General features: G+C 38.2%; 2 protein-coding genes across 2 annotated transcripts; both read right to left on the bottom strand.

Moving 5' to 3' along the window:
* Positions 1-19687: 19687 nt before the first annotated feature.
* LOC107806002 (uncharacterized) lies at positions 19688-31234 on the bottom strand. Its single transcript, XM_016630114.2, has 4 exons — positions 31013-31234; positions 26438-26531; positions 25781-25885; positions 19688-20391 (listed from the first exon to the last, which is right to left on the bottom strand). Exons 1-4 carry the CDS (start codon positions 31186-31188, stop codon positions 20125-20127), a joined length of 642 nt encoding a protein of 213 aa, XP_016485600.1. The 5' UTR covers positions 31189-31234; the 3' UTR covers positions 19688-20124.
* Positions 31235-51855: 20621 nt separating this feature from the next.
* Positions 51856-56150, bottom strand: LOC107806001 (cyclin-D1-1). Its single transcript, XM_016630113.2, has 6 exons — positions 55722-56150; positions 55416-55502; positions 53956-54054; positions 53616-53817; positions 53193-53323; positions 51856-53105 (listed from the first exon to the last, which is right to left on the bottom strand). Exons 1-6 carry the CDS (start codon positions 55986-55988, stop codon positions 52881-52883), a joined length of 1011 nt encoding a protein of 336 aa, XP_016485599.1. The 5' UTR covers positions 55989-56150; the 3' UTR covers positions 51856-52880.
* Positions 56151-72089: the final 15939 nt, after the last annotated feature.

Genomic DNA, 72089 nt, shown 5'->3' with positions numbered 1-72089 from the left:
AAAACCTTCATCATCTCAAATGTGTCAGGACCACTGGAGTATAACTCAGACATAGTACCTTTTGACTGCATCCGCATTCACTGTTGTTTCAGGATAATTTTTTTTCAATATCACCCAGATACAATGCTCTTCTCGGCAATATCTTCCTGATGATGTATGGGCCTTTCCAATTTGGAGCAAATTTTTCTTTCGCTTCTTGGTGATGTGGCAGAATGCGCCTCAGTACCAGTTGACCCACTTTGAAATGCCTGGGTCGGACTTTCTTGTTGTAAGCACGGGCCATTCTTCGTTGGTACAACTGCCCGTGACAAACCGCAGCCATTCGTTTCTCGTCAATCAAAGTCAACTTCTCCAATCGAGTCTTAACCCACTCGCTATCTTCAATTTTTGCTTTGACAATGGTTCGGAGCGAAGGAATTTCTACCTCTGCTGGTATCACAGCGTCGGTCCCATAAACCAACAGATAAGGGGTTGCTCCTACTGACGTGCGTACTGTGGTGCGATATCCCAGCAATGCAAAGGGTAACTATTCATGCCATTGTCGGGAACTCTGGATCGTCTTCCTCAAAATCTTCTTGATGTTCTTGTTTGCTGCTTCAACAGCGCCATTGGCCTTGGGCCGATAAGGAGTGGAATTCCTATGCGTTATTTTGAACTGTTCGCATACATCCCCCATCAAGTGACTAATCAGGTTTGCCGCGTTATCTGTGATGATAGTTGCAGGAATACCAAAACGACAAATAAGATTTGAATGCACAAAATCCACTACAGCCTTTTTAGTGACCGACTTGAGAGTGACAACCTCTACCCATTTCGTAAAGTAGTCGATAGCAACCAATATAAATCTGTGTCCATTTGAGGCCTTCGGCTCGATCGGACTAATGACGTCCATGCCCCAGGCAACAAATGGCCAAGGTGCAGACATGGGATGCAATTCTGTGGGAGGTGCATGAATCAAATCACCGTGCACCTGACACTGATGACACTTTCGAACGAAGCTAAAACAGTCCTTTTCCATGGTCATCCAGTAATAACCTGCTCGAAGGATTTTCTTTGCCAAAACATAACAGTTCATGTGGGGCCTGCACACTCCTGCGTGTACTTCATGCATGATCCTTCCCGCCTCCTCGGCGTCAACACATATTAGCAGATTGAGGTCCGAGGTCCTTTTATACAATAACTCGCCGCTCAAAAAGAAACCACCTGCATGCCGCCTAATGGTTCTCTTTTGATCTCCAGTAGCATGTTCGGGGTATTCTTGTGTCTTCAAGAACCTCTTGATATCATGGTACCATGCCTGTGTACACGATCCTGCCTCGATTACGTTACAGTAACCGTGTATTTCCCTGATTTAGATTTCCAAGGGATCGACGTGGGCGTTGCCTGGGTAGGGTAACATTGAAGCTAAGGTAGCAAGTGCATCCGCTAGTTCATTGTGACACCGCGGGATATACCTGAACTCTATTGATTTAAAACGCTTGCTGAGGTCCTCCACGTGCTGTCGGTAAGGAATAAGCTTGACATCCCGAGTTTCTCATTCACCTTGGGCTTGCCGGATAATCAGGTCAGAATCTCCCATAATCAATAAATCTTCAACATCCTGATCGATCGCCATATGCATGCCCATGATGCAGGCTTCATATTCAGCTGTATTGTTCGTGCAAAAGAAACGCAGTCTAGCTGTAGCAGGATAGTGCTGACCAGAGGGTGAGATCAAGAATTGCCCCGATTCCTACACCTTTGGCGTTTACGGCCCCATCAAAAAACATCTTCCAAACATGAGCGTTTTCCGAGACTACTTCTACGGTGTGTATTTCTTCATCCGGAAAATAAGTACTCAACGGTTGGTATTCCTCATCAACCGGGTTTTCGGCTAGATGATCTGCTAACGCCTGGGCTTTCATCGCCGTGCGGGTGACATAGACTATGTCAAATTCAGTAAGCAAGATTTGCCACTTGGCCAGTCTTCCCGTAGGCATTGGCTTCTGAAATATGTACTTCAAAGGATCCAACCTGCTTATGAGGTAAGTAGTGTGAGCCTGGAGATAATGTCTCAATTTCTGAGCAACCCACGTCAAAGCACAACATGTTCTTTCCAGCAGAGTGTACTTGGCCTCGTAGCCGGTGAATTTCTTTCTCAAGTAGTAGATCGCTTGCTCCTTCTTTCCGGTTATGTCATATTGCCCGAGGACGCAACCGAAAGAATTTTCCAAGACTGTCAGATACAAGAACAGGGGTCTCTCTGGCTCTGGCAGGACCAAAACTGGGGGATTTGAAAGATATTCTTTGATTTTGTCAAAATCTTCTTGACACTCAGCCGTCCATTTGATCGCTGCATCTTTCCTCAATAGCTTAAATATGGGCTCACGCGTGCTAGTTAGCTGGGCAATGAACCGACTGATATAGTTTAACCTGCCCAACAGACTCATCACGTCTTTCTTCGTTCTTGGGGGAGGTAGATCTCTGATAGATTTTATCTTTGTTGGATCTAATTCGATACCTCTCCTGCTTACTATGAAACCCAAAAGCTTGCCTGATGGGACTCCGAAAGCGCATTTGTTTGGGTTCAGCTTCAAGTCATACTTCCTCAGTCTCTCGAAGAATTTCCTCAAGTCTTGGATATAATTGTCCCGCGTCCTGGACTTGACTATCATGTCGTCCACATACACCTCTATTTCTTGATGCATCATGTCATGAAAAATGGTAGTCATGGCCCTCATGTAAGTTGCCCCAGCATTCTTCAGACCAAATGGCATAACTCGATAACAGTAAGTGCCCTAAGGTGTAGTGAAGGCAGTCTTCTCGGTGTCTTCTTCATCCATCACCACCTGATGATACCCAGCGTAACAATCTACGAAAGACTGTATCTCATGTTTGGCGCAATTATCAACAAGGATGTGGATGTTGGGCAATGGAAAATTGTCTTTGGGACTCGCCCTGTTCAAGTCTCGATAATCCACACATACCCTAGTCTTCCCATCTTTTTTCGGCACTGGAACTACATTCGCCAACCACGTGGTGTACTGGACTACCCGAATTACTCCCGTTTTCAGCTGCTTGGTGATTTCTTCTTTAATCTTGTCACTGACATCAGTTTTGAACTTTCTTTGCTTTTGTTGAACTGGAGGACAATCAGGGTGAATTGGCAATTTATGCACCACTAGATCAACACCTAATCCTGGCATGTCATCGCATGACCAAGAAAACACATCTTTAAATTCAAAAAGGAGTTGAATTATCGCGTCTCGCGTTTTCTCGTCCATGTGAATGCTTATTTTGGTCTCTCGGATTTCTTCAGGAGTTCCCAAATTAACAGGTTCAGTGTCGTTCAGATTCGGCTTAGGTTTATTCTCAAAGTGTTCCAATTCTCGGTTTATTTCCTAAAAGCCTCTTCTTCGTCATATTCTGGTTCTTGGTTCATTATTTCACAATTAAATAGCTCGTTGTGATCTGGGCGTGAAGTCCGCAAGCATGTCATATTATTTAAAGCCGCATTATTATAACTGAAAGAAAAGATAAAGGAAAATAACAAAAAATCAGAACAAAGAAAAATGAGAAAACAATGATTTTTATTTCTCGGAATTTGGAAGATAACAAGGTTTATATTTCAGGAATTCAAAACAAAAACTGAAGGGAAAAACATCCAAGTTATATCCTGGGGATAACTCGTGATGCAGGAAAGGTGGCAGGACAGGTCTACCCGGAATCCTATCTAGTTGGGAACGGCGTGGCCTCCCAGTTTCGAAGCTTGGCGTTTGGCCCCACATATAGCATCTCAGCGGTGCTTGTGCCTTTCCCGGTTGAACCATGTGAGCTTCGTAGAGCATTCTTCTCATTGCCCCACATATCTCCTCGATCTCTTCGGCCGTGAAAACCTCGTCATCTTGTTCTTCGATGTATTTCGGTCCGACGAAAGTTTCGTATAAATCTAGCAATGGCCGAGGCAGTTTCCAACCCTCATTTTTCCTCTTTGTTGCCCACTCTTCATCTTTTGGAGTGGGTTGAAAACCTATCCCAAAAGGTTTCTTGGTGGAAGGCAAGGTGATGGGTTCCGTTATTTCTTGCAATGTTCGTCCGAGCCCTTTCCCTGGCCTGAATCCATGCCGGATCATTTCTTTAGCCACCATGATCGAGGCGTTGGACAAGAAAGGTTGGGGGCAAGGTCTTCCTTCTTCATACTGCTCCGCCAGCACAACTTCGAAAGCCTGATAAACCGTGTGTTCGCTCCCTTCCCTTGGTTCAAGATATGGGATGGATGGGTCCCGATAAATACATTGTTCGTCTTCTCCGTGGACCACAATTTCTCGGTCTTCGTACTCAAACTTCACCATTTGGTGAAGAGTGGAAGGCATAGCCCCTGCCGCATGAATCCAAGGTCTGCCGAGGAGAAAATTGTAAGACGTATCCATGTCAAGCACCTGGAAAGTTATTTCAAACTCCACTGGTCCTATAGTCAACACCAAGTCTATTTCCCCGAGGGTGTCCCTTTTGACGCCATCAAAAGCCCTTACATAGACATTATTGGGGCGGATTCTTCCGGTCCCAATTTCTATTCTCTGCAGTGTGGAGAGCGGACAAATGTCAACACCTGATCCTCCATCCAACATTACCCACTTGACGTAGTAGTCTTCGCATTTAACTGTCAGATGTAAGGCTTTGTTGTGAGCTGCTCCCTCTGGAGGTAAGTCGTTCTTGCTGAAAGAAACCTAGTTAACGGCGAAGAATCTCTCCGTCATTCATTCTAGTTGTTCGACTGAGGTTTCAACTGGTATGTATGCGTCGTTCAAGGTCTTGAGCAAGATATTTTGGTGTTCGGCCGACCTCATCAACAGAGATAGCATGGACACTTGCTCGGGGCACTTGCGTAGTTGATCCACCGCTTCGTAGTCTGGCATTTTCATCTTTTGGAAGAAAACTTCCGCTTCTTCAACGCTTACAGGCTTCTTTGGTGGGAAGCGTTTCCGTGTGGCGTTGTTTAACTCTTGAGTGTTCGAATACCTTCCAATGAAAGTATTCTCCGGAAGTTCTCTCGTGACTTCTCTGCCTTTGTACGTAACCAACGTTCTTTGATAGTTCCACAGTACTGTGGACGGGTTTGTCATCAGCTTCTGTGGCACGCGTCTAATAACCACTGGCTCATTCAGCCGAGGTGGTTGAATCGTCCCCCAGACCACATAGACCCCTTTTGGTACGTACATTGATTTTGCCCTTTTGACTTCAAAACTCTGCAGCTTCTCTGCTCGACCTCGTGGAATGTAAAGAACTTCATTCCTCACAGGCACTGTCATTACTGTCCTTTTCTCATCCTTCTCTTCGGGCTCAACCTTGACATCACTAACCTTCTTTTTCCCTTTCTCTAGCTTCGGGGTGGTTTTAGGCCTTTTCCCTGCATCGACGATGGCGATTATAGCTTTTAAAGCAGGATCAAATTCTTTGTCCTCGCAAATCATTCCAATCAGCGGCCCGTTATTGTGAGCGGGCAACGGGTTGTTAGTCACATTTGGGACCTGCTCGTCCCTTAGCACTATCTTCCCCTGCTCTATTAAATTCTCGACTACCCTTCTCAAAGCCCAGCAGTCATTTGTATCGTGCCCTTCTGCTCCTGAATGATAGGCGCACCTAACACCGGCTTTGTAAGTAGGTGATGCCGGATTGTGCCTTGTCTGAGGGACTGGCTGCAGGAAACCCAACTGGACTAGCTTTGGGAACAAAGTAGAATATGGTTCACCGATGGGTGTGAAAGTCCGTCTTCTAGGTGGTTCCTGAGGGCGGAAGTTATTTTGAGGAGGCAGTGGATTATAGTGGTTGCGGTAGGGAGGCTGATTTCTGGGAGGTGGAGCTTGGCCTCGATTGGCTTGCTGTGGCGGATGGACATAGGGCTGGGTATTCATGACCATGTAGAGTTGAGGAGCATATGTCACATTTTGGTGGGGGTAGTAATGTTGTGGGGTTCTTTCTGGAAAATGGGGCCTGGGATTACGATATTCCCTCGCTTCTTAGGCTGTCATGGATGTTTCTTCCTTTTTCTTTCCTCTTGCCATCCCTCCGGATCCGCTTTGGACGGCTTGGGAGGTTGCCCTTATGGCTGCTTGACTTAAGATTCTACCCGTTTTCAAACCATGTTCTACCATCTCCCCTATCTTGATTGCTTCCGCGAAAGGCTTTCCCATGGCTGTTCTGGAAATAGTCTGATTCTTGAGCCTGGAGAAAAGTAGTGACCATTTCTACCTCGTCCATAGGAGGTTTTACCCTTGATGCCTGCTCGCGCCACTTAATAGCATATTCTCTAAAACTCTCTGAAGGTTTCTTCTTCAAGTTTGACAGAGAATTTCTGTCTGGTGCAATGTCGATGTTATACTGGAATTGTCTCACAAAATCTTTGGCGAGATCATCCCATATATGTCATCGAGATATGTCTTGGTCCATATACCACTCTGAAGCCATTCCTATCAGACTTTCTCCGAAGTATGCCATTAGCAATTCCTCTTTGTCGTCGGCTCCCCGCAACTGGTTGCAATACTTCTTGAGATGAGCAATGGGGTCGCCGTTCCTGTCATACTTCTCAAATTTTGGGGTTTTGAAACCCACGGGTAGGTGTACGTGAGGGAACATGCATAGATCGGTATAGGAGACACTCTTCTGTCCACTTAAACCTTGCATGTTTTTCAACCTCTGCTCAAGGCTCCTCATTCTTTTTGCCATCTCATCTTGTTCAGCAGTTTTGGGGTTTTGATCCTGCCCAGGTGCAAACTCGTATTGAGGTTGTTGAGGATGAGTGCTGGTAGTGAACCGAGTTGGTTCCAGTAAGAAGGATGGTTCTTGGAATGTGAATGAGGATGAATCAAAATTTGGCCTGTGTGTAGCAGGTTGTGCCACGATTGGACAGGGAGGTGCAGTGAATATGTTCGTAGTTGCATCTGTTGCTGACATCCGGGGATAAGAATCAGAGGGCGATCCAGCAGAGAGGGCTGAAATGGATGGGTACCCGAATGGGGTAGTTGGATAGCTTATGGGGACGTTGGAAGTCCCACTTGTCCTGGAGAACAACTCAGGGAACCCAGGGATTATACTTGGTGGCTCTTTTCCATTATTCCAGTCATCCAACATTTCTAACATGCGGAGCCGCAGGATTCTATTATCCTCAGCAGTTGCGGATTCGGGCGTGAGGACGGCCGAGATTGAACTCTCCTCAGAGACAGGAATTGTTGGCAAAGGAATTTCTGAAGACATTTCTATGCTTCCTTTTGATCTCGTGAAGTAAGTGTGAATACTCCCTCTCGACTTAACAAAGGGTAACTGAACACTCCCTTTCAACCTCGTGAAGTACGAATGTGATTCCAGACCTCCACCAAACCAACCACCTTTTCTAAAAACCTGGAGGAAACGCTCAGCAGAAAGCAAACGGTTAGTTTGAAACAAATAACAGATAGGTAATCGCACGTTGGGGCGTGATGCACCTATACAATTAAGTGAATTTCTACATGTTTGCAACGAAGGCATGCGTCATTCCGGCTTCTCTTTAGGCTTTCCTTTATTTATCATCATTTTTTCTTTGTTTTTTTATTATTATTACTGTTTTCAACTTTTGCAGTTAAAAATGTGACCGATCCGATGAGGATTGCCTACGTATCACGATGCCGCGTGAATCAGATCATTACGTAGTTCAAAACAGATGAGTGTAAAAGAAGCACACATTTTATTACTGAAACACTCTATTACAACTAACATTTTGAAAAAGGGAAAATAACAAACCTTGAGATGCTAAGATACAGACTCGACCTATGAATACATTAAGGTTTCGAAAATTGGTGCCCGCGGGGCATCGTTCGGCCTCGCCGTGGTCTTAGGTGTGAGATCCCTTTCAAGTTGTTCCAGCTCATGCATGGTCTGCTTGACATAAATCATTACTGCCGAGAGAGCGGTAATGCTGGTCATGTTTTCACATCGTAGACACCTTCTGATAATGGCATGGGCAATGGTCCTAATCTTATCTCTGGTTTGCCTCTTCTCTATAAGCAGGCGTTTTATCTGATCACCGCATGTTTTTAAAGCCTGAGAATCCTGCATATGCTGTCTCTTCAGTTGCCGCACTTCTATCTCCATTTGGGCCAACAAGTCGTAATAGTGTCTGCTCTCAATTTGGAAATCCTCGGCCTGCTTAACTGTTTTAACCTCAAGTGTAGCCACCTTTCTCTTCATGTTGGCAACAGTTTTCTCGTAGTCGTGTTTCAATTGATTCAAGTATCGGCGATGCTTATCTGCTCTTGTTCCCCACTGTACCTTGAGCTCCGCCATGACGCTTTCAGATTCTTCTAAACCATCTCGCCATTTCCTGACTTCATTTTTCAACCCTTTTATCAACTGCTCGTCTGATCGACTCCTTGGTTGTTTATCAGGAGCCATTCTCAATTTCTGGATTTGGGACCTAAGTTCTTCATTTTCTTGAGCCAATCTATTCTTTTCGCCTCGATCCGCGGCAATTTGCATACTGTTATTGAATTTCAGACTTTCAACCTGTTGCTTCAACTCACCGATCTCCGCCCGATACCCCTTTTCCTTTGCTAACCAGTTCCATTGCTCTTGGGATGACTCAGCGAAATCTTTGAGATGAGGTTTTTTAGCTGGTATCTCGCAGGACACGTTACCTCTAAACCAAGCGTGATACCTCGGGGAAACTTCTACTTTAGCCATATCCAACACACAAGTGTTTGCCGTCAGATGTTGACACTCACTCCAGATCTGGCGAACTTCTTCTTCGGGGAACCGACCGTCCGGACTGATTTCAACCACTTGGGTACTCAAGTCTTCATCTTTTGGCACTACTTGATACCTCCCAAGTTGCCTCAAAACCCGATACGGTGCGTAGGGTTGGATGCTTTTAAGTCCCATCAACAGAAAATGGGGCCTGACCGTCGGCATGTATATGATTTCCTCAACAGGCAACCATCCGAGCATCCACTGGATTTGGTTGGTAGTGAGAGTTCGGAAGAATGACGTCCAAGCTATGACTCCATCGGGTAGACTAAATCCTTTGATTCTTGTGTAAAATTCTCCAATACAAGTCTTCTCGGGCGAACCGTAACCCAAGAGCGGAGAGCGGTGGCATAAATGATCGATCATCCACATTTGCAACAATAGGTTACATCCTTCGAAAAAGTCGCCCCCGGCTCGGCAAGCAGTGAGAGCCCGGAAGATATCAGCCATAATCATAGGCGCCAGAGTACTTTTATCTTGGGTGAGCAAGGTACTGACGACCCCAACTACTTTTAGATCAATGTTTTCGTCTTTCCTTGGGAACACTATAAGACCCAAAAAAGCTGTCATAAAAGCTACCAGCCTGTGTTCATCCCACTTTTGTCGGTTACCTCTGCTGCATAGTTTGGAGTCTGGCTTATTGAATCCGCCCACGTGGTCGTATCTAGCATATATGAGGCGGAGACTGCAGAAACCTTTTGCAAAATCTGGATGGTGAAATGTTCGGGGTATTTTTAGGAAATCCAAAAACCGCTGTACAGTGACGGCCCTAGGTGCAATCAAGTACTTGAACCTTAACGGAGCTTCATCACTTCCGATGTATCCCGCTATCTCTTCCAATGTCGGGGTGAGCTCAAAGGCCGAGAAATGAAACACATTGTGTGCTAAATCCCAGCAAGTGATCAATGATCTGATAACATCACCCCGAGGCTGGATGTCCAGTAGATTAGGGAGATCTTTCAGATGCTTCTTTACTTTGTCTTGCCCTTCCTTGCCTAGGTCATTCCACCATAATCGCAACTCAAAAAGGATCTTGGTCATTATTGAAAAGGGTTTGTTTTGGATCGTGCTCATCCTGCACATTTATTAAGGTGACCTTAAGCAAAAAAAGATTTGACTCAAAAAATATTTTGACGATATTTTAAAAAGGAAGATCCGATTTTCGAACACGGCCTTTCAGCACTTCGGGGATGAAGATTTTAAGGCTGTGAGGGTCAACCGATCAAAACTCTAAAAGATGATCGAAAGTGGCCGTTTATGCAAAGTCAACCTTCCGTCGCCCCTTTTCGGGAATATTTGGCTGTTTTTGATAAAATAGCATCACTTGGTTTATTTATGACTCTTTTGTTTTTTAGAATGGTGACCCGACATTGGGAACATGGCCTCGCAGAGCCTTGGGGACGAGGATCCTAAGGCCATTGGGCAATTTGGTCAAAATTTTAAAAATGACCAAAATGGCTGTTTATGCAAAGTCAGCCTTCCGGCGTCCCTTTCGGGAACATTCGGCTATTCTTGACAAAACGGCATCACCTGACTCATAAATTAAAATTCTGACATTTTGATTTTGGCTATTTCTGAAAAAGGGGAAGTTGGACCCGATGAGGGTTGCCTACGTATCTCATACCCAGTGAGAATCAAATCGGCGTAGTTCGGGCAATCAGGAATAGGGAAATAAATTAAACCCCTTTTTCAATTTTTAAGGAGAAAGAGAAAAAATATTTTTTCTGGATTTTTATATTTTGTTTTGTCGAAAAGAGATAAAAACTAAAGAAAAATCTTTTTAAGGAAGTATTTAGACTATTAGTCTGAATTTATAAAGGAGATACTACAAAAGAAACAATTTTTTTTGAATTTTGAATTTTCCCTTCTCTTTTTTTTATATTTTTTTTTATTTTGAAAGTGATTAAAAGAATTTTTTTTTTATATATGTTTTTTTTAATAAATCAAACTAAAAGACAAACTTTGTTTTCATTTTTTCTTTTTCTTTTTTTTTAAGAAAATTCCGGCGAGGTTTTGACACTACTTGGACATTGGTTTTATTTTTCTAAAAATAAGTAATTATCTCCCTACGCTGCTATTTTTTCTTTTATTTTTTTTTTAAAAAAAGTTTTTTTTTAGAAACCGGTCAGCATGCAGCACTGAAGCAAATAAATGCGCAAAACAAACGAGATGCAGCAGGATGGTCCTTTCATTTCAGGTTGCCTGTCCTAGACGGACCCAACCCCTGTGTTGAGTCCCCTATGTCAAATGCAACATGATGCAAATAAGCGTTCCTACTAGGGATCAGACATGAAGTCATGTTATTTTATGTTAAAAACCTGAGTTGGTGCCCTAGACTGTGTACCCGAGCGGACAACTCAAGTCGAGGAGGGGGCAACTTACTGGGAACCAAAAGGCCATCCGACTTCGTAACTTGTCCGAGCCTCTTTTTTATTTTAGGGTATGACACTAACAGAATAGGGAGTCTCAACCAGTAAGCACATTTCCGGAGGAGAAAAGAGAAGGGTTCGGCACAATTTATATATACAGTCAAATAATATCAAAGCGGTAAAAGCAGCATTTAGCACATTAGGCTCAAACATGTAAAAATCAGATAAAGCCAAATATAACAATTTATCTAAGCTCGAATTCTTGAACCCTGAACCAAAGGTTCTGGGTTAAATCCCCAGCAGAGTCGCCAGAGCTGTCACACCTCCTTTTTGCGCGCCCGCCTCGAAGGGTTAATGCGCGAGGGAGTTTTTCCAATTTAAGTGACAATATTCGAAATGGGATTATTTATTTAATTCAGAGTCGCCACTTGGGAAGGTTTGGCTTTTGGTGTCCCAAGTCACCGGTTTATCTTGAATCCCAAATCGAGGAAATTTTTGACTTTCTAAATGAAGTCCGCGAACCAGAAATTCTAAGTAAGGAATTCTGTTGACCCGAGGGAAGGTGTTAGGCACCCTCGAATCCTGTGGTTCTAGCACGGTCGCTTAAATTGTTATAATGGCTAAATATCTGATTTAAATACATGTTATGACTTATGTGCTTTTATTAAGTTTAAATCGCTTTTATTATTATCATTTATTTTTTATAGAATTGCAACGTCATGAAAATGTATCTCGAACCACGTCACAATCAATGCACCCGTAGTTGTTAACACATTTTGACTCCGTTGAGATTTGAATTTGGGTCACATAGATGCGCACCCGAATTTAAGAAAGTAATATTATTAAAACGCGCCTAAAGAGACTATCACGTTATTATTTTTTGGGGAGGGTCATGAAATTCGCTAAATGACCCATCCCGGATTCTAAGTATTTAATATATACATTTATGAGGGCTCCGCAGTTTGTGCATCTCATTTGGCGAGGCTCGTCTCATTTTTATGAAACGGGTAAACCTACAATGACTACATCTTTATTATGTTCGTCTCTAAGAAATGGAAGAAAGAAAATACATTCTAATTAAATTGCATTCTTTGCCAACTCCGGATTCTTGTTTGATTATCTGATTAGTTGTTTATGAGGCGGGAATTGTCTCGTGCCTTATTTCACGGGTGAACATGCTGTTAATTTGCTAAAGGAGATTGCAGGCAAGATTAATAAAAATACTAAACTTACATTAAATGTTCTTCAAGTTTGAATTTAAACTAACTTATTTGGGCTTGATTAATGGAATCAGCTACTTATTAGAAGATGCTACTAGTTGGATTCGAAACTGCCTAATGGAATCCGGACGTGACGGAGTTAAATTAAATGATTTAAAGCTATATTGCGTTTGTCCAGGTTAGTAGTAATCTACCTTATACATACAGAATATAACTAAAAATGAAGTCTTGTTATCGATATACCAATTACTCGTGCATTCCACGAATTACATAATTACATCATACGTACAAACTAAACAAGCTAAGCCATTGTAAATCACAATAATTAAACAAACTAAGTTTTCAATTAGATACGAAACTACTTGCTGTATTTTCCTATTGAGTTACAACCTAAAGATTTGCACAAATCTATTAACACTTTATAAGACTATAGGTACAGCACCAAATGACTGAAAAATTCTTCGCGTCTTTCATTTCATACTCATTGTTACTGTTACATCAAGGTGAGATTCAAAATGTGTACCTGGATGCTGAAATGCAAAGAAGAAGAAGAAGAAGGATAGAGAAGTCAGCAGTAGTAGCGAAGGATAGCAGCAGCAACAACAAATACAGCATCAATAGCACCCCCAGGCAGAATGAAACAGCAGTAACTCAATGAAACAGTACCCAATGTCCAAGTAAAAGACTCAAAAGGGCTCAATTGAGAACCAGGAAATTCCAATGTTAATCAACAAGTAATAGGTGAATCCGACACAATAATGGAACACAGTTTCTGATTTCCAGACACTCAAAGGGAGGAAACTAAGTTTTGACAGAACAAGTAGCAGTGTTAATGCTAATTTCTAACAGAGAAAGAAGGGTGAGGAAAAACAGAATTTCAAACTCAATGAAGCAGCCTGGGTTTTCTTCTTTTTCCTCCCTGATTTCTGAACCCTCTCTTTTCTGATTTTTAGAACTATCTTTGATTTTCTGAACTATATTCTCTCTTTTTGAACTCTCTACTGTCTGCCCCTTTAACTAATGGAATCCTCCTCTATTTATCCTAGCATCAGCCCATTCAAACAGCCTGTTAAAACCCACTGAAACCCCTCCCATGTGTCCTTCTGTTCACATATTAAAATACAAGTCTTCCCATGAGATTCCCCTGACAGACCTATCTTTAAATATCTAAAAGTGGTTTCCCTTTTATTAAACTAAACAAGAGTATGGGCAGCCTGAATATGCCCTGACAGCACATGCTGTCAAGTTAATTTTAATCCCTTAAAGGCTTCAATGCACATGCTGTCCACAAAAGTAGACAAAAAGGGACAGCAATCCTATATTAGTTCGAATTGAACCCTGAAATATGTATTATCTGCAGCTGTAGCCAATTCAAACACCTAAATTCTGGGTTGGAACCTTAAAACAAAATCAACACTAACAAACAAAAGCTTAGCAGAACATTGAAACTGAAACTAAAACTGAAAAATGCATCCATGCTTAAACAGAAAACTCAGTAACAACATCACCATGACTCAGAACACAAGTCTAGCTAACTATCAAGGTCAAAACTTCCCAAACCACCAACTGCACATTGTAGGGATGATTGATTCATAATTTCAAATTAAGCTGAAATGGAGCGAAAGAAATCCTATGAATATACTGAACTCATCGAAGATTGAACGAATATCAAAGAACAAAGGAAGCACACATCACATATAGGGGACAAACCGGACCAATGCCATACATCCTTTAAACAAAAATATCAAAAACATGCTGAAATGGACTTGGCACCAAAGCCAGGATTAGAGCTAACTATCCGGTTAAAACTGACTCACACATAATGAACTATAAATTTACCGAACAATTTACACCATATAATCTGGGGGTGGGCATATATCGGGTAAAACCGATAACCCGAACCGTTAATTCTTTATTGGGTTATCGATATTGGGTTATTGGGTTAACGGTTCGGTAACGGGTTAAATTTTATTTTTTATTGGGTTATCGGTTCGGGCTCGGTTTGCATTTTTGTTATTGGGTAAAAATCGATAACCCAATAAGAATGATGTAATTTACTAATTTACCCTTAAGTATATACTAGGGTTATTTATTTTCCTAATTCCCTCTTCACTCTTCAGTCTTCAGTCGTTTGTCTCTCAGTTCTCATTCTTGTTTCCGTCGCAGCCCTCAAGAGTCAAGATGCAAGACTCACCACCAGTTCTCCGCCAGACATCAGTAGATACTGCATAGAAGTGGGAGCGTGCTTTTGTTAAGAACAACAAAAGTTGGCAGTTTACACGTTCTGGCAGTTTGATTTCTTTGTTTTATATATTGCAAAAAATTTTATTTGTTTTATATTATTGGGTAAACCGATAACCGAACCGATAACGATATATAACCGATAACCGATAACCAATATCTTATCGGGTTATGATATTTGTAAACCGATAACCGATAGACAAAACCGATAATGTTCAAAACCGAACCGAACCGACCGATGCCCACCCCTAATGTAATCTATCGATCAGGGGAACTAGACCTAATAAAAGGTCTGATAAAAAAGAAACACTGAACCAAAGATAAGAAACAGATCAAGGCAAAGATGCTATTTAAAATCGACAAACAAAACTGCAGAAGGCGACCAAAGGAATTAAGGAGAACTTACTGTTCTTTTCTCAGATTTCAAACAACATGTTCTTTCGAACTTGGGTCCTAATCAGTATTATATGTCTATTTCGTGAGAAATAGGCCTACAATACTGAATAGGAAACAATCGACCTTGAAACTTGACATGTCTTGAACTATTGAAAACCCTAGATCCGTTATTGGACGGCTTTCAACCATGTTCGAACCAATCTGTTCAGGGATTAGGGACGAGGAAGTAAAGGGGATTATTGGGTGTTAGTCTGGGGTTGGTCCGTACAAGCTGAGGTTTGGCTCGAATCTTCAGACGAAGATTCGAGACGATGTGGGTTGATTCGAACCAAACGGTTTACAGATCTGTGTCCAGGGGGTCAAGGTGCACCAAGGGTGTTAATTTGGTGGTCACCGGCGTTGTTGCCGCCGGGTTTACGGTGAGGGGGAAAGGGGGCGGCGCTAGGGTTCGTGGGGTCTGGGTCTGGTGAGGGAGACGAAGATGGGGAAGGGGTCTGGCTTGGGGGTGCGGGGTGAGAGATGAGGGGTTATATACGGGGGGTGTGTTTTGATCCTGGACATTGGATCAGTCAAGATCAACGGCCAAGATCCAAGAGCTAATCAAATGGTGTCGTTTGGTTTAGTGTTGGGGTCGGGGTTGGTTCGGGTAACGGGTCGGGTATTGGGTTATGGGTGAGTGATCTGGACCGTCAATCTAGTGAGATCAACGGTCCAAATTGAGGGTGACACAACGACGTCGTTTGGACGGTCGTGTGGCCAGCCTAATTGGACCGGGTAAAAGGGTATTGGGACTGAGTTATTTTGGTTTGGGCCTGTTCTTATTTAATTCAAACTGGCCCAATCCGAAAACCCCTTTCTTTTTTTCTTGTTTAATTTCTAAAAATCCCACCTAAATTGTAAAACAAAACTATACAAATATTAAACAACTATCACACACATTAACATTTAATTAAAATAAAATCACTCAAGGACAACAAATAGAGTAACAGCTGCATATTTTGTGATTTTCCTTTTAATAACCGAATTATGGTTTGATTAATTCCTAATAGTAGAACGATATCCTAAACTTACACACGACATATATTTTTGTATTTTTGTTTGATAAGACTAAATAAACACGGACAAAACCACAAATAACTAACAAAAATACCACGTAAATTCCAAAATTGTACAGCAAGACCATTAGTTATTATTTTTTGATTTCTTTTGAAGTAATTGTTGTGTAAACAAAAATTACGTGCTCACGGGTAGAATTATAATATCCTCTCTTAGCTACTACTAAGTTAATATTTAATTTAAACCAACTGACGCATCATAACTTATATATAACATTTCGGCGGCAAATGCTCTATCTACCTATTTAGGAAAATCTTCTGACGCCGCTGACAAATAGATATTTATGTTGCATCAAAATTTCCCCAAGTTCTTATAGTTTAAAAAAAAATTAAAAAAAAAAACTGAAAAATTGTACTCAAATGGCAACATGTATTATTGATTGTATCATAATTAACTACATGACATCACATTGATAATAAAAAAAGATCACCCATAAACCAATGATAATAAAGACTTGCCATTGAGGAGTCATCTATTTTAATTTGGTGCTATCATTTCTAACGCAGTTGAAATGATCTTCTTGGTGTACGTATGGTATTATGTTCTTGCCATGGAGAAGTTCTTTTTCCTTCCAATTTTTGTTGATTGCAAGTACAAATCATTTGCAAGTTTAAACAACATAAAACCGACTGTTTGGGGCTTGGCTTTTCAGATTAGAGAAGGTAGAATTAAAGAAATAGTGAATGGTTATGTACTTCTAAAAGAACAGTTTTTCCTCAAAGAAATAGTGATGGTTATGCAGTTATATCACGTTATAACACCACTCTTAAAAAGGAATTCTTTATCCCTCACGTATAGGGGGGGGGGGGAGAGAAAGTTTGATTTTAGTTTTTTTTTATTATTCTGTGCCTATGATTTAGGAGAAATTTTAGAAGTTGATTTTATTTTTTTTATTTTTTATATTTGAAGATATAAGGAAAATTCAGTTGAACTTATATTTTATTTTTAATCTAAAACGTTTAGTTACCTACAAAATTCAAATAACTACCATATAGATATTTAAATATTTTAAATTCAAATTCAAATTCTAAAAGATAACTAATTCAAATTCAAATTCTAAATATTTTAAATTCAACCAATATACACATCGGCAGAAACATGGATGACTTCCTTTCTTTTAATAATAGATAGATTTTAGGTATATTGTAATTTTTTTTTTTTGTATTTCATCACCTTTATTTGTTATCTCATCCATGAAATTTCCTTTCTGTCTTGCATCTAGTGTTGCTAATTATGCTTAAAAATATGGAAGGTGATTTTTGCATGTGGTTCTTTGAGAAAAAGAACCTTATTTATTTGATTTTTCAATTTTTATATGTGTTTGACTAGTTTTGGTAAGTTTATGACTAATAGCTAGAGGTTGGTAAATTGAGAATTATTTGGTACATTGGTGTAAGTTTCCCATTTTCTTTTGAAGTAGAAATGACACCACATAGCCGCTTTGAGTGCCTTTTTAGAGCTATTTAATGTTTAACTAATTTTGGCGAACTTCACCACCCTTCATGATGTTGTTGTTGCTGCTTCTTTAAACCTTTAGGTTTCTAGTTAGGCTCTGGCGGGGGAGATTGAATTCTTCTCTCCTGTTTTTCAACTCTTGCTTTTGCCTTGGCTTCGCCAGAGCCTAAAGCTTGAATTTGAACTACATTAAAACTTCAGAGCTTCGAGTCTATAGTTAGACTCTAAAATCAAGCTTTAACAGCGCCTACTTGAAGTTGATTCTGAAACGGTTTAACTTTAAGATTTCGTAAATTTTGGCTAATCTTTAAATATGGATCCTAAAAATAGCTATTTTTGCACTTTCCCCGTTATAAAAGTAGTTAGGAGTCTACTCAAAAGGTTGTAATTTCACCCACAGTATTATGGACTTGAAGCACAATGACTGTGAAGTATTAACAGGAAATTATATCCTATGACCTTGAAAATGGACGGTCTTAATTTTGTAACTCCTGCTTGCCCCATGAGCAAACCTTTAAAGTAAAAAGTCAAAAGTATTGCCTATGGCCAAGCGAGGGCCAACAATTGTTAACCTTGAAGTTTTGTCCATATGGCAAGCATAATCAATAATGGCACCGAACCGAAGTGTCCTATTTATGTAAATCAGCCAAGTATAAACTGCCAGTTAGGCTTTGGCCCAATTACTTTAGCTCTGGTCTAGCCTAATTGCTCACTTGGCAAGTTAAAATATGGAAATTTTACAAAGGTATACGCCCTATTTATTATCAATCAAAATTATTTTTATTATAATTCTATAACTGCCTTTTATATTTTATAGCAAAATAAGTATTTATGGTATATACTACCATTGAGGCATGAAATACGCTATTTATGTTTTTCCTCTCTCTTAGACAGCTGGACATACCTATTTTTAAGGTGATTGTCGTTATTGTATTCATGAATACATGGCGCGAATACATGTGAATACATGCGCATACAGCTGGACTGCCCTAATTTTAGGTGCTTTTTACTGATGTATTCATTAACACAGCAGCGCAAATACATGTGAATACAGCAGCGCAAATACATACATGTGAATACACGCGCGTACAACTGGATTGCCCTGATTTTAGGTGCTTTTTGCTGCTGTATTCATGAATACAGCAGCGCGAATACATGTGAATACATGCGCATACAGCTGGACTGCCCTGATTTTAGGCATTTTTTACTGTTGTATTCATGAATATATTAGCATGAATACATGTTAATACATGCGCGTACAGCTGGACTGCCCTGATTCGAGGTGCTTTTTGCTGCTGTATTCATGAATACATAGCGCGAATACATGTGAATACATGCGCGTACAGCTAGACTACCTTGATTTTTAGGAGCTTTTTGCTTCTATATTCATGAATACAGCAACGCGAATACAGCGAATACACTATCGTAACAACTGAATAGTAGCTATAGGCTATATGAAGTAATTATATATATGGTAGCTATAGAAAGTTAATAGGCACTAAACAATAGTGGTTTCTGAAATTTCCTCTTAAAGTATCATGTCTTTAGCCCTGAGGTACAGTCCAATGCCCAAGACTCAAGAGGTTACAATTTAAAGTGTAATATACAACAACAACAACAACAACAACAACAACAACAACAATAACAACAACTCAGTAAAATCTTACAAGTGGGGTTTGGAAGGGTAGAGTGTACGCAAACCTTACCCCTACCCCGGAGGGGCAGAGAGGCTATTTTCAAAAGACCCTCGGCTCAAGAAGAAGAAAATAAACAACAGACAATTGAAGTGTAATATGACGAGTACAAATATGTACAGTGACTAGGAAGTATGAGCTAATCTGTTGAACTTCCCAACTCCACTGATGTTATGAACCATTTACGTTTGCTGATACAATAGAACAGTCTAATCCAACCATCTATTACTAATAACTTAGGGAGTAGTTAGTGTAATTCAGATTGTTAAAACTTTTCATCTCAATGACCGAAACTCCATGAGATTTTCTTGTTAAGCTTACATGTACATAATGGTACCAAAAGAAACCGAAATTTAACTTTCTTCCAGTGAAATTTGGTAATAGCAGAATAAATTGGTTGCTAGAAGAACTTAACGGACAAGAATTTCAAGATAAAAGAAAGTTCACAAATATGCAACCTCGCTAGAGATGCTTATGCTTTAATTACAAGCAGCTACAATACCAAACAATCAAAGAAAAACAACTGTGTGGACCATTCCAAACAAGCAAACATACATCAGTCCTTGGATCATCCCAAAAAGTAGAAGGGTTTCTTGTTAGAAGTTTCCACTGAACAACTTAACTGTCTATCAAACTAATTTAGTTCATTGGAGGATTCCAAAAGGGTGTTATCTGCTATTCAGATAAACTATTGTGTAGCTTGTTTTCTACCTGCCATGATCACCATCAACAATAAAACGTTTGTCGCCTATACAACTAAAAACTGTTATGACGAACAATGTACATGATAATCCTTCATCAGCCTGGAACTTATGGGGTGACCTTCGGTAGCAATGAGCCATTGAGAAAACATAAAAGGCAAAGTCAACCAACTAATCTTTATTCTTCAAGTGCTGCAATCTCATACCTAACTTCTTCCAAATGTTCATTTATTGTTGTTACTGCACCTTGAACACCTTGAATAGCGTCCTTGAGAGCATTATCAAATTCTGCATCAGCTTCTGCTTCTTCAGTGCCTGATGCTTCCGTTATCTTCTGGATGTGCACGCATTCATGTACAGTTGGCTTACTGTATCTACAATTTTCATGACTAACCAGACGCTCTGAGGGACGGCCAGCTTTTTTCAAGACTTGTATTGTGGCGGTCTGCCAGACAAATTGTGAGAAAACATCAAGCAAAATCATATGAAAGCAATGGAATCTTGTCTGATATCGCAACTACTCAGACAAAACCCACGTCAGCAATCCAACAAACATTGAAAATTTGGACTAATTATAGAAATTAGGATAAATAGGAAAATAAAAGTTAAATATTTTGAGCAAGGATACTGGAGAGGTCAAATTATTACTCACTTTGTTCCATTTTATACAGCATTAATCCCTTTTTAGTTCGTTCCTAAGAGATTGATACCTTTCTACATTTAGAAAACACTTAATTATTACATTTCCATCTTTCTCTCTAATGACATGGTCTTATCAGAAGGGACAAGGTCTATACTAATGCTACTTTTCGTATGTCTTATACATTTAGTTTACAACAATGTTGTCAAAGGCGAAAAGCTCTAAAACGCGCTCTAGGTCAATTGGGGCTTTAAGCGCAAAGCGCGATTTAAGTGGGGCTTTAGTTAAAAAAGGCGCAATGCAAGAAAAAAATAAAAATATATATGTAATTCAAGAGAAAAGTAACAAATTCATTCATATTGTTTTCCTTAACAACTAATACACTTATTTGCCGATTATATTCGTAGTCTAGCATTGCTCCATTCAAGACAGAACTCATGAGCAATAAGGGGCACGTCTTGGTGCCTTGCCTACACTGAACTGCAACTTAAGTGACGCAAAGTGCCCTCCCTGAGCTTTAGGGCTTAAGCGTGCCTTAAATGAGCCTATGACAACACTGATTTACAAGTCGGTATTTCTTTCTTAAAGTCATATCCTGTCAAACACCGCAAATAAAATGAAAGAGAGGAGTTCATAGAAGTCTAAAATATATGTGCATTACCATCATTACGTCCTTAATAACATATCAAATTATCATCGTTATTATGTGTATTAGTTGAAGCTGCCATTAGTTTTGGCTACATATTTCCAACTTTCTTTTCTGGAAAACTTGGTGAAATATTTGTCCGTTTGGTCAGAGCTAGGATACTAAAAACTGATAAACAAATCTGATCCCTGCAACTGGTACATCAGCATAGTGCGTATCACCTAGCATTTTAAATTTTGGGTGTTAAGGCCACCATGTTCTTAAAATGCAATCTTATGTATTAAGTAATTTCTTTCCTTTATTGGTGATTTGGAAGTCATACCTAATGCATAACCTCAATGGTCAAACAAAACTAGAAGCGTAAATTATGAAGAAGTTGCCAACAAAATACCAGTGCAATCCTGAAAATATTTTATGGAAATTTGTTGATGCAGAGCATCTATAAGAAGAGAAAGCTCTCATTCAAGTTTGTGGCGTAATTCCACAGCTATGATTACAGATATAGCACTTTTTATTTAATTCAGTATTTGATTACAGTTACAGCACTTAAACAGTCTGAAATTATTTCGAAGATAAAAGAAACTAGCACATCTAATGTTTTGTGTTATTTTCCAAACTAAATCACAGTTACTTGCTCTCAAGCTCATCTTTAGTAGATAGTCCACAAAAATTCAATTCCAAACTGTCTCGTTGAGGACAAAATTCTGATGTGAGTTTAAGCATGAAGAACATCAGAAATGTACATACAAGTTTTGGGATTGAGGGAATTGTAAAGTCATTTCTCAGGATCCTGATAGGAAGCTATGTAAGAAAGGTAAACAATATAAGGCCAACGAATGAAGTTGATAAAATTAAGTTGAAGTTGCAGCATAGAAGCTTAGTGTGGACCGCATTTACAGATTGGGAGTCATGTCACGAATGAGATTTGAATTGAATGAGGTACTTTGATATTCTTTATAAAAACATAAAGTAAGTCATCAAGCAAAATCACACAAGAAAAGGATCTTAAAAGAAATCCTTCATACTATTATGGAACCTTTTCAGATGACCTAAATACTGAAGTGCACACATTACACAAAGGAAAAAACAGAATAATGAAGTTTCACCATTACTCTTTTATCAGCGTGAGTTTATTGAAAAGGAAAAAAACAGAATAATGAAGTTTCACCATTACTCTTTTATTAGCATGAGTTTATTGACACCTTTATGCATAACGAGTATAGAAAACCCCAAGAATATTCAAACCATATTCTGTCCATTAACCAGAATAGCCAGAATCTGTTCAATAAATAACCCCTTATTGCAATGTTTACTCCATTTATCACTATCTCCCTGCAAACTTCAGCCTATATCAATCATTAAGGCCTTTGCCTTACCATCATCCAATCGCAAAGGTAAGCACTCTTACGACAATTTGTTTCACACAGATCCTCGAACAACAATTTGATTAAAAATGGAGTACTCTACAGCTGCTTTCAACAATCAAATTCCAAATTTTGTAGATGATCATAAGCTCCTTATCTTCATCACTTTTTTACATGAATAGATTATTAACAAGTCCAATAATGTTATGACTAACAACACTCAGATGGGCCAGTCTTTCTCATTTCAAACAAATGCTTTAAAAATATGGAAAATAATCTCACTGGTCATGAGACCTAAACAAGCTAGTCCAACCAAAAAAGGCAACAAACGGAACAACACAAACATAAAGAAAATTGAGGGTTAAGCCAAGCACGGCTCAGAAATAATCAAGATTAGGACATGTAACCCCTTTGAGCATTGAGCATGTAAATAGAAAAGTTGTATGTTTTAACTACAACATACAAGGTCATCCTGAGTGAGAATCTTACGACCCAGCATATGCTTTTGATTATGGACTTAGAGATCAGGTGGACGAGGAAGAAGAGGGCTATGTCCGGTATAACTAAGGTCAGGTGGGGTGCATTGACTAAGGACAAGGCCCAGGGGTTGGGGGGGAAGTCACTGGCTATGGGGCCTGGAGCAACAGGGACACGAGTTGTATGTGGTCTATCACAGCAAAATGTATTGAGAGGCGGCAAGAGAGGTGTTATGGGTCTCAAAGGGTTTTTCTGGTGGCCATAAAGGGGATTGGTGGTGGAACGAAGAAGTTCAAGAGAAAATGGAAGCCAAGAAAGCGGCATATTTGAAGCTAGTAGAGAGTATAGACGAGGGGCAGAAGAGTGCTAACAGGGAGGGGTATAAGAAGGCTAGGAAGGGGCAAAGTTGGCGGTTACTGCGGCTAAGACCGCGACGTTTAGTCGTTTATACTAAGAAATTGGGGATAAAGGCGGGGACAAGAAGTTGTACAGGCTAGCGACGGCGAGGGAGCGGAAGGCCCGGGATCTGGACCAAGTGAGATGCATAAAGACGAGGAGGGAAGAGTTTTATTGGGGGGGAGCACTGATTAGGCAGCGATGGTGGTCTTACTTCCATAAACTCTTGAATGAAGAGGGAGATAGGGGCATTGTGCTGGGGGAGTTGGGGTAGTCGGAGCAGCAACGAGATTTTGGGTACTGTAGACGCATACGAGTGGGGGAGGTTGTAGGGGCAATGTGCAGGATGAGTAGGGGTAGAGCGACTGGGCCAGACGAGATCCCGGTGGAATTCTGGAAGAGCATGGGTAAGGAGGGCTTGGAATGGCTTGCTAGGTTGTTTAACGTCATTTATAGGACAAAGAAGATGCCCGAAGAGTGGAGGCGGAGTACGATGATCCTGTTGTACAAGAACAAGGGGGATGTCCAAAACTGCAACAACTATAGGGGTATCAAGTTGTTAAGCCATACAATGAAAGTGTGGGTAAGGGTGATTGAAGGGAGGTTGAGGAGGTGTGTGTCCATTTCTAAGAACCAGTTTGGTTTCATACCGGGACGGTCGACTACTGAGGCCATTCACATTGTGAGGAGGTTGGTGGAGCAGTATAGGGCTGCAAAGAAGTATTCATTGACCTAGAAAAAGCCTATGGTAAAGTCCCGATAGAGGTTCTACGGAGATGTTTGGAGGCTAGATGAGTGCCTGTAGCGTATATTAGAGTAATTCAAGACATGCATGATGGAGCTAAGACACGGGTTAGGACAGGAGGAGACTCTGACTACTTTCTGGTTGAGATGGGGTTGCATAAGGGATCAACACTTAGCCCGTTTTTGTTTTCCTTAGCGATGGATTCTTTGACGCGTCACATTCAAAGGGAGGTGCCTTGGTGCTTGTTATTTGCGGATGACATAGTCCCGATTGATGAGACGCGAGGTGGCGTTAACGAGAGGCTAGAGATCTGGAGACATACTCTGGAGTCTAAGGGTTTCAAATTGAGCAAGACTAAGACAGAACACTTAGAGTGCAAGTTCAACGGTGTTACCTAGGAGGCTGGCGGGGATGTGAGAGTCGATACGCAAGTCATTCCCAGGAGAGAGAGGTTTCAAGTATCTGAGATCTATAATTCAGAAGGATGGGGAGATAGATGAGGATGTCACACACCGTATAGGAGCAGGGTGGATGAAGTGGAGGCTCGCTTCCGGTGTCTTGTGTGATAAGAATGTGTCGTTGAGACTTAAGGGTAAGTTCTACAAGGTAGTAGTTAGACCGACTATGTTGTATGGGGCAGAGTATTGGCTAGTCAAAAACTCTCATGTCCAGCAGATAAATATAGCGGAAATGAGGATGTTGAGATGGATGTGTGGGCATACTAGTTGGATAGAATTAGGAATGAAGTTATTCGGGACAAGGTGGGAGTGGCCCCTGTGGAGACAAAGATGCGTGAGGCAAGGTTGAGATGGTTCAGGCATGTTAAGAGGAGAAGCACAGATGCCCCAGTCAAGAGATGTGAGAGGTTGCCCTTGGGAGGTGAGAGGAGGGATAGAGGTAGGTCAAAGAAGTCTTGGGGAGAGGTGATCAGGCGCGACATGGCGCAGCTTGAGCTAACCAAGGACATGACCCTAGATAGAAGGGTGTGGAGGTTGAAGACTAGGGTAGAAGGTTAGTAGGTAGTCGTGTGTTTCCCTTTGTCTTCTCTAGTTCGATAGTATTAGTGCTGGTAAGGTACCCTTTTTTCCTTAGTTTGCTATATTCGCATGTCTTGTTCCGTTATTACTTGTCATCGGTAATTCCGTAGTTTGCTAGCAGTACTTCGTTCATATTCACGTTTGCTGCCTTGAATTTAGTTTTCTAAATATATTATCTTGCTATTACTTGCTATCGTTACCCCTTTCATATTCCCTGTTTCTATCTTCGATTTAGTTTTCTAATTATTTGTCTTGTTATTACTTGCTATCAGGGCTTCTTTCACCTTCTTTAGCCGAGGGTCTATCGGAAACAGTTTTTCTGCCCTTCCAAGGTAGGGGTAAGGCTGCGTACATCCTATCCTCACCAGACCCCACTTGTGGGATTATACTGGGTGGTGGTTGTTGTTGTATATTTTAACTACATTAAGAAGAGCCACTGATGGCAGAAACAAAAAATTCCACAGAACAAAAACTAATGCACAGCTAATATATATAATAACTAACTGCAAATTCAGTGACAGAGAATTACCAGTTGCAGCTTGATCTTTTCTTGATTTTGAACAGATCTCAGAAGGTGAGCCAGATCCTCGCGGAAGCAATGGGGAGTTAGAAACTGAGACTCCATTTCAAGGACCTGAAGTGCTGAAGATGCTTAGAAATTGAAATTGTTCAGAGCTACAAGCCAAACCACAGTTGCAAACAGCAGAATGTAGGATTAAAACACCACTGATAGAGTTGGGGTATAGTGAATGATGATAGTGAAGGGATCATAATAGTGTATTAAGGGGCTTGTGGATGGGATGGATAAACTTTATCTCATGTTTGGTTATGCATTATCTGTAGGATGGTAGCTGAGATTGCTTACTTCTCAACACTTGTAATTTCAGTCTTTGTGTAATTATTATACATACTAAGTACATTTATAAATATTACTTGGGAGTGGCAGGGCTTGGTGCAGGTCAACGGGAGGGAAAGGGTCAAAGATGGACTTTTCATCCCTATCTGGAAGGAGATAAGCAGGTATAAATTAAGGAGGGTTTTCTCATAGGCAGGATTACAGTGTGAGTGAATTGTTATTCCGTAGAAAAAGATGGGATTAAAATTCTACCTCTTAATCCTCTCCCCCGCGCCCTTAAAACAAACCAGAAGCTAGACTAATATCTGCATGATGCATCAGCATACTAACCTGTTTTGAACAATCACCAAATTCAACAGTGATCTCACTGCATAGCTTTTGGTAAGTTGATTCTACTCCCGAAACCATAAAATCTTCGAAACCTCTGTCAGTTAAAGGGCATGAATAGACCATTTAGAACTGCAACACATCCATATTAAAAGATAAAAGAAAGATGATACATCTTTACGCTCTAAAAGGAAAACACAAACCTCAAGCCGTAGCAATCAAATTTGATATAAGAAAAAGTTATTGCTATGATAATCAGATCATATTGGCTTTCTGCCCATAGATGGTGTAAGATAGGAATGAGAAACAGATATGCTTATATATAGCTAAAACATCAAAATTCAGTAATGAATATTCTAAAGCTTAAATGCCAGCCAACTACCAGTCTCCCTCATCTTCCATGCTTGTTCTCTTACCTCCTCTTTTTCTTTTAAGTTTTTTCAGGGTGAGGATACAGTGGTTTCCAAGACATCACTGGAAGTTGGCAAAACAAAAAGACCTTTATTCTAATAAATTTAACACACAGGAACCAAGGAGGTGCTACATGATTTGTAAACAAAAGAACTTACAACTCCAAAGAGCTCAAACAGTCCATATAATAATCTTTGCCATTCACATCTCTATGGATATAGCCAAAAATTAAAAACGTAACATCTTAGAACACTTAAATCTGTGTATGGTGTGCGAACTCCCTAGCACCTTTTATTTGCTTCCTTGAAAATAGGTAAGAGAGTCGTTTCCTAAAGTTTTGGTAAAAATTCCTTGGTCTTTCCCGGCATAATCCATGCAGTTACATTATAACAGCAGAAATTCTGTAGATATACAGACAACTTTGTATGTTCAGTAGAGTATCCGAGGACTCCAAACACTGCCTTTCTCTCTCTCGAGCATCAGATGTGCAGTGCAAGAAAAGGTGGTTAAAGATTCTTCACCTCTTCACACACGTACTCCCTCCGGTCCATAATAAGTAACTATTTGGCCTTTTTATTGGTTCAAAATAAGTGTCATTTTTACATAATCCAGAATGAATTAACTTTAGTTGTTTAAATTTGCCCTTATTTACATATCCCAATGTGTCAAGCTAACAATATGCAAATTTTAATTAAGGGTAATTTAGTCATGATACTTATTTTTTTCTAGGAGTTAGTATTTTCTTAAGGGGTGTGGCAAAGGCCAAAAAATCACTTATTGTGGACCATAGGGAGTAACATCTAGCTCAATAGTAGTCTGGTCCTCTTCTGATGGTTTGTCTAGAGTTAATATAAAGAAGAACACTTTGGCACTGGAAATAGAAATATTTCTTATCAGTGAATTCATGATCCAAGCCTTCTCAGCAAAATCCAAACCTTTCTTCAAATAAGAGAAGCAACCAGTGGACTAGGTCATAAGAGAGTCAATGTCACAACATGCGAGCAATGGAAGAGTACACAGCTCAATGTTTTTGACAAGGAGTACACAGCTCTATATTTTAACTTGAAACTGGCGCAACCTCCGCTCCACACCATTCTTGTCAAAATGAAATCCAGGTTTACACTTCTGATATAAATATGGCAGCAGGAGCAGTGATCAACGGAAGCACCAGGGTATTAGATATGAATCCATCTTTGTCAAGGACAATTAAAACAACAGATATCAGGGTATTACATTTGGAGGTAAATCTCCTATTTAGTGGGAATGCATAAACTTCGAAAGCGGTATAAACTCCTCCACGGTAGCTATACCTGTATGACAGTCAAAACTGACTCAGAACTGGGATGTTCTAATCCCTGAAGGTTTACATTTTTCTTTTGTGCGGGGGAGGGGGAGAACAGGGAACGCCGGTCTATTTTGAGGATGCATATGATAATCCAAATGTTATTTTCGGCAGGAATGAGGAGACAATACCATTTGGTGCTCCTTATTAGCAGGGTGGGGCAAAGAACTCACTCAAATTGCCTGATGGACCTTCTCGACAAATGTGGGTTGGGGGAAGAGGGAGGGGGGTTCCACCTTCTTCTATTTCTACATCTAGGATGTAGGACTTGTATCATGGATGCTAATAGAAATTCAACCATTATAGCAAGGAAAAGTTCAATTCAGAGGGAGAAGAAGAGGCATTTAGATCAGAAACATCTTGAGTTCATGCAAGTTTGTTTGGGTCTTCAAAGGAGTTGAGCAATGCAATGTCAAAGTCCAGGAAAAAGGAGGACGATAAGGAAGTCGTTCGAATGTGGAAAATCGATTCAAGCCTGAAATATCATATTCCATAAAATTGATTTTACAGGATTCAAAGATAACATATATAACTTTCACATAGTTTAAAGTTCCGCTTTTTGTAGTATTTCTGTTTCTATCAATTTTTTTTTTTGGATGAACAACAATTACTATTACTACGCCTCAGTCCCAAATAATGGTGGCAAAATGGGTTAAAAAACAGTTATCCATCCATATTCTCCATTAAATATAGGTTGAATAATGAACTTTTTAAAAATGGGTCAAACATGAATAAGATCCATATTATGCACTTAAAAAATGGATAACCAATGAGTTTAATTTTTACATTTGTAAAGACTCAAATTGGGGGTTCCTCAAGTTCGGGAGACTAGAAATTTTCCCAAAAGTGATCATATTCAAGAAGCAATGGATAATATGGATATCCATATTATCCGTCGGTTAACCCATTTTCTATTCGTATTAAATATGGGTTGGGTCGGATATTTTATCCGTTTTTGCATTATGCAGTTTTGACCCACCTATATCCGACCCGATCCGCCTATTTGCTACCCCTAGTCGCAAACAAGTTGGATCGGCTATATGAATTCTCACTTCTTCATGTAAGTTCAACTCAAGTCATCATCATACTAAACAAAATGAAAGCAAAAAAGTATGTTAATATATATATATATGAATAATAATATTAGAAGTTCTTTAACGAGACAAACTTATTTTCAACTAGTAGGTATCACCATATGGGTTTCCTCTTCCATTGAACACCCTTAACCGAAATTTTTTCTTATATTTCAAGAATGTGTAGGTTTTTTGAGATAATTTTCTTCTATGTGATTTTAAATCTACCCAACAACAACACACCTAGTATAATCCCACAAGTAAGGTCCGGTGATAACTTCACTCACCATAGTCTTCACACCTAGATGCATCTGTTGGTCAATGCAGAACATGACTAAACCATCTCAAGCAACCTTCTCTTATTTAGAACTCAATGCATGCTACTTGCACCTTCTGGTGGATGTGATTATTTATAGTCTTATCCAATGTTGTATAATTTTTTTTTTTTTATAATCGTGGTATACATGCCAACTTGCACACACCTCGACTAATTTCACAGGATAACTGGCACCTCCCACCAGCAACAGGTACCAAGTAACTCTATCCACCAAGGCTTAGAAAGATGGGAAAAAATCACCTATCTAATATTGTACAATCGCATAGCTATTATAGCATCCGCAACTCTGCAACACTCATGTTGTAGATGTGGACATGTTGGTCTTATAACTGTTCTACGGAACTTACCTTTCACTTTGGTAGTCATCCTTCTATCACATAACAACCTGGTAGCACTTATTCATTTTAATCATCAGGTTTAATTCTATTAGTAACATCTTGATTTATTATTCCATTCTCTTGAAACAACGAGCCTAGATATCTAAATCATTTGCATTTAGCACCGGAACCCCATCTGGTCTCACCTCAACTTCGCTCTTCTCACCCTGACTAAACTTACAGTTCATGTACTCAGTCTTACTTCTACTTATCCTAACCCTTACTCTTTAGGTGCTTCTCCATAGTTCAAATTTTTGGTTGACACCATTTGCTGGTTTTGTTAATTAATAAAATATCATAAGCAAATGTCATTACACCATGTTGTATTATCTTAGTTAGCTCATCCATAAATAGGATAAACAAATAGGGGCTCAATGTTGATCCCTGGTGTAGACACCCTGTTACGTAAAACTGCTTTGTATCTTCTCACGCTAGTGAAGACTCCTTCATACATGTCCTTTATGGCATTTATATATTTTATATGAATTTCTATCATATATTTTCTCTAGGAATAATAACAAGGACATTTCGTGGTACTCTATCATATATTTTCTCTAGGTCAGTGAACTGGATACAAATGAAAAAATAGAATAAAAGCTTTCCTCTTTTAGGAATAATAACAAGGACGACATGTCTATCTTGAAGTCTATTTAGACTGACTTGATAACTAGAGCCAGTGCTACTCCTAAATGAAGGAAGGGGGTTAAGAGAGATAACAACCCAGCTAAAATTTAGGTAGGTAAACATCTAGTACCTTGAAGATCATAAGATGGAACTAAGTTGAGTATGCATTCACAACACACTTGCAGGCCCTTTCCCTTTGCCCTTAATTATTAGCTTAATTAATTTATCCTTTTTGGAGGAAACGATTTCATCATTCTTATATAAGTTTGGCATACCAGAAGGAAAGGCATATCTTGAAACAATAATACTTCTAAAACCAACAGAAAAATAGATAGGGTATAATTTTGTAGCAGAAACAAACAGATATTATAGAACTAGCTGAAAGAATCAATGTATTAGGTATTTCTTAATTACCTTTTGAGCCTGGCATAAGCTTGGGCTCTGCGTTGCTGCACAGCCAGAAATCTTCGAAGCAATTCGACGATTTTGAAAGAATCGTTCTCTGGACAATTGTCTGCTTCCTCCTCCATGCTCATCCTCTCCGTAATAACTACCTTCTTCTCAAATTCTTCCACCGTGCTCGGGTTCATTGCTCTCTGTACACTGATCTGCTTTCGTATAAACAAGGTTGAAGCAAATATAGGCCCAACTATTCAAATGGGCTGGTAATTTTTGGACGAATTTGCTTAAATAGCCGCATACCCAAGCGTTTAAACTCAAATTAATTGGTGGGTATATATATATATATATATATAATATGTAAAATCATATATAAATACTGTATAATTTATTTATACTAGCTAAAAAAAAATAAACAGTAAATTCGACTGACTATTTATGTAAACACCCTAATTTTTATTGCATGAAATTATACTCGATAATTTTGAAAATAGATGGTCTTTATTTTGACCTCCGCTTGCTCTGGATAAACCTTTAAAGTCAAAAACCTAAAGTATTTTTAGGGGGCATATAGGGTTATAGTAACACTGAAGTATGATATATGTGCAAATCAGCCTCTTTGCTGCATCTCTCTTACTATGGGCCTGCGAAATGTTATCTGGCCCAAACACTTTAGCTCTGGCCCAAGATCACTCTACCCCCAAATGCTCCACTTGGGATTTTGATTGAAAGTATTCATATAGGAGTCTAGTCTAGAGAATAACGTGAGTTAGATATGATATCTTATAGCACCTGATCAATATTAGGTTATAATTGCAATTGCAGTATTATGAATTCGAACCACAATGGTTAGGGTGATTTGCACAGACAGGATCATTTGGCATCACCATTTAAATTAAGAAAAGTATTTGGATAATAACCCCGGCCAAAATTTGTGAAGCAAGCTCTTGCGGATTTTCCTTAACAGCAATTATAATGATCGCCAAAATTTCTAGCCAAATTTAGATGGTAGTCCAAAAAGGGTCCATCCAACATAAAAACCTGCAATTGTTAATAGCCATTCTCAGAAATACTATTTAGAGATTAGCCAGTATTTATTTTGTCCTGAAATTATAATTTAAAAATTTTAATTTCTGGACATTTTTATCGTGAAAGATTGACTTTCAGTCTGTATATAATTTGGGTGTTAAAAGAGCTTAATGGACTGGAGAGTCTATTCTTTCTTTTTTAAATCAAATAATTATAAAGGAAGTGCACAAATATGCTACCTCAGGAGAGTTGTTTATGCTCTTAATTATAGCCGCCACACTAGCAAACAACAAAGAAAAAAGGTTATATATATGAACCATTTCAATATGCAAACATGCTGATATCCTTATAATAGTGTCATCCAAAAAGTGGTTATAGAAAGGTTTCTTCTTAGAAGTTTCCAAGAAACAAATATATAAAATTTGTTCTTTTGAGGATTACTTATACTAATTCCAAATATGTTGTCTGCTAATCAAATAAACTTCCATATATATAGCTTGTTGCTATTTTTCTACTTCCACAAAGAACACGTAATATAATAAAAAAGACACGTTTATAGTAAAATAAGCCTTTGTTTTTTATTTGCATGCATATAATCTGAGGATTCAAGGAAAAATATCTTAACTTCTTCAAGGTGGAATCTTGATGTGGCTAGCATATAGACTAATTGTTTAATTTATGGCTCTTATTATCCACTTCAGCTATTCTATAATTTATTATTAATATAATTTTTATTCAGTATTTTGCTTATATTAACCATTTAATTACAACTTAAAGAAACAAAATTGGAGGAAGAAAGAGTAAATTGAAGTCTTAGGTACATGGTAGCAAGTCATATATATACATATACTAGTATCTATGAACCTGCGTTGCACATTAATAATGACACGTGATGGTTTAAACATTTAATTATATAAAGGAACAATAAAATTTAATTAAAGAGAGAAATTTTATATATAATAACCATCTAAATACCTAAAAATATTATTACATTAGCATAATAGATGAATTTAAAATAAAAGGACATCATCACACAAATGATCAATTTTGTCATGTTAGTTAGATAATAATGTATTAGTACTTCCTCTGGTCCACTTTAAGTGATTTTTTGGTTGCTTTCACACATATTAAGGAATTCACTTCTTATCATTAATTAACAATATAATTGACCATATTAACCTTAAAGTGGATCGGAGGAAGTATAATTTAAAAGTATTTAATGTGATGGTATTAACCTCTTTTTGTGTGTGTATGTTTCCTCCTAATTGGTTACTCTACCTTAACCAGAACTTTTGTTGTCGATTTTGATATCCCTCTTGAAAATGCAACATACAGTTGTTTGTGCAAGAAAATATATCGCGGTAAATATAATCTAATATTTAGGATGTTTGTCCTTGTGATTTATTTATTATATTTGAAAAACATAAACATACTAAACATTATTTTGACACAAATTTAAAAGAATATTCCTTAGTTTTGAAAGACCAAAGTTGAATTCAGGGATAAGAATATGCTTAGAAGCACATTGACCAGTATCATAATTTTGCATGTATGACATTACTGTCACAACTTCTATATACCATCTGTGTGCTATTACATTAGCTATTCGGCATATCTAAGTTTTTCAGTAGCATGACGAGCATATTTCTTTCAAAAACAACCTATATACAATGGAAGATCAATTTTAACTTAGTCTATTATATATACGGTGACACTAACATACGTAAGAAATATTAAACTTGACAACAAATGTGTAAGGTAGAAAGCTCATTTGATATTAATGTATTTAAGTATTCTTCTTGATAGTAATTACTGGTATAATTCTCTGCTGAGTCAAAAACTGAAAAATATTTTCTTTTTACTATAAAATTTTGCAATCAACCTTTTATTTAGTTGATCAACATATTCATTTTTGCTAGTTAAGATAGCTTTTTAATTCTATCATGTGATTTGCAAATTGCTTTTTAATCTAATAATAGAAATATTTCTCTTATTAAATGCACTATTATTGGCATTGGGGTTGATAACCAAGTATTCGAGAAAAATCAAATCATCTTTTATTGGATGCTCTTCTTCGTTTCCGACATGAAGCAAGAAGACACTAAATACTGGATCTGTTCTTACTTTATATTTCTTGTCAGTTGAATCTTTTTTATTTGAGGCCAGAAGTATAACTTTGGCGAGCTAGATTTTACAGTCTATGCTTTTGTCGATTTTGGAACTACTGGTATTACTTGATAGAAATCACCTCCCAAACCATTAATTTTTCACCAAATGGTTCATTAACATTCAATATATCTCCAAAACTCCGGGCAATTATTTCGATCGTTTGACATTTATAAATGTAGTTATAAGTGTTTCATCCCATATTATCAATTTTGCTTTCCTTATAAATTTAGCACATTTGCTCTGCTTTGATATATATTTGTGATGGTTCTTTGAGTAGGAAAATAATTCAAATATAATATAAAAATATATTATCGTGGGGATATTATTTTCCTCAATTTCAACTCTTTATGCTGCCCAATTAATATTACTTTTATTTTTTCTTGGTATTAGACATTATGGAGTGGTAATGTATTGTCAATATGGAGGATTATTATAAAAATTGATTTTATTAAACCTTCCTAAATATTTTTAAATAAGAATTTAATGGATAAATTTATTTATTTTTAAAATTTTAAATATTATAAATTTGCATAGAAGGTATTGTAGCCCAAGAAATAGATTATTGTAGTTATGTCCATTACTTATGAGTTCTTTCATTTAATATTTTATGGTTGTTTTGGTCTATTAATAATGTATTTGTGCCTTTATAATAATATAGGCTTTCCTTTTTCTAAATCGATTCGGACAATATAATACATTCTCAAATTAAATTAGTAATAGGACATTATAATACGTTTTCAAATTAAATTAGTAATAAAAAATTTTAAGAAGTATATCTTAAAAGTAATAGGATAATATGACTAAAAACACGTCTTTACCCCGAAAGTAATTATATTAAAAGGAAACATAACGTGTTCCTAAAGGTATTAGGTATACATGCTAACATGTAGTATTATATGTCTATGCCTGAAAGTAATTATGTTAATAGAGATTCCTAAAGGTAATCATGCAGGATTCCTAACGTATAGTATATGTCCTAAAACTAATAGAATTATAAGGCTAATATCTACAATTTCGATTATGTCCTTTTATTATGCGTTATTATGCTTAATATTATAAGGTTATTGTCACGACCCGGATTTTTCACCCTCGGAAGTCGTGATGGCACCTACTAATGTGAGCTAGGCAAGCCAATCCTTTAAACTAATTAATGTAAGATATTTACACAAAATCTGGATATTACATATATGTATAGCACAATTTCTAATATAAATATGTGAATAGTGATTATATGCCAAGCAACGAAAAAGTCCTTCTGATTTTCATCATCTCTTTTGAAGTTTAAATTGTAGAATGCTTATGAACTTTTAACGGTAAGTATTACTTTTTCGTATTTTTCTAGGATTCATAATGTGTAGTATTATGTCCTAAAACTAATAGGATTATAAGGCTAATATCTAGAATTTCGGTTATGTTCTTTTATTATAAGTTATTATGTTTAATATTATAAGGTTATTTTTGTAAACCGACATTGTATTCATGCTTTTATAGTAATATAGATAAACGCTTTATTGTAGCTATGGAAATTTTATGGGTTCCATTCTAATATTTAAAACCTCATGGGCTTTTAAGTCAAAAAATTCTATTCTTTTCTAAATTTCTCAATTTGTGCAGGTAAGTAATTCTTGCGCGATATTTCTGCATAATATACTGGAGTTTCAGCATAATATGCTGAATTTCATATACAGATACATCAATCTCTAGTATATTATGCAGGAATTTTCTGTATTGTTGTAAAATAGTGGGTTAATTTTCAATGACTTTGTAAACGATGACTATTTTATATTTACCAGACTGAAAACTGACTAGCCCGTGCTATTTTCACTAAAAACGCATTAGGGATAAATGTATAATTATTTAATGCCTCTGTGGTTTATAGAGTCAAAATTTATTCAAAAAGGGAAAGCTAGGAATGAAGATAAAATAGCTAATCAATATCTACTTCCATAGGCAACCGCAATTAGTCAACATTTTGATAATCTTCATACATTTTTATTCTCTTTAATAATACATCGAATTAAGTAAATTTCCTAATCAGTATTTTTCTTTTGGCCCTCAAGAACATACTTTCGGCTAAACATCAGCCAGCTTTATTCAACTATTGACTTTAAACTTTAGCCTTTCACGTCAAAATTATACTTGTAAAAAACTTTACCAAAGATTTCTCTTTAATTATTTCTTTCACAATTTTATGTAAACTTCATCCACCATCATCAGCGGATGTGGTACAAGTGGTGTAGGAGGTACAGTCGCACCCACCGTCTTCGACTTGAATTTTTATATATATAGATACAGACAGACACACTAAGTTTGTACATGTTGCCACAAATTAGTAATTAATAATAATTCATACTCCGCAACTTAAAATTCTCGATTTGTTTATGTTCTTCATCATCATCAGCTAGATATACTTTAAAAAATGTGTCTCTTGATGTGTCATTTTCTATAGCTATGAGATATTTTCTTTTTGTTTATTTGGTGGGGTTTATAAAATGATTCAAGAAAAAGAAAAAATGGCTTATATGAAGGGAAAATAAATGTGGAATATTTAATGTGATTGAAGAGCGGACTGCTTTGGTCTCCACTCTTCAGAAAAAAACAGGAGAAATGGAGGTCCAGTAAAGCACTATCTCTATGACCAAAGTGCAAAGAAGATGCATATATATATATGTTATGCGCAAGACGCTCCCTCCTTATTGTCATGTACTAAGACGCTCCCTCTCCTTATTGTCATGTACTATATATATAATCTTCACTTTTCTTCTTTAATTTGCATGACATTTTGGTATCCAAAGATCAAATTCCTGAGTTGGAAAGCCAACTTTTTAGGGTCATATATATCTCCTTTGGTTAAAGAAAGCACAACTTTTTTCACGGCATCCTGTTCGATAGGAACTGCATTATCTTTTTTTAATAAAAATTCTGTTTGAATTAAGGATATTATTGTTTTGCTACTTAGTTAGTATGCTGTCGTACCAACACGATTTGAGGAATTATTTATAGAGTTTAACATAAACAAGACTTGAAAGGAAATATGCACTTTTGTCTTTTGATCTCACAAATCAGCATTTTGCCATTGATTCTAAAGAGCTTAGAAATGAATCCCTCTTTATTAGTCTCGCCAACTCAATTTTTATGTAAGATCTTGACTATAAATTGTTGGTATATTTAAAGTTTATGATCATCTTATTTAAAAGAGCTTATAATAATGAGTCTCTTTTCAGTCACGAAAAAGAATTATACATGCATCATGAACGATAAAATATATATAGGAATGTTTTAGTGTGTGACCATAGCCAAGAGGTATACTAAAAATTCTTTTTGATAATAGTGGTAGTAAGACTCTAAGTCTCTATAACACAACATCTCCACCTATTCTGATACCATGTTGAAGTATGTGAATGTGACAATCTCATCTAAAAGTTTAAGGTGTTAGCAAGATCACGCTATAAATTGTTATAAATGATATATTGTGGTTAAGTGATATTCTTGCAAAAAGATAAAGTTATCCTCCTTTTATTTCTTCACTTTATTGGCTATGTACTAGTAGAATTGTACATTAACAATCCTATAAAATGGCTTATGTTCATAGAAAGACAAACTAAATATATTTCAGGGGTTAGTTGGTAGTACAAAAAGCTGGAATTGCTTTTCTTTAGTCTTTTTTTTGCAGAATATTGACGTGAAATGGGGACGTTGATCCAATATATACCGGTTGAGAGAGTAGTGGGTGTTGTCTTGCATTCAGCATATACATATAATTAATAAGATCTCATCGTTAGCTATATATCCGCACAAAATGCAAAAATCATTACAACTTTTGAAATCTTTTATTCCCAACGCCCTATATAGTTTCTTTTTCCGAAACCCCACGAGCATTCTTTGAGATTTGAAATTTGTGAGTTCATTTCTAGTTTATTTATGCTACTGGATTCTAAATTAATAATTTATACATATTTTATAAAAATTTTAAAACAAATACAGAATTTAGACCAAATTAAAGTTACTGAATTAGGCCAAACTCACAAATCATATGCTAGCTCCGCCCCTGATCCAAAATCCAAAGATTCATAAAAGAAAAAGAAAAAGAATGAAATAGATTTGGTACCTTTAAGGGTCTTGAGGTCCTCTATCTTTGTCATGACCACAAAAAGTTGAAAGTTTTCTCTTGAAAAAGGGTTATATATGAAGGAGTTTAATTTGCTCCCCACAAACCCTCAATGTTACTTTCTTATTGGGAGAGAAAAAGAAAGGCTTTACTTAGGATTCTCTTTAGCTTGGGATAAAAAGAGATCAGGTTATCTGTGTGATTATCATCTCTGAGTATTAGGCTAAAGTACATAATTACTATAAGTGTAATTTGTCGTTAATTATTTATCTAAGATCATAACTTGTTTGAGATCGGAAAATATTAAGCTCTATAGGCCATTCAGTTCACAGACTAATTATGTAGGGATGTTATGCAATAAGTAATAATATTACAAGTGTTATACAACTAATAATGATGGAATGATTGTTATATATATAATAAATAATAGTAGACTAAATAATAATGTAACAAATGCTATGCAGGAACTACCTAAAGGACTATTAGTTGCAGAGGTTTATGTACACTATTAGTCCTGCAATATTTTGTACCAGACAACTCACCGTCAATGGTTATGATGAGATGGATAGGATCTTCCTCTCTTAAATAAAGGTCTCAAGTTTAAGCTTCAAGATTGGAAAAAAATTCTCGTACGTGTATGGGTCCAAATTTGACCGACCTCGACCTATGATGAGTATGATCAACGACCGAGTATCTTCGAATCGACATCCCGAGGAAAACGACCTTAAGGCAAAAGTAGAAATTGTACGACCCTTGTAGAAATGTAAGCCCATTAAGAGACATTGAGAATATTCTGTCAAATATTCCTTGTATTTTTATTTCTTATAATTCTGAATGTTTTCTCTCTAGTATATAAAGGGAAAAAAGATCTTGTAGGGGGGGGGGGGACATTCTGAAAGCGAACGAATCTTGAATACAAAGAAACTTAGCAAACTCTCTTCTCCTTACCTATTATTAGTCTAGAGATAATTATCTTCAGCTACGATTTACCCATTTTTCTTTGATTGATTTGCCTAAAAACGTTTTAACATCCTTTTGAGTCAAACAATTTGGCGCCGTCTGTGGGGATTTCCATAGCTGAAATCATAGTTCTTATCGAGATCCCTGAAAGTGATTACCTTTCTTCGAACCTCCAAAACAAACAATGGCGGGAAAGGAAGCGAGGCTGAAGGCGATAGTAGACGTCTCGAACAATCTCCTAAACTCCCTCGATGAAACCGATAGAGAAGATGATGGGAATACAATACCAAGAGCTACACCTGAGGGGAGATCTCACCTCTTCCATACGAAGGTCTAACGATCTTGTGCGAAAGAGGAGCCTCGACATCCACCATGGGGGAAGCACCACCAGGAGTCAAAAAGTTGCTGGAAGAATGGTTGACAAGTGCTTTGAGCAACATGATCGAGAAACCCACCCAAGGAGGTGTCGAAGGCATACCACCTACAGAAATCCCAGCTACTGCCGATGAGCCAAGAATTACACGAGTAGGAAACACCCACACTGTTACTAATGCAGGTGACGCTGCACTCATGGCCATATTAAAGAAAATGGAAAAGATGAAAAATGAGAACAAAACACTCCGCGACCAAATGAAGGAACATCAGGAGAGGGTCGATAAAATACCAGGCGCTCCAAAGCTATTACCGAAATGCGATGTAGGCCGATTCGTCGAATAGCCTTACAGCAAAGGGGCTGCTCCTCATCCTATTCCAAAGACCTTCAAGATGCCGCCATACTTGAAAATATATGACGGGACCACAAACTTGGAGGATTACCTAATCCATTATGTTACCGCAGTAAAAGGCAATGATCTATCAAAAGAACAGGTACCGTCTATGCTGTTGAAAAAATTCGGCGAGACCTTGACAGAGGGAGCATTGACATGGTACTCCCAGCTACCAGCACGATCGATATCGACGTTCGATGAAATGGCAGATAAATTCGCCACCACTCATGCATGAGCGAAGAAGGCTGAGGCTAGGGTCAATGATATCTTCGCCGTCAAGCAAACGACGGGCGAGGGACTTCGGGATTTCTTGTCCTGATTCAACAGAGTAAGGATGAGCCTACCGAACGTGTTGGAAGGGATGGCAGTCGCAGCCTTCCAGAATGGGCTAAACAGGAGCGGGTCAAAGGCAACCAAAAAACTACTCAGTAGACTCATGAAGTACCCCTACCACATGGGAAGAGATTCACAACGCCTATTGCACCGAAGTGAGAGCGAATGAGGACGGCATGAACGGCCCACTTCAATGATTAACGTCAGTCCAGACCGAGATAAAGAGAGATCGACGTAGCGACGGGCAACGAGATCAACCACCATGTTTCAATCGCGAAAGGCATCAGCCCTAATCCGAACATCCAACCTGCCCCCTCCATGACAAGCAGATGTCGTGCCACGACACACTACACCCCTTCAGAATGAAAGAGGTATGCCTCCACTACTATCTGCTCACAATTTCTGTGTTTCCCCTTCAAAAATAGTGTACGCACTGGAGAAGCTAGGCACGAAGGTGCAGTGGTCACAAAAGATGAAATCAGATCCAAGCACCAGGAGATCGAACGTCCTCTGCGAGTTCCACTAAGAAAGAGGACACAAGACCCAAGATTGCATAGGTCTGCGGCAAGAAGTAGTTAGAATGTTGAACCAAGGGTACCTGAAAGAACTGTTAAGCGATAAAGGAAGGGCCAACTTAGCTCGAGGACGCGACCCATCTCAAGGACCTCCAAAGCCACCATCGCCAGCGCGTACCATACAAATGATCATTGGTGGCGGTGATGATACGGTAATCAACCATGTGAAGTTCACTACCATGCACAAACTCAAACGGATGGTCGCCCATGAACGGTATGATGACCTCGAAGACAGTATCATCTTCGATAAGTCAGATACTAACAGTTTATCCTTTCCTCACTATGATGCTTTGGTTATAACTACGCATCGCTGACACCGATGTGAAAAGAATCATGGTGGATGACGGAAGCGGCACGTGTATTGTTCACCCGCGAGTTCTCGTGCAAATGAGGCTCGAGGATAAAATAATACCGCGTTGCATAATACTAACAGGTTTTAATAATGCAGTAGAGCGGACATCCGGAGAAATAGTGCTACATGTCCTAGCAGGAAGGGTCACCCTAGAAACAATATTCCACATCATGAACCAGGAAACAGCCTACAACGCCATCATAGGACGACCATGGATACACGTCATGCGGGCAGTCCCCTCAAGCTTCTATCAGGTGATCAAATTTCCCACCCCATGGGGGATATTCAGCATCTGAGGCGAGCCACGTACTGCCCAAGAATGCTATCGGATCACCCAGGATTGCACATACACCAGACAGCTAAAAGGGGCAAGCGCGGAAGTATAGCAGTCAGCTATGTCGGGCACCAAGCCCGACATACAAGAGGCCATCAAAGATCCGGACATTGTAGAAGCTTGCAAGGCGACCGTAGAGGATCTCGACCCCATCCAGTTAGATAACACTGATTGCGCCAAAAAGGCTTACGTTGGGCACAACCTCTCGGAGCCAGGTGAGTATCGTGAGTTTTTAACTAACAAAGCCGATTTGTTTGCTTTTTCCCATTCAGATATGCTAGGAATCCCAAGGGAGATCGCCACACACAAGCTAAATGTCAATCCACTTTATCCACCGGTACGACAAATGAGGAGGAAATTCAATTCCACGATCAATGAGGCGGTCATCAACGAAGTTGATAAATTACTCGCCAACGGTTCCATCAGAGAATCGAAATACCCCCAATGGGTCGCCAATGTGGTCATGGTCAAGAAGAAGAACGGGAAGTGGCGAATGCGTGTCGACTTCACCGATTTGAACAAAGCATGCCCGAAGGATTCTTTCTCGCTACCTCACATCAACCAACTTATCGATGCAACAGTGGGCCACGGACTGCTAAGCTTCTTAGATGCGTACTCCGGTTATAATCAAATTCTAATGGCTGAAGAGGATCAGGAAAAGACCACTTTCATCATTCACCAAGGCACATACTGCTACAAGGTAATGCATCAAGAACGCAGGGGCCAAGTATCAAAGATTGGTCACCAAAATGTTCAAAGAACAACTCGGTAAAACAATGGAGGTTTACATAGATGACATGCTAGTGAAGTCAGCAAAGAAAGAAGATCACATTGGTCATCTGAAGGAAGCCTTCGATATACTAAGGCAGTACAGAATGAAACTGAACCCCGAAAAATGCGCCTTTGGCGTGACTTTTGGAAAGTTCCTTGGTTTCCTAGTGTCTCAAAGGGGAATCGAGGTCAACCCGGATCAAATCAAGGCCATCGACGCAATACCAGAAATACTGACCAGCAAAAAGCAGGTGCAAAAGTTGACGGGACGAATAGCTGCCCTATCAAGGTTCATTTCACGATCCTCGGATAGATGCCATAAATTCTTCAATGTACTAAGGAAAGACCACGGGTTGCAATGGAACAGTGAATGCATCAATGCCCTGAAAAAGCTGAAAACGTATTTATTCTCACCACTGCTGCTCGTCAAAGTAGATCTAGGTGAATGCCTACTTGTATATCTAGCAGTTTCCGAAGTTGCGGTAAGCGCAGTCTTGGTCCATGAAAATAAAGGTACGCAATCTCCAATTTACTATATTAGCAAAACTTTAATCGATGCCGAGACGAGGTACCCTCACCTCGAAAAACTAGCTCCAGTATTGGTCATAGCTTCACGGAAGCTTAGACCGTACTTCCAATGTCACCCTATAAAAGTGGTAACAACCTTCCCACTAAGGGGTATCCTACATAAACCTGAACTATCGCGTAGACTAGCCAAATGGGCCATAGATCTAAGCGAGCACGACATAACGTACCAACCGCGAACTGCCATCAAGTCGCAGGTGCTCACAGAATTCGGATTTCAGCATGAAAATATTGCCCGAGGTAGAATAGGAAGCACTCCGCACTTCTGCACACGCCGACCTCTGGGTCCTCTACATCGATGGTGCCTCCAATGCCTTGGGATCAGGTCTGGAACTCGTCCTCGAGGTCCCTACAGGCGAAGTAATTCGCCAGTCCATACAATGACCCGAGATGACTAACAACAAGGCCGAGTATGAAGCTGTGATTGCAGGTTTAAAGTTATCCCTCAAATATGGCGCCCGACGACTCGTCATCCGCTGTGACTCCCAACTCGTGGTGAATCAGGTCACCGGAACTTTCTAAATCAAAAAGCAGAGGCTACAAAGATACCAGTCAAAAATCCACAAACTTCTGCCGGAGTTTGATGAATGTCGCATCGACCAAATACCCAAGGCATAAAATATCGAAGCGGATGGCCTCGCTAAACTGGCTGCGGCCACCAAGAATATCAGCAAAGAAAACGTGGTCACCCTACTCCATGCCGCAATAGACCACGTCGGGGTACATTCTATAAACCTAACTTGGGACTGGCGTAACCGCTTCGTAACCTATTTGTAGGATGGAACATTCCCACAAGCCAAAAAAGAAGCCAAAAAACTTCGGGTGCAGGCAGCCCGGTACAGCCTAGTAAATGGCAATCTCTACAAAAGGACGTTTGGCGGCCCCCTAACCTAATGTCTTGGGCCACATCAAATGAGGCGAGTACTAGAAGAAGTACACGAGGGGCACTGCGGCACCCATACGGGAAATTGCGCCCTCGTCAGATGCCTCATTCGTGCCGGATACTACTAGCCCACTATGAAAAAAGAAGTTGCCGACTATGTCAGGAGATGTGAACAATGTCAAAAGTACGCCCTATGATAAACCAAGTAGGGGAACTCCTTCACTCTGTCACTTTGCCATGGCCACTCATAAAATGGGGAATGGACATAGTCGGCCCCCTCCCAACAGGACGTGGTTAGGTACGCTTCCTTTTGGTTTTAACTGACTACTTCTCTAATGGGTGGAAGTAGGTGCATACACTCAGATACGCGAGCAGGAGGTCATCGCCTTCATATAGAAAAACATTATATGTCGTTTTGGCATCCCTAAAGAGATCAGCTGCGACAACGGACCTCAGTTCATCGGAAAAAGAATGATCGAGTTTTTTGAAAAATGGCACATAAAACGGATACTCTCCACGCCCTACCACCCTGTCTCCAATGGTCAAGTTGAATCCTCCAATAATGTAATATTAAACATATTGAAAAAGAAGCTTGAGGAAGCTAAAGGACTGTGGCCTGAACTACTACTGGAAGTATTATGGGCATACCACACTACGCCAAAAACCAACACAGGAGAAATGCCATATTCACTGGTCTACGGGATGACACAGTCATACCCGTTGAGGTCGGGGAGCCCAGTTTGAGATACTCCAACGAGAGCGGAAAAGGCAACGATGAAAGTAGACTACAAGAGCTGGATGAAGTTGAAGAACGAAGAGACATGGCCCACATAAGAATGGTAGCCCAAAAACAGCAAGTAGAAAGATACTACAACAAGAGAGCCAAGGTACGACCGCTCAAGGTCGGAGATTACGTCCTTAAGGCTAAAACATAAGCTTCAAAGGACCCTAATGAGGGAAAATTGGGAACAAACTGGGACGGACCATATAAAATCGTAGCAGCAGCAAACAAAGGAGCGTTCCAGCTAGAAACAATTGCGGAAAAACTACTCCAAAACAATTGGAACATCGCCCATCTCAAGTACTTCCATTTCTAAAAGAAGACGTCACCTAAGTCGTACTCTTTTTCCCTCACCCGAGTTTTGTCCCAATCGGGTTTTCCTAGGGAGGTTTTTAACCAGGTGGCGAGGGGGACGCCTTAAGGGTTGACACGCTGTTCATCACCTCGACCCGTCGATATGATCTCTGGATAGAAGTAATGAAGGGACTACATATAGATACTCAAATCTCTATTGTATGCGCGGAATCAATCTCAATTGTATGAACGGAATCAAATCTCCATTGTATGTATGGAATCAAATTGTACGTACGAAATCAAATATCCATTGTATGTACAGAACCAGATCTCCACTAATCGACATGTGACATCTTCCTACAGGAATACGATCAAATCTCCAAAAATATAAGTTTGACCTCATTCGAACTACGACAGGATTCCACTTCGATGACAGTTCGAAGCAACATCCCCACGGCCAAGGCCGTCGACGACAATATAAGTTTGACCTCGTTCGAACCACGACAGGATTCTACTTTGATGACAGTTCGAAGCAACATCCCCACGGCCAAGGCCGTCGACGATAATATAAGTTCGACCTCGTTCGAACTACAATGGGATTCCACTTCGACGATAGTTCGAAGCAACATCCCCATGGCCAAGGACGTCGACGACAATATAAGTTCGACCTCGTTCGAATTACAATGAGATTCCACTTCGACGATAGTTCGAATCAACATCCCCACGGCCAAAGCCGTCGACAACAATATACGTTCGACCTCATTCGAACTATGACGGGATTCTACTTCGACGACTGGTCGAAGGAACATCCCAATAGACAAGGGCGTCAATATCATGTGCGATAAATGCAGGAAAAAACAAACTGACGAAAGTAAAATTTTACATTACAACAAATATCATTTACATTTGCCCCTACAAACAGGCCCAAGTACGACCCATGCAAAAATTCCTAAACAAAAGTAAATACAAACCAGGACTACACATAATCCCCAGCGGGGTAAGCATCTTCATACCACGAATCTGAAGTAAGGTGATTCGCATTATCAGAATTGATGCCTTCCCCGTCAGGTGTGAGGGGGTCATACCCACATGACTCACGAGCTGCACGAGATTCGGCGTGCACAGCCTGAACCTCCGCCTTAGTAGCCCTGCCCTCGGCGTGAAAAGCCTTATACAGCTCAAGTCGAGCCTCCGCATGGACCCACAACTCGTACAAACGGCGGGGCACACCCGGATTAGCTGAGGCACGAGATATAGAAGGCCGAGAAATGTCGACTTGCCTCCTCCGCCTTCAGCGAGGCCATTTGTCCCTTCAATGCGGCCAACTCCGCCTCCAGCTCCTTGACATGCCCTTCGAGCCCTGCAACTTGACGACCAGAGGCTTCCCTCTCCCTAGTTAGTTTCGACCTGGAAATATGGAGGGCATCTTCCAAAGATACCAATTCAAAAATAGTTGCCGCCATCTTATCAGCACTGATGTTCAGCTCGCCCTTGAGCCCCTCAATCTCCGCTACCTTAGCACTCAACTCGGCGGTCAGGTCGGCCACCTTCAGCCTTCACCCCCTGCTCAATTCAAGTTCGTCCTTCCTCGCCCTAAGGGAGGCCTCCAGTTCGCTATTACGGGCGACAACCTTCACAAGCTCCTCGTCCCTTTCCCTCAACTCCTCTATCTTGCGCTCCAATTGGTCCTCCCGCTGCTTGAGCCCCTCACGAAACACCTGGAACTCAAGATCCTGATGATAAATGTCGGACATCGCCCGATGCTTAGCACGATACTGCTGATACTTGGACGACATCTTCTCATAAAAGGCCCATTCTTTTTCTCTCACGACGCTCTCTCTCCATCTCTAGGATGAGGGTCTGACAAAAGAGAAGGGCAGAAGTTAGAAACAAAATACAGAACGACGATTATCGCACCAATCCAACGACAAAAAGAGAAGGACAGGCACCTACCTGCAGGGCCATACTAGCAACCTTCTGAGATATCTCCACGTCGCTCATTGCTCCAAGCATCTCACTTTTGGGAGCAGCACATAGAGGAGCGAGGGTCGACGCCACCTGCTCGGTGTTCAGCAGCAAGTTATAGTTCCCCGAGACTACCACATGACTGTCAGATCGGTCCATCCTAACCTCCACATGGGTATGGCGACCCACAAATTCATTAACATCCTCTAGGTCGATATCAGAACCCGAGTTGCCACCCTCGACACGAGGTCCTCCAACATTAGACGACTCACCACCCTCAACGGAGCGCACTAAACCGGCTCCCGGGCCAACTCCCTCCACTTGGGGAGATCTCCCCGACAAAATGGCTTGGCCATGAATACGGGTACCGGGGCTGTCCTTGCTGCTGTCGGCGTCTGTTGCCACGCCCTTCCCCAGCTCCAGCCTCCTCCTTTTTCTCTCCAACGGCTCGTCCCCGTTAGATGATTCATCCAAAGGATGTGAGGCCGGTACCGAAGAAGCCTCCTCCCTCGTGGCCACAACTCGAGACGAATCTCCCAATTGAATAGGTTGAGGATGACCCTCTCGAACAGACTCGCTCAAGATAAACCGCGTGTCCGCAGTAGCAATGGCTTGTCTAAAGGCGGGAACCGACGCCCTCCGCCTAGAAGCTCCCTGACCTGTCATCACAAAGGGTCGTATTATTAAGCAAGGTCGCATGGCCAACAAAGTAGTAAGTAAATCATTTACCTGAGGAAACTTTAGGGCCATAACGCTGCACGAAGGCGGGCGAAGTCTGAGTTTCTGCTGCGTGAGGCAACATGCGGGCTACCTAATCCTTGATACCCATAATGGGGCGAGGCGGACAGCCCATAGCTGCAAAACTGCGAGTAAGTAAAAGTTGTAATAATTACAGAAGAGAGGGGAACATAACGGATGACGGCACTTACGAGTTTCGTTCATCGCTCCGGAAATCTGGCGGAGTCAGAAATGACATGTTCGGTCTTGACAAAGAAATACTTGTGCCAAAACTTGCGGCTCGCCCGGTCATCCGTCCCGGCCACCAGCCTTTTTGTACCATGAAGCCTCAAATGCATCATGGTACCCATAAGGAAGCCAGGCGTGAACAAGTGCAAAAGGTGATGGACGGAAACGCTACATTCCGCCAACTCTGCATACTTAGTCAATAGTAAAAGCACCTTGAGCGTGTATGGCGAAAGTTGTGTTGGGCAAACTTGGTAAAATCTACAGAATTCTTCTGCTAAGGGGAAGAGAGGAAGGGTGTAGCCGATCATAAAAGGGTACTCGTAGAAAGTGCAGTACCCAGGTCTAAGGACGTCCACGTAATCTCTCCCCGTTGGAACCATTTCTATATGAGCAAGAATGCCATACTTTATACGAAGTGCATCAATATGGATCTGCTCCGTCTCAGAAAATACGGGGTTCGGAGTGGGAGGTGGATATTTGAGGAAGTCACGCTGGGATAAGGGGTGCCTCAGTAGCAGCTCCTCCACCGTAGGAGGGCTGTCATTTTCTTCTACCACCACGTCTCCACTGTCAGAAGGAGGCATCGTTGATAATGGGGTGGCTTCAGGAACCTCCTCGCGAAAACGTCAAGACCTCGACATAATATCGTATGGAGGAGTATCAATACAAAAGGAGGAAAGAAGAAGAAGCTTCGAGTTCGAAAGAAGAGCAAAAAGATATGAAAGCAAACAAGGAATAACGAAAGAGGTCTTCAAGAAGAGGAATGACCAAAGTTTTTCAAAAAATCAAAGCCTTCACCTATTCATAGGATTGGAAGGCGCCAGAATCGAGGCGGCAGGCTTCAAAGCAACACAAGAATCGAAGCACCAAGCCGTCAATCCCTACCTCAAAAATCTGCGCAATGATGACACACGTAAAGCTGACATCATTTCCCGGAGAAGTATACCGCACGATATCTCGTTGAATACGATGACCAACCCCCGTTGGCCACGTCATGTCGTTCCCACAGATCAAATTTCTCCAAACGAATGCACGAGGTCCGCTCATCGAGGACGCATTCGGCTACGACCCCGACAAGTGGAGGGACTAACTGTATGGGTCCAAATTTGACCGACCTCGACCTATGATGAGTACGACCAACGACCGCGTATCTTCGAATCGGCGTTCCGAGGAAGACGACCTTAAGGCAAAAGTAGAAACTTCCTTGTAGAAATGTAAGCCCATTAGGAGACATTGAGAATATTCTGTCGAATATTCCTTGTATTTTTATTTCTTATAATTCTGAATGTTTTCTCTCTAATATATAAAGGGAAAAAGATCTTGTAGGGGGGACATTCTGAAAGCGAACGAATCTTGAATACAAAGAAACTTTGCAACTCTCTTCTCCTTACCTATTATTAGTCTAGAGATAATTATCTTCAGCTACGATTTACCTCTTCTTCTTTGATTGATTTGTCTAAAAAGTTTTAACATCTTTTTGTGTCAAACAGTAGGAAGTGTGCTTTCCCCTTTAGTGGGTCTTACGTGGCGCAAATTTGAAATGGTCGGTGCCCCAATACAGGTATCAAATACTGGATAGGAAACCAAAAAAATAAAACAAACCAGAGGACCCCTAACTGAATTTAAGTTTCATTGACTGATGCCTACTGTAATTTAATCAACTTAAACATGTTACCTAATCATTCTTAACGTAGAATACTAACTGTATAAAATATTTTTCTCTCATTAATAAAACATAAACTCTTTTATCACAACCTCAAGAATACCAAATATTGCTGTCTTTAATAATTGATATTATTGTCAGAATCACGTGACTTGCTATTCCAAATTGTTAATGTTAGTCATGGACTGCTCGTCCTATTGATTGTCTTCATCCCCATTTTTGTTCATTTTTGTCAATTCAAATCCATATAATTTGAGAGGGTGCGAAGACCAAAGTATAATTATTGGACATGGTTGTTAATCACCAAACAAGAACCAAAGTTTCAAATTTCAAATATAACCTTTTTAATGGGGAAGATGGTTGATTTGTCTGATTAAGGGAAGGGTGTTTGTCTTTAATTCCGGCCTAATTAGGACAGGCCACATATTCAAAAATCAATACTATATAAATCGTTAATTTTTCTCTAAATTACGACTTATATAAATTTTCAAATATCAAGTGGATCATCAAGTCCCTTGGATTTGGTTTTTGTGGGAACCACGGTGTTGGAAAAAAACCAAAAGGAAAGGGAGACTCCATTATAGTGATACAATTTTCAATAAGATAAGTCTATATCAGTGTCCATAGCTTAAAATGTCTTCATTCATTCCTGGAATTAACATTTTCTTTTTTTACATTATTTATTGTAATTCCCTGGTCCTTAATGAAACAGCAAAAGCAGCAGGTACCCTTATTTGTGAGAGTCCAAACAGAAATTGTTATAAATAGTCCTGACAAATTTAATGCCCAACCTCGTCGATCAGTTTTCTTCTTTATATGTGGTCCAGGATAAACCTAATACTACTAATTAAATTGAGAAGTGATTTGACGATTCATTCGCTTTGGTACTACGTGGCTCCTAACAACTGAACTAATGTAGTATAATCAAGGAAAGTACTTCCATAAACTCAGGTTCACATCTTTGCTTTTTAAAGATACCCTTGTACTAAAAGGCAATTGTTCAATCTTCTTCCCTTATTAGGACGTCTTATGGTAAGTAATGAAGCTAGAAATTTTTCCAAAGATGTTTAAATTTAAAAGAAGTGAAAAAATATTTTTAATAAAGAGTGTTCAATATGTGTTATATACTTCTAAAATGTAATATTTTACGTCTGTACACAATGTAATTTTTCAATGAATGGTGGTCAGTTGACCACCCTTATGACCATGTGGCTGTTATGGGTATATTGAAACCTTATATAACTATCATTATCATAGGAAGCAAATTTTGCTATAAACAGGGAAAGTTAGAGTTAACATTTTGCTACGAAAATGAATTTTGTAACGTTCGTAATCTTTAGATAAAGTTGAGTAGATTTTTGTCACTGTTTACAAAATTAATCATTAACTGATAGCAACCACTTTGCATCTTTAGGCCAAATAGTATTCTTCCATCAGTGTTCACTCAACGGATTGGCCATTCATGGAAGAAAATAAACTCATTTTATGATAAGAGAAATTAATACTGCTCTGGATGAAATAACAATTCACTTATTGCGATGACAAAACTGACTAAGATAAACAAATGCTAGCTGGTACAACATTGAATGCAAGAAAGGCCAGTGGGATTTCGCATTTACCGTATCGTTACATCAAATGAATATCAGTATAGGACATATGCATATATTATTGAGGAAGGGGTTTCTCACGGACCCATTTTTAAGAAGCAAAGGTCTACATAATACACAAATGGCATTTGTAGATTGGAAGAAATTTGAAGGTTGGATACTTGGATAGGGAAGAGGGCAACATTAGGGGCAGAGCTACCCTTGTCCAAGGGGAGTCAATAGTTGATCTCTTCGCCGGAAAAATATCTTAGGGAGATGAGCTAAAAATTATTTTTATGTATATATTATATGTTAGAATCTCTTTGATTTTATTATATATTTATATTTTTAAATATATTTTGAATCTTTTTAGTGAAAATCCAACAAAAGCGAGGGTGAGCAGACTCAGTACCATGCGATAACCATAAGGTAACTGCACAGTCTATTGCACTGGTTAACTAGCTAGTGAAATTCATTCATAGGAACCCATCTTTTATTGCTAGAGGGACCAACGCTCTTTCTAGCTAAAGTCTCCTTCACTTCACTGCATTTAGCTATGGCCATGTTTTGTTTCCCCCTAAAATTCCACCTTTTTCATTATAAAGTTCTCTAGGCAGTAATAAAAACAAATGGCAAAGCTACAAAAGTCTTTATTGTCATTCACGTGCATGTCACACTGTGAAAAAGAAAAGCAAGAGTGACAGTGAGGGAGAAATAATCAAATATAAAAAATGCCATCCAATAAAAACATGATATAATTTATTTCATATATACTAGATGTAACATCATGTTTGGCACAAGAATCCAAATACAACACACTTTGAAAGGCCCCAAAGACCCTTTGTATGGTTAGGCCAAATTTTGGCCGGAAAAAAGGAGGGTTTTTTCCTTCATATTACCTCCTTTAAAAGAAAATTAATAATTAAAAGAATACACACGTGTAACCTTACACGTTCGACGAAAAAAAGAGTCCAGTATATGGTTAGGACAAAGAAAAAGAAAGGCAAATTTTCCCGCCAAAAAAACATACACTGTGTAGAGCACACACCTCAAACCAAAAGTCTGATTATACAGAGCCAAATGTTATTCTTGAAGTTCAAACCTTGTTTTTTCTCCTTTGAGTTGATCGTTGATTTTCATTCATTTTCTTGGAGCTAGGGTAAAAGTTGGTGAAGCAATAATGGTGGCCTATATATAAAATATGAAGAGCCTTCTTGACTTATTCATCAATGGATTTCCCCAAACTTCAATATTTTTTTGCCACAACTCCATTAATTTAATTTTCTCTTCTCCAATGATCCTTTGTAAATGGCCCCCACCATCTCTTTTCCCCCATTCCCCCTTTCATTTAATAATCAATGCTCCCTTTGAATACAATCACAAAACGCCACCTCATTCGCACTCACTACTCCATGACTCCACTTACTGCTACTATAATTAAACAATCTCTTCTTTCTCTTTCTTTTTCTCTCTTTCACCTTTTCTCACACCAAAATACTATGTACCAAATCCCCTTCCCTAGGGAATCTGCAAAGCCATTTAATGAATGGCACTTCTCACCCAAATAAAAAAGATTAATTTAATGCTCCCAAGTCCCAAACTCTCATCGTACGTACATTATATATAGTACTAAATAATCTACATCACTCCAGTCAATTTAACTCAAAAACACCCTCCAACATGAAAAAATACTGAGGATTGTAAGGACTAAGGACCACATTTTCTTTTTCTAGACCCTTATTCTTAATTCGCCACCCCTTAATTAACAGGAACTTGCTCTGTCGTCATCTGTATTCCACCAGTTGTTATTTAGTTTTCTCTTTTTATAAGATGTGGCAGATGATGAGGACGAGGATGATGACTCACTGGTTAATACAGTACTAGCCCGAGTCATGACTCGTACCCGTGGTAAAACTTTTGGAAATCTCCTTGGTCTTAATGCAATGGCATACTTTTGCACTAATTCATAGCAACCCACGATTTTCTCCTGCCAAAAATGGGAATTTCACTTTATTCTTAAAGTAAAGAATTTTTAACTAGAAAGCATGCAAAAGAAGGTAATAAAGTTTCTTACTTTGCGGAGTCCATCGCACCAAGATTCAGCATGTTCAGCATTCACTAGAGAGAAATTTGGAAGGTCATTAGCTGCACAAAGTATTGTTGCAGCAGCTATGCATGATGGCCAATATTCAAGAAAGCTAGCTTCTGTAAATATCAGCAATATGTTATCAGCTGAATAGTCGATGTACATGTAGAACGTGGGAGGAGTTTAACTTATAATTCAGCTAATATACATTAACATTGTAAGAAATTTTACACTATATGATCACCTAAAAGCCATTTACAGAGGTACCTTCTATAGCATGTTAAAATATACTAATAGCATTACAAACTTTTTATATTGTCAGTAAATAAGTTATATTAGCGCAAATATACACATGCATGCATGTGTAACGTACGTATATTTGCTGCTTTTCTTTTTTGGGAAAAAACCAACCTTGAATATTTGAGAGGATAATTTCAGTAGCCCTTGAAATAAGGAAGCCAGTGAAAGTCCCTACTGGATCAAGCTTATAGGCAAAGAAGCTGAGGAAGCAAAACGGGGTTATGGATCGGAGCCTCCAATCTAATATTCTCAGCACAAGAAACTCCATTCTTTGGATGGTTTTGGGTTCAAATATATACTTTGCACCTTCAACCTATGAAAAAAAAACTTGTTAAATCCATCTGTAAGTTCAGAAAGAAATCACGTGAGGGGTCCTTTTTTTTCACAAGAACTGAGGGGTAATATTTTTTTTTTAATTATAGAAGAAAACAATAAGATAAAAACAAATCACCTGAAGATCCAAAAGAGAAGGAACAAGAGGTTCCTCCATTTTTGCTGCTAAAGATAAGCAAGCAACCGACAAGAGTTGTAGCGGCCAACCGTCCGTTTGCTGAAAATACATAGAAAGGGAAATTCGTTAAGATATTCGTATTTAATACAAGTAATAAAAAAATAGAATATTCAGTAGGTTAAGTATACTTTTAACAAATTTAATAAAAGAGACAAGCGGACCCCCTGAACGAATACTTTTAGGTCCTATGTCACCTATACTAAATTATAGTCACGCATGCATATAAAGTACAATAAACTCATTTAAGTGAGAAAATAATGAGAACTCGGGGTTTAAAAATTTTCAGCAAAAAATAAAAAGATATTAAGTGATTTATTCTCGTTTGCTTAAACTTTATTGTATAAAGTTATTTGATATATGTGATGGCGGAAGGTAATAAATACCAGATAGAATAATTAAAGTGCAAATAAATTGTCCCGGACATCACGAAATTAAAAAAAAGGGTATAAGGTGGATAATGCAACTATCATTTATTTAAGTACTCGAGATTGAAAATTGTAATTAAAAAGGTTTCGAATATTTTTTGATCAACTTTCAAGTGTACTATCTCATTCTCTTTTTCTTTTCCTATTTTACTAGCTGAAAATACCTTTTACAGACCATTGTTTTTAGGTGACACTATAAATTACTATAAAATATTGTTCACATTATTATTGGCGAGATCAGAAAACAAAAGATCTTGTACTTTTATTACGATACAATACTAGTCATTATACAACACAGTACACAAACAATGAGGACCCAATAAGTTGAATTTGTCTTCGCCTTGTTAGATGATTACAACTAGATCTCACCAACAAAGCCAACAATAATATACGATAAATAAGTTTTAGACCCTCTTTATGAAATTACAAATAACTCACTTTTCTTAATGTGTGAAAAGTCAATTATGTCATTGTAAAAATAATAACATGGAGTTGAGATGACTAAAAAATATTAATTTAGAGAAAAAAAAATACTCTTTTAGTAATTCGAGAATGTGCAACGCAATATCGAAAATTTTATCTTATATATAAAAAAATTAACGTCATCAATATAGTTAACCGTCATCTTTTAAAGTTATCAATCACTTATAGATTACTCTAATAAGTACGGTCCCTTTTCGTGTTACTTCTAAAAAGTTTCAAGCATATGTTATGCATTGATAATGTAAATATTAATTGGATTGACTTGTTTTAATTGCGTGTTTGGATAAAGTAAAAAAGTACAAGCCAAAAACAAAAGGCTAAAATTATTAATTTATGACTTAAAAGCTATTTTAGCTTAAAAGCCACAAGCTCATCCAAACGGGCTCTTAATAACGATGATGTTTGGCCCTTTATTTCCGGTCACACGCGCCTCTCATTATAAAAGTGGAAAAGAAAAAAGAAAATGAAAAAACTTGAAAATGACTAGTTTACCGGAAAGCTTCTAGAGTAGAGAAAACGATCCAAGTAATTAACGGCCAGATACGCCGTTAATGGCTGTAAACCATAGTGGCGTTGTACCTGCAAAAACACAACGCTGTTAGTTAATCGATTCAACGTTCGTTATTTGGATTCGATTTTTCAGTTTCAATCAAATATAGTGAAGAAAAAAGAACTGATATAGCGCGTGAATAAGCCACAAGTATATTTTAGCAAACAAAAGAAACAAAAATATAACATGCGCCGTAAAGTTCTTTGCCGGAGTTTACTGTGCTATCGATGAAATTGTTTGAACAGTACCTTGAGAATCCATGCAACGGAATCTTCTCTAGCGACGGAGATTAGAGATTGAGATTGAAACCTCTCGAAATAGTCAAATCCAGGGACGAAGTATCGTTCGTCTTCAATAAGACCTGCGATGGATTCATCGAAATCGGCGAACTGAGATTCGATATCCGACGACGAACATTCCGGCGAATCCTCTCCTCCTCCTCCGTTTGATAAAACGGTGTCGGAGTCCTCGCCGCAGAGTAAGTCGGAGAAGCACTCGGAGCACGAGACTGACATGATAGGTCGATAGCGATTCTCATTCTATTCTGATCATCTTTGATAAACGGAAGTTGATGGCCGGAAACGGAGAATGATCGGAGAAGATTGCCGGAATGTCGACGTGGACGGCGAAAAGATAGAAAGGAAGTGTTAGTTTTTTTTTCGTGTTTGATTGTGGCTATCTCATTCACTGGGTATAAATAGTTATATGATGAATTATATTTTGTAATTTTGATTTAATTTCATTCCAGGATAAGAAAGTATCTACAAAAAAGAATTGTTAATTGTGTTTTAGGAGTTCAAAGTAAGGGTGTTAAACGGGTGGGCCGGGTCGGGCCGGGTTGCTATTTTTGGACCCGCACGGGTTACGGTCCGAGTGGTTACGGGTTGGGGCTTAACGGGTTCGGGCTCATCCGGGTAAAAATTGAACCGCACGAGTTACGGGTTGAGGGGGTCGGGTCGGGCCGGGTTTAGTGTATTTTTTATTTTTTTGTATTTTGTATAACTATTGTAAGTTATATTAATACTTTGTATTAATTTAAAGATTACAAGTTATATTAATACAAAAGTATTAATATAAATTAAAAGTGCTACATTTATTTCAAAATTCAAAATTAAAGTTTGCATTTAAAAAGTAAATTAACAAAAAATAGTAAAACTAAATTTTCATGCATAATAAATTAACAATACTACAAATTAATCTAACAAACTAAAACATTAAGCATAAATACGTCTAATAATTTTAAAATAACACAAATTGTCTTAAAATCTTAAATACGAATTTCCGGAGGACGCTCAAGACAATACTTGATATGCCTCCTTAAACTGCCTGTGTCAGACTGTGAACGAAAATTTAAGACTTGACCACAGTTCTTGCACTTTACTTTCTGACCTTCTTCATTTTCTTCTACCATCTCAAAGTGTTGCCAAACATATGAGCGCACTCTAGAAGTACGAGGCATGATTTAAATTGAATTGAGATTTGAGAATTGAGAATTGAGACTTGAAATCTTGAAAATTGAAGAATGAGAGAAATTGAGATTGAGAATGAGAGTTGAGCGAAGAAATGAAGAAGAGGGGGTGTATTTATAGTTTTAGAGAAGGTTAATTTTGTAAATTGAAAAAAGGTTAAATTTTAAAGAAAAAAGAGGCTATTAATGCAATTAACTCGTTGGGCAACGGATCCCTGCCAAGTCTTACCGTTGCCAACGGTTAGTGGGCCCCACTTAATTCAAAAAATTTAAAAAAAACAAAAAAAAAAATTGTGCCAGGCCGGGCCGGTTTAACCGGTACACGGTACTGTTCACGTGGACCGGGTTTGACCGGTCCGGTTAACCATTACCAAAATTTAAACGGACCAACCCCCTCTACCCCTCCTACCCAGCCCCACCCGGCCCTGTCCGGTTCCGATTTTAACTGGTCTGGGCCGGGCCGGTTACGGGTCAACCCGGCCCGTTAAACACCTTTAGTTCAAAGTACTGGGAGTATTGCAGGCTTTTTATTCTTTCTCTTCTCTTTTATTTTTTAAAAAAATCAACAAATACCCTGCAGATACAGGGTTTTGTATTGTTTAAAAAAACCGTGAGAATTGTTATTGTCATTAGAGATTTCCATTTGTTTGTTTATGGATAATTGACTTACCTAGCGGGTAGGGCAAGAGCATTTATACATGAAGGGGAAAAAGTTGTACCCTAAAAGATGTGATATAGATAACGTGGCCAAACCCAAACACAAGCATCAGTGATTAATAATGAGTAATTCATTTTATGGTTGCTAAGGTTTGCACAAACTTGAAATATTTCGCCAAACCTTGAGGTTAAATATCAAAAATCCCCACATTCATATATCTATCACTACAACAAAATCTTATTTAGGCATGTGCATCAAATTAAATTATATTAATTTCTTACGATTAAATAATAAATTGAGGTAAAGTATATTAATTAACTATATTTAGTGGTAAACGGTGTGCATAACACATATGGCATGCACTTGTTCTTTTGGCTGTGCAAAATTTTTATGTCATGCACTTGTTATTCTAATTTACATTAATGAGTGCAGACAAATATATTCATTATTCAGCGTTTAATAATTTTTCCACATCAAATTAAAGTAACTTACAAGTACATGTCATTGACATAATAAGTGTAATTTGATAACTAATTAAAAGTAAATAAATCTTTAACTCGTTATAGCAAGCCTATCCGTAAAAATAATTATGTTTAACTAGGAGTGGCAAACGATCTACCCTTCGGGGTAGGGGTAAGGTCTGCGTACATATTACCCTCCCCAGACCCCACTTGTGGGATTATACTGGGTCGTTGTTGTTGTTGTAGGAGTGGCAAACGGGCGGGCGGGTCGGATATGTTCGGGTTGAAAACGGGTAATGAAAAAAATGGATCAATTATCCGACCCGATCCATATTTTATGGATAAAAAACGGGTTAACCGGCGGATAATATGGGTAACCATATTGATATTATCAATGACTTCTTGCATATGATCACTTTTGGGAAGATTCTTCCCTAAATTGAGGAACCCCCAATTTGAGGCTTTAGAAATGTAAAAGTTAGACTCATTGGTTACCCATTTTCTAAATGGATAATATGGTTCTTATCCATATTTGACCCGTTTTTAAAAAAGTTTATTATCCAACCCATTTTTAGTGGATAATATGGGTGATTAACTATTTTCTTTTAACCGCAGATGCAGACTTTGGGCGAGTAAGTGAGATCCTCAACTGCGATGAGAATTCCGCAGGTGCGGCGTCGCAGAAACGAGATGTGGACCGCAAGTGTGGTTCCACTGGGCAAAAAGTATTGGAAAAGGCCTAAAAATGCCACTCAACCTTCAGAAATGGTCTATCCATGCCATCCGTTAAAAAAATGCTCATTTCATGCCACTGCCGTTACACATTTGGCTCATCCATGCCATTATTGGCTAACAACAGTGGCATGGATGAACCAAATAAAAATTGAGTCGTTAGTCAATAATGGCATAGGTGAGCCATATGTGTAACGACAGTGACATGAAATGAACATTTTTTAACGGATGACATGAATAGGCCTTTTCTGAAAGTTAAGTGGCATTTTTAGGCTTTTTCCGTTTCTTCTTTAAGAACTAAAATTTTCATGTTTGAAAAAATACTATGATTCTCAAGCCGATTTTTGGAGCTTTTGGAGTGATTTTGAAGAGAGATTCAAGGGGTTTTCAGTGAGGTATGTTGCTTGATCTCTAATACTCCTATCTATGGTATTTTTCCGTTGTTTTATCAATTAATTAGTGGTAATTATAGGTGAAAATGAGGGATTAGGGTTTAGGATTTTGAAGAGTTTGATTTGGGGATTTGAGGGACCAAATGGAGTCGGATTTTGATAAATTTCGTATGTATGGACTCGTGAGTGAATGGGCTTTTAAGTTTTCTAATTTTTATCGGATTTCGAGACGTGGGCCCAAGGTCCAGGTTTGAGCTAATTTCGGGTTCTTGGTCTAATTTGATAGTTTTCCTTATGGAGTTCATTCCTTTAGCATATATTGATGGTATTGTACTGGTTGTGAATAAATTCAGAGCATTTGGAGGCCAAATCGAGGGGCAAGAGCATCGCAGAGTAGAGATTTGATCGGTTTGAGGTAAGTAAAGATTGTAAATCTAGTCCTGAGGGTATGAAATCTCAGATTTTGTGTCATGTGACTATCTTGAGGTGACGCACATGCTAGGTGACGGGCATGTGGCCGTGCACAATTGGGGATTGTGACTTGGTCCGTCCTGTATCAACTGTAAAGCTGAATATTTTGTTGAAACTACATGTTTCCTACGTGATTTAGCAAGAATTTCTATAAATCGGGCTGGATGCCATGTTTAGGCTTTATGCCAGTGTTGTTTGAACCCATAAAGGTCATTTCCTGCTATCCTCTTATTGTTTTCGATTGGAAATATATACTCAATCATGTTTATACTTATTTACTACATAACTCAGTCTTTATTACTCTATTTTGATGCATCATATAAATGTTGTTTGGGTTGAGTACTTTGTTTTCTTTCTAAGGGCCCGAGAGGCTGGGAAAGATTGATGACTGAGTGAGGCTGAAGGCCTGATGGTGAGGATATTTATGGGAGTGGGCAGCACGTCGCATCATATTTTATTGATTTATGACTGAGTGAGGCTGAGTGCCTGATTGATTTATTCCATGATTAGCTTGTTATAGCGCTTGGGCTGAAGGAGCCCATCCGGAGTCTGCACACCCGCAGTGAGCGTGGGTACCTACTAAGTGCGAGTGCTAAATGACTGGGAGGCATGAGTGATGGTGAGGTTTTCCCGCGGGGCTGCATATCGGTAATGGTGAGGTTTGTCCGATGGGCTGTATACGAGTGATGTTTGCCCGAGGAGCTGTTTATGATTTTATCATTTTGCTCACTTTTGCATTGAACCTTTGTTCGAAAACTATTGAAAAATGTTATTAAATGATTTTACTGGAACTGGATTTAAACAAGGTGATTTGATTCAAACTATGGTTTAAAAAGAGTGATGTATTTTACTAAATTACTGTGATATGAACTTTACTTTTATAATTGCTCGTCACTACTTCTCAGTCTTTATTTACTATTGTTACTTACTGAGTTGGCGTACTCATATTATTTCATGCACTTTGTGTGCAGATCCAGGCATTTCTGGACATGGTAGCGGGTGTTGATTATTCAGTTGCAGATCCATCGTAGTAAGCAAGGTAGCTGCCCGTCGATCGCAGCCCTGCTTTCCTCCGTCTTTATCTTCCTTTAGTTGTATTCAATTATTTCCAGACTATGTTGGTTTTGATATTGTCAGACATTTGTAGTAAATACTCATGACTAGTGACACCCCGATATCGGGCTTTCTTTTTCGTACTTTTGTTTTGATGTGAACTCTTTTATGATGGTTTTATACTAAATAGCTTTGGAATTATCTTTGAAACAAAAATATCAAATTGTTTTGGTAATGTGTCTGGTTGCCTAGTACCACGATAGGTGCCATCACTACAGGGTTAGTTTTTGGGTCGTGACAAAGAAAAACTGGAAAAATGACGTAAAGGGTAAGGAGACCGGAGAAGGATCCTCCAAGAAAAGAAACAATCCAAATTCCAAGAAAGGAAAATGGTTCTACAAGAAGAAAGACAAGAGCAAGATGAAGTGCTACAATTGTCAAGTTTCAGGGCATTTTGCTCGTGAGTGCACTGAGCCAAAAAAAGTAGCATTTCAAAATGCATCTCTAAGTGCTATATATGTTTCTAGCACTGTATTACTGTAAGCCCCCGTAAAATTCTTCCTAAAAACCAGAATATCGTGGTGCCAAGTCAGGATTATGTGTTAGAAATTGTTGAAATTCTTCGCGGCGAGCTTGCTCGCCACGGTTCGGACTTTTTAGATTGAACTATGTATTAAAAAGTTAAAGGAAGATGTTTGCAGAAGTATGCATTTATGTGGCCCTTTATGCGTCTACTCGTGCCATGTAATGAAATATGGGAAATAAATATGAGTTGAGATGAACGTTTGAAAGGATGATGTCTCAAGTGAGACGATGGCCTTACCGATCGGGCCGTGATCGGACACCATGCCGCACACATGGTGGTAATTGTGCTGGATTGATTGATTGAAATTGTGGATATGGTTGATGTCTCAAATGAGATAACTTAGACGAACGGGTCGAGGCCGGACTCCATGTAGGAACACAGTGGCATTGTGGATTGTGGCATATGGCACTGAGATTATCAACGTAATAAGATGGATATTTTAACCGGAAACTATGTGATCCTTACTTGATATTTTTTGTATCTGTTTGAAGCTTTTATTGTATATCATGATTGTTTCCTCTGTGTTTCATTGTTCATTCTATTAAGATTGATGTTTAGCTCTACATACTAGTACTATTCGACAGTACTAACGTCCCTTTTGTTGGTGGCGCTATATTTTTTTAATGGATGTAGGTAGTTTCATAGCTGATAGTGTTGATCGCAGCTAGTGGTGCATTGTCTTCATCTTCCCAGCAGACTTGGTGAGCCCCATTTTTTCCCTGGGCCATGTAATACATCTTTTTTCATATGCTTACCACGTCTTGAGGTATGGCCGGGGCCTTGTTGCCAGCATTATCATAACTGTCTTTGTATCTCTAGAGTCTCCGTAGACATTTATGTGGGTTGTATATGGGTATTGAAAGGGTTAGTATGTTATGTCGTGTTTTAAACCCTTGTTCTTTCAAATTATAAAGTGTATGAAAATTTTAAAACCGATTAATGATATAACAAATGAATCTATTTGGAAATGTTTATAAAATCTTACCGTATAATTAATAATAACCTGTTCTCTTGATTCATATCGAGTTAGGTAGAAAGTGTCTAATAGGCTTGCTCAGTCGGGTTCACTCGGTTGAGCACCGATCGCGCCTATTGAGGTTGGGGCATGACAATTACTAACTGAATCTTATCCTATGTGGATTGTAGATGCAGGGGCCACCAACCATATGAACCGTGATAGAGAAGCATTTATAGAGTTTTGTCGAGTTTCACCTAGATCAAGGTATGCATATGTGGAAAATAATGCAAAGCTTGAAGTCAAAGGGATAGGCACTTGCAGAATGGACATGTGTGGTGGCCGATCTTTGATGTTGCATGACGTCCTATATGTTCCAGAGATTCGATGAAACTTAGTGTCTGTATTTGTTCTTTTAGATTTAGATTTCAAGTTGAACTTTAGTCGCAGTTAGGGGTGTTCATGGTTCAGTTTGGATCGATTTTTCCCTAATAAGAAACCAAACCAAGTAAGTCGGTTTTTCAAATATTAGAACCAAACCAAACCAATTAAATCGGTTATTTCTCGATTCGGTTTATGTCGGTTTTTGTCGGTTTTTGATTTTTTCGGTTATTTATCGGTTTTTCCTTAAATATAAGACATACACTACTAAACACACATTCTGACGACTATATTTTCTACGTAACGCTATCAAATCAATTGCCATTTGAGAAATTTATCATTTACCAAGATATATTGATGATAATTGAATCAAATAGTGATGAATAATTTAAGGACTCAATTAAAAATAGATTATTTTTAACATAAAATAAATTTTTACTCTTAACAAAAGAAAACTACCAATGAAACTAGAATGTAAAGGCAAAGAATTGTTCTAAAAGTACAAACGATTAACATTTACAATAAACTTTTAGAAGCTTTGTACAAAAATATACATATATATATAAGTGTAATAATAAATTTGAAATAACTACTTTTATAGTCAGTTTTGTTCGGTTATTTTTTTAGTAAAACCAAAACCAAACCAAACTAAAAAGTATCGGTTTTTATGGTCGGTTTGGTTTGGTTTGGTTTTCAGTTTGGTTCGGTTTTTCGGGTTTTTATGAACACCCCTAGTTGCAGTAGTCTTAGAATTAGACAATGTTGTTTATGATTTTGGATATCGTTATGATAGTTTTATTGTGTTATATTGTAATCCTTCAATGTATAACTACTATGTTGACCGTTATGTTATGGCATGTTATTCTAGTAACAATGATGTTGACGTTATTACATGGCATGCAAGATTAGGTCACATAGGGTATGATCGAATGAATAGATTGGCTAAGGAAGGACATTTGGGTTCTTTCTCTAAACTTGAAATGCCAACTTGTGAAAATTGTCTTGCATGAAAGATTACACGTAAACCATTTGTAAAGGCTAAGAGAGCCGATTTTCCATTGCAATTAATCCATTCAGATATCTGTTGTCCAATGAATGTAAGGGCTAGGTTTGGTGCTTTATATTTCATTATGTTCATTGACGATTCACATGCTTTGGTTATGTCTATTTGATTTCTCATAAATCTGAAGCACTTGAATGTTTTAAGAAATATTTGAATGAAGTTGAGAATTAATTAGACAAAAGGATTAAGATCTTAAGAACTTATAGAGGGTGTGAATATCTTTCAAAAGAATTTGAAAATTTGTGTAATGAAAAGGGTATCACCAGATAATTAACTATTCCTTATACACCTTAACAAAATGGTGTAGCAGAAAGGAGGAATAGAACACTACTGGACATGATAAGGTCCATGATGGCGCAGACAAATTTACCTATCTCCTTTTGGGGAGATGCGTTATTGACTGCAACCTACATATTGAACAAAGTGCCTTCTAAATCAGTCTCTTCCACTCCTTATGAGCTATGGACTGGTAATAAACCAAACTTAAAAGATTTATGACCTTGAGGTTGTGCTGCATATGTAAAACATTCCTTTAGCAACTTTGGTAAATTAGGTCCAAAAGGCAAAAAAATGTATCTTTATAAGATATTCAGAACACTCCAAAGGGTATGTGTTTATTAGTGAATTAGAGGATGGAAGTGTTACTGAGATTGAATCACGAGATGTCACATTTCTGGAAAATGATTTTCCAAAGAAGGGCGAGGTAAAGAATGGAGAGCCTTTTTATGAAATGTTGAACTCAGATAGTCAGCAAATGTCTTCTGACACAGTTGATAATCAAATTGATAAAGATCTTATTCTTGATCCGAGTGGAAGTGGGAACTCTCAATCCCAAAATCCTTCTGACGAACCTGAATTTCAACTACGAAAGAGTGCTAGGAAAAATATACCTAAACGTACCTATGGGATTGAAGATTATGTTTTCTTGGTATCTCCCACAGAAATGGATGAGCCAAAGTCTGTGACTGAGGCTTTATTGAGCCCTGGAAAAGATGAGTGGATGAAAGTTATGAAAGAAGAATTAAAGTCCATGAAAATCAACAAAGTCTGGGATCTAGTTGACCTTCCGCTTAGACGAAGAGCCATTGGGAACAAATGGGTTCTTAAATTTAAAAGCAAAGCGGATGGGTCTATAAAAAGATACAAGGCACGTCTGCTGGCAAAAGGCTTTACTCAAGAAGCTGGAATTGATTATGAGAAAACATCTTCACCAGTTGTGAAATTTACCTCAATTCGCTTACTTTTGGCTATTGTTGCATGTTTGGATTTTGAATTACATCAAATGGACATGAATACAGCTTTTCTCAATGGAGAACTAAACTAAGAAATTTACATAGAACAACCTGTAGGCTTCATCGTTAAAGGCCAAGAAAAGAAGGTTTGTAAATTGAAAAGATCTATTTGTGGCATGAAGCAATCTTCAAGGCAATGGTATTTGAGATTTCACAAGGAGGTGATCTTGTGTGATTTCACCGTGATCAGTGAAGACCATTGCATTTATGTGAAAATTTCCAATGAGATGTTTGTAATTCCTTTTCTTTACGTGGATGATATTTTATTGGCCGGAAAAAAATTGGAGTATTTAAAAACTATCAAGTCATGGCTTTCAAAGTCATTTGACATGAAAGATATGAGTGAGGTAGACTATATCTTTGGAGTTAAGATCCAAAGAGACCGTTTCAAAAAGTTATTGAGTCTACCTCAAGAAACTTATATAAAGAAAATTTTGGAGCGTTTTCGCATGAATAGTTGCAAATCCATGGATACTCCTATAGCGAGAGGTGAAACTTTAAACCTTGAAGTGTGTCCCAAGACCGAAAATGAAAAGGAAGACATGTCTCGAGTTCCGTATTCAAGTGCTGTCGGGAGCTTGACGTATGCTATGATGTGTACTCATCCAGATATTTGTTATGCCATAGGTCTGGTTAGAAGGTATCAATTCAATCTTGGAAGAGACCATTGGAAAGATGTGAAGAGAACTTTCAGATACTTGAAGGGAACTACAGATTATTCACTATGTTATACTGAAAATGATTTATACTTGAAAGGATATACAAATGCTGATTGGGCTGGTGATCAGAATGATATAAAATCAATATCCGGTTATGCTTTCTTACTTAATGGTAGTGCTATTTCATGGATAAGTAAGAAACAAACTTGTATTGCCCTTTCAACGATGGAATATGAGTTCGTGGCTTGTGCGTCTGCAGTACAAGAAGTTGTTTGGTTGAAGAGATTCTTTGAACATTTGGATATTACAAAGAACTCTCAGGATCCCATGGCTCTATATTGTGATAGTCAAGCGGCTATTGCATACACAAAAGATCCTAAGTATCATAGCAAAACCAAACATATTGACATCAAGTATATATAACTTTGTCAGAGACATGGTAGCAAGTGGAGAGATAAATTTACAGTACATTCCTACGCGAAATATGATAGTTGATCCTTTTACAAAGGCGATATCTAGAGACTTGTTTAAAAAAACATATTATGGCTGTAGGTTTGTGAAGGATTTGATCATATTCATGTATTGTAAAATGACTTTAGTATTATAATATGCTCTTCAATACTTGACTCTTGAATTTATGCTTATATCTTGTACGCATGTGATGATGTTTTTATTGATAAAGTGTGCCGAACAACTCGCGAGATTGGCTCTCTCACACGAGCAATCGCCTCTTACATTAAGAATGATGAAGAGATGAGACCTTATAGAACCTTGGATAATGCGAGGTTATATTTACTTGTAAAGGTCGGTCTTGACAACTAATCAGACTTATGAATTTCACTATTCGATTATGACTTATTTTGTAAGCGAGATGCGAGTTTCTCTAATAAGATGGTTTGAAGATTATTGAAGTAAGAAACTCGGGTTAGACATTTGGAGGTGTCTAGACCAAGATCTGTACGGTGAAGAATAAGGCACGCACACCAATATAAGGTGAGAACACTGTAACATATATTTCATACCACATGTGCTATCGACCATGGGATAATGGAAGAACGAATCCCTGCTTCTTCATTGTGTGAGATCCCAAAGAAGTTATATTAATTTTTATTGAAATACCCTTTGATCTTTTACTGTCTCTTGAAGTGCCAATTAGTGTTGCAACTTTAGCATGTCACTAATAGCCATGAGTGATTCGGCAATACAGTAAATGTCTAGGAAAGCAGTTGATTTGGAATGGAAAGATTCGAGTAGAATGGGAAGACAACTAAAATTTAGTAATATAACTTGTATTCATAGGTCGACTATTATATTTACCATTAGGGTATTGGGTGTAACTATGGATACAATGTTATATGAGAACTCGAGTTCACCTCTTTTCGAGGATGAGGGATCGGATAACTAGCTACTAGAGTAGCCAACAATGTCTGGGTATTGCGAGTAATAATAAGATCCTCATAATAGTAGTGAATTTATTCCGCATGTGATTGAATTTCTACATAGAGCTATTAAACAACCTTAAAGGGTGAAAGAATAATGTCGCTCTTAATGCTCGCATGTCGCACGATCTATTTACCAGTATGAATTACGTGTGTTATTCACATGGCACTAGTTTGGATCTAGCCCATCATGTGCGAAGTGGGAGATGTTGGATATTGTGTTTGGGTTGCGGGTCGCCTATATGGGCTGACCCTACCTATTTAGAGGAGATAAAACCTTAAAGAGGTTACCTAGGGAAGTTAAAACACAGATAAATAAAAGAAAAAAGAACTATTGCACGTTAGAAAAAATATGGGAACATGCGATTGTTGAGCGACAGTTTTTTTCTTGAAACCTCTCTCTCTCCTTTATATATCTTTCTTCCTCAATAGAGAAAAATACGATGAAGTGATTCTCCATAAAGAAAGAAACACACTGTGATAAACAAAAATAAGGTACTTAGATTGTGAACAAGAATTTCATTTCCAAGAGAGACGAAGTTGGATTCGGGCAATTGATTGGAACACATTCTGCAAAAAAATTCCGATATTGTTAACAGGTACACAAATTCGATGTCCTTGAAAATTACTCTATTTTAATCAGCAAGAACAAATGTAATCACGATATAATACAATGAGGACGAATGTTCAGCAAAGGTAGTGAAGAACAAGAGATTTGGCTTGTGAACATAAATCAAATTGACATTACTGAGAAGATCTTTTGCAGAATTAAACTGAGTTGTCTTGATATGATTTAATTTGCACTAATTAAAGATAACTTCGACAATCTTCACCTCATGAGTTAGTTTTTGGAGTTGAGTTAGTTCTAATGTTTGTTTATCATTTATGTATTTTTTTTTCTAGATATGCAAATTAATTTCATTTAACAAACAATCAAAATAGCTATGTTCATATTCACATTAAAACCAGGTACTTTAATTACCAGGAATCATATTAATTCTGGCTTTTACGCAGGGCCTTAAATTTGTGACTTAGTTAATTTTCTGATAGTAAAAACTTGATATATCATAGTTTGTTAATATTTACGTGGACCAGACTCCATTTTAATCTGGTTAACATGTTCGAGATTTTTAATCGGATGAAACACAGTGTGAGAGGGACTTTACTAAGTTATTGCAAGGTTTTCTATTTTTGGGTGATTAATGGAGTCAACTTTGGTTTTAGTTTATTCCAAAAAACTAGATCGAGACAAGGTAAAAAAGTAGATTGGATCTTAAAGTAAGTTTAAAAATGTAGATGGACGTACTTGTTCTAGACTTAACTGTTTCCCATAGATTCCCGCCAAAGGTAAAGGCCAAAATTAAGATGAGGAAGAAGAAAAAACATAACAAATATTTTGGGAGTATTTGTTTTAGTAAATTGAAGTATTACACTAGTTACTTAGTTTAGCACATAAACGACAATTATACTATCCATTAAGGATAGTGATGAGATGAATAAGATATCTCCAGCTTTAACCAGAGAATTTGAATTCAAGTTTTAAAAATAAAATAAAATAAATTGATAAGGAGCGTTTCTTTTCTTCTTTTTTTTTTTAATAAAAATAAAATAAAATAAATTGATAAGGAGCGTTTCTTTTCTTCTTTTTTTTTTTAATGAAATTTATGCGACGCGAATCCAAACGCAAATTTGGCACAACCTGTTTAACTAGAATTAAATAAAAATCTTAGAATTCGGTCACTATGTTTTAGGTGTCAAAACTCAATCATAGTTTATATACTAAAAAGAAAATTCTGTGGAATGACTTGTAGATTACAGATTATTAACCAGACTTTGTCAAAAGAGACAAAAAAAGAAAAAGGAGAATTAGGGAGGAAAAGAGATTTTATGAAAATAGGGAGAGCACGTGTACTTGGGATATTTGCTATTAGTATTCCATGTAGGGCGCACTGGTAGGAACTATATAAACAAAATGTGATCTTCTTTTAGCATGATTATTCTCAATATTATAATTATTACTATCTTTTCGGTATTAAAGATAGATCACACGCGGTAATCTAGTATGATTGTATAAGTTAAATTAGCCAACAAGATCTACTTTTATAAACTAGCTTACCAGCATTAACATTTTAAGTTTTCATAAATTAAATTAATTTTAACGAGTTTTATGAACTAGTTATATTATTATAAAGTAAATATAGGTACCTTTTTATAATACGCATAAATTGATAACCTGATAAAAAAGATGTAATCCGTTATAATAATTAGTTAAATACACATTTTATATTACTTAAATCTGTAACTAGCTAATACTATATAACAACAACTATAGCTGTTTTAAACAACTTAGGGTTGACTATATGAATTCTTGTTGATATTATTTTTTATTTAAATTCATCTCAGGTCAATATCATATAAAATAATAAAAAGCGTGAATTTTTTCTATATTTTCTACTGATATAACAATCTATAGTATGACTAAAAGATTCTTGAAAAATATATGGACTAAACTAAATTCGAAACTAAAATCGTGAAGAAGACAAATACATTAGAAATTTTAAAAAGCTACGTACATTTTACTTAATATTCACCACCAAGGGTTTTACGGTAGAGTAGTAAAATTAAAGGTTTCATGTTCGAGCCTTGAGTAGTAGCGTAACTACATATATTAATGGGTGGTCAACCGAACACCCTTTATCGAAAAATTATATTGTGTATATAAGAACTTAGATTGTGCATATATGTCAAAAATTATTTTTTATGTGTATATTTAATTTTGAACACCCTTTACGAAATTTGTAACTTTGTCACCGGCCCTGAGTATGAAATCGTCTCTACTAGAAAATATTTTGTCCCTCAATATAAAACTTCTTGATGCATTTAATCGGACCCCAATATAAATATCAGATCGGATAAAAAACATTAACACTCTGGAACAAGAATATTATGTTTGGAATTTGAGCAACAAAGAAAATTTATAGTAGCCCTAAAGTCGAGGGATGCTCAGAGTTCTATAGGACCCGCTTTGAACATGGCACAGTTATTATGATTGATTAGTATTTGTGATATTGGAAGTACTCTAAGGGACCTTTTAGCTTTTGGAGGAGCGTCGACATGATTTAACATTTTGAACTCTACCTTTGAAAAGTTGTTCAACAGTTTAGTGGAATGACAGTAGAATAAAATACTATATATTTCTAAGTCTTTTTGGAATATTTGTGTTAGTATAAATTAAAGTGACTTTTATCTCCTCAACATTTGGGACTTATCCTCTATAGTCTATACGATCATATAAAGATTATACCCAATCAACAGTGAAATCGCTATTATTTGCTTCTTCGTTTTTCCTTCGTAATTATGATCATGACTCGACTTGTGTCTTCATTTATTCATTTAGGCCTTACACAAATTACATCAAGTTCAATTATATTTCCCTCAAAGATTAAAAGTTATATACATTTTCAGTGTTAGGTATTTGTCTTAATTTTCTTATTATATTTAATTTTTCTACTTTTTAAAGTTTAGCAATATTTATGGCACTGATGTTATCACAGAAAATAGAAATACAATCAACAAATATACCATAGTCTTTTGGTTGTTGTCTTAACCATAGTAACTGAGCACAACAGGATGCTACTACCACATATTCAACCTTAGCTTTAGCTAAGGCCACTAAATTTTGCTTCTTAGTTCCCCAAGACACCAGACAAGAACCTAGAAAATGAGTTATTCCTGAAGTGCTTTTCCTGTCAACATGAAAACCTGCATAGTCAGAATCAGCATAACTAACTAGATCAAAGCTATATTCTCTGGACACCATAGACGGAGGTCAGGAGTCCCCTTGAGATATCTTAGTATTCGTTTGACAACTTTTAGGTGAGATTCTTTGGGATTTGCTTGAAATCTTGCACATAATCTCACATTAAACACTATATCAGGCTTGCTTGCTGTGAGGTACAATAGTGACCCATTCATTCCTATATATAGCTTCTGTTCCACACTTTTCCCTTCTTCATCAAGCTCCAGCTTTGTTGCAATGGCAATGGGTGTATCAATAGACTTAGAGGAGTCCGTGTTGAATTTCCGCAGCAACTCTTTCTTATATTTCTGCTGATGTATCATGGTTTCAGTTGGTGTTTGCTTAATTTGCAGACCTAGAAAGAAGTTCAATTTACCATCATGCTCATTTCCCATCATTTCAGTAAATTCCTTGCACATTACTTCATTGGTGCCCCTAAGATAATATCATTCACATATACTTGCACAATCAGAATATTCTTCCCTTTGCTCCTAAGAAATAAAGTGTTGTCAACCTTTCCTTTTATAAAGTTGTTGGCTAAGAGAAATTTTGACAGCCTTTCATATCAAGCTCTAGGTGTCTGTTTCATACCATAAAGAGCTTTATCCAGTTTGAATACATAGTGAGAAAATTCTTCACTTTCAAATCTAGGAGGTTGTTTGACAAACACTTCCTCATTCAGGTACCATTCAAAAAGGCACTATTTACATCCATCTAATATAAAATGAATTTTATGTGGGCAGCAAAGGCTATCAACATTCTTATAGCCTTCATTCTAGCTACAGGTGCAATTGTCTCATCATAGCCAATGCCCTCCTCTTGGTTGTATCCCTGAACTACCAGTCTGACCTTGTTCCTTGTGATATTTCCTTGTTGATTCAACTTGTTTCTGAACACCCATCTGGTACCTATGACAATTCTATTCTTGGGTTTCTGTACCAGGTGCCAGACCTTGCTTCTCTCAAACTGATTTAGCTCTTATTGCATGGCTATGATCCAGTCTGGATCCTTTAGAGCTTCTTTGATGGTTTTAGGTTCAACATGTGAGAGGAATGCTGTGAGTGCACATAGATTTCTTAGAGAAGACCTGGTTTGCACTCCTGCATATGGATCATAGATGATATTATCAAGATGATGTGAGCATTGATGCTTCCATGGTCTGATCTCTATAACTAGAGAGGATGCACCCGATGAGTGACCCAAAGGA

Source organism: Nicotiana tabacum, chromosome 20 (assembly GCF_000715075.1).
Source record: "Nicotiana tabacum cultivar K326 chromosome 20, ASM71507v2, whole genome shotgun sequence".
Taxonomy (NCBI): domain Eukaryota; kingdom Viridiplantae; phylum Streptophyta; class Magnoliopsida; order Solanales; family Solanaceae; genus Nicotiana; species Nicotiana tabacum.
The sequence above is the reverse complement of the archived record's forward strand: the minus strand, read 5'-3'. Positions and strand labels throughout refer to the sequence as shown.

Excerpts from the sequence above, each read along its gene's own strand:
- LOC107806002 (XM_016630114.2), bottom strand. The coding sequence starts at position 31,188 with ATGAACCCGAGCACGGTGGAAGAATTTGAGAAGAAGGTAGTTATTACG. Across the intron at positions 26,532-31,012 it reads GCTTATGCCAGGCTCAAAAG|AGGTTTCGAAGATTTTATGG; the intron begins GTAATTAAGAAA and ends TTTAACTGACAG. Across the intron at positions 20,392-25,780 it reads AAAAGATCAAGCTGCAACTG|ACCGCCACAATACAAGTCTT; the intron begins GTAATTCTCTGT and ends TTTGTCTGGCAG.
- LOC107806001 (XM_016630113.2), bottom strand. The coding sequence starts at position 55,988 with ATGTCAGTCTCGTGCTCCGAGTGCTTCTCCGACTTACTCTGCGGCGAG. Across the intron at positions 55,503-55,721 it reads CCGTTGCATGGATTCTCAAG|GTACAACGCCACTATGGTTT; the intron begins GTACTGTTCAAA and ends GTGTTTTTGCAG. Across the intron at positions 54,055-55,415 it reads TCTACTCTAGAAGCTTTCCG|CAAACGGACGGTTGGCCGCT; the intron begins GTAAACTAGTCA and ends ATGTATTTTCAG.